General features: G+C 55.5%; 3 protein-coding genes and 1 long non-coding RNA gene across 8 annotated transcripts; all 4 read right to left on the bottom strand.

The window, feature by feature from the left end:
- Positions 1-17,121: 17,121 nt before the first annotated feature.
- LOC309854927 lies at positions 17,122-22,507 on the bottom strand. Its single transcript, XR_014306488.1, has 3 exons — positions 22,418-22,507; positions 20,840-20,912; positions 17,122-17,199 (listed from the first exon to the last, which is right to left on the bottom strand). It is a non-coding gene; the product is annotated as an uncharacterized lncRNA (long non-coding RNA).
- A 2,846-nt stretch (positions 22,508-25,353) lies between these two features.
- LAT (linker for activation of T cells) lies at positions 25,354-30,928 on the bottom strand. 3 transcript variants are annotated; one of them, XM_082714647.1, is made up of 12 exons: positions 29,934-30,928; positions 29,755-29,782; positions 29,613-29,647; positions 29,266-29,353; positions 29,066-29,118; positions 28,942-28,971; positions 28,797-28,857; positions 28,619-28,713; positions 27,125-27,187; positions 26,940-27,002; positions 26,724-26,819; positions 25,354-26,577 (listed from the first exon to the last, which is right to left on the bottom strand). In XM_082714647.1, the coding sequence occupies exons 1-11, from the start codon at positions 30,025-30,027 to the stop codon at positions 26,731-26,733; spliced, it is 699 nt and encodes a 232-aa protein (XP_082570773.1). In that variant the 5' UTR covers positions 30,028-30,928; the 3' UTR covers positions 25,354-26,577; positions 26,724-26,730. The 3 variants fall into 3 exon arrangements, 2 of the variants coding, with proteins under 2 accessions (XP_082570773.1, XP_082570772.1); XR_014306484.1 differs by having other exon boundaries at positions 26,436-26,463; positions 26,515-26,577; positions 28,797-28,971; positions 29,934-30,378; XM_082714646.1 differs by having other exon boundaries at positions 28,797-28,971.
- Positions 30,928-38,664, bottom strand: SPNS1 (SPNS lysolipid transporter 1, lysophospholipid). Of its 2 annotated transcripts, XM_082714626.1 has the most exons (13): positions 38,341-38,600; positions 38,050-38,258; positions 37,886-37,951; positions 36,191-36,327; positions 34,890-35,041; positions 34,703-34,769; positions 33,758-33,903; positions 33,305-33,460; positions 32,843-33,032; positions 32,400-32,465; positions 32,044-32,142; positions 31,551-31,722; positions 30,928-31,270 (listed from the first exon to the last, which is right to left on the bottom strand). In XM_082714626.1, exons 1-13 carry the CDS (start codon positions 38,469-38,471, stop codon positions 31,176-31,178), a joined length of 1,686 nt encoding a protein of 561 aa, XP_082570752.1. In that variant the 5' UTR covers positions 38,472-38,600; the 3' UTR covers positions 30,928-31,175. The 2 variants fall into 2 exon arrangements, with proteins under 2 accessions (XP_082570752.1, XP_082570751.1); XM_082714625.1 differs by having other exon boundaries at positions 38,050-38,664.
- Positions 38,665-43,434: 4,770 nt separating this feature from the next.
- NFATC2IP (nuclear factor of activated T cells 2 interacting protein) lies at positions 43,435-53,059 on the bottom strand. Of its 2 annotated transcripts, none has more exons than XM_082714631.1 (8): positions 52,633-53,059; positions 51,950-52,025; positions 49,809-49,926; positions 49,023-49,103; positions 48,746-48,932; positions 47,538-47,682; positions 47,312-47,421; positions 43,435-45,490 (listed from the first exon to the last, which is right to left on the bottom strand). In XM_082714631.1, the coding sequence occupies exons 1-8, from the start codon at positions 53,029-53,031 to the stop codon at positions 45,332-45,334; spliced, it is 1,275 nt and encodes a 424-aa protein (XP_082570757.1). In that variant the 5' UTR covers positions 53,032-53,059; the 3' UTR covers positions 43,435-45,331. The 2 variants fall into 2 exon arrangements, with proteins under 2 accessions (XP_082570757.1, XP_082570758.1); XM_082714632.1 differs by having other exon boundaries at positions 52,702-53,059.
- Between the last annotated feature and the right edge of the window lie 365 nt (positions 53,060-53,424).

Raw genomic sequence — 53,424 nt, 5'->3', positions numbered from 1 at the left:
AATTCGAACTGCCAATGCGTCTGAGAATGCCAGGACTTACCACTAGGGGGCCTTGGTTTTCTGCTGACGCTGCTTCTGTCTGCCGCTTAGGGTCACTCCTGAACTTCCCTGCCAACCGGCTCTGTCATGCCCCAGGGGCTTGACCAGAGGGGTTTCCAGCCGCTCCTACACACTATATCAGAACCGGACCGACCCTTGTAACCCCTTAGGTCCTTCCATTTAGCCTAGGTCACCTACCCTTGCTCTTGGCAAGTGCCTTCTCAAGGGCACTTAGTGGTTTCTCCTGCCCATAGTCTCCAGGCTAGACTCAGTCCATCAAAAAGGCTCCAGTAACATTGAACTTCAGAAGGGAAGGAATTGTATTCTTCATATTCCCCCTTTTTCTCCCAACATGCTCCTTGAGTTCTATGCAGGTTTTCCTAGCTACTTGCTAGTGAAAGCTAAGCGTGCCAAGACAAGGCGTATCGAAATGGCAGCCTGGGCCCTCGGCTCAGGTTAGGATCCCTGGGTCCTGGGAGAGAGCCCCTAGTTGGGCTCCGGCCTCAGCAGGGAATCTGCTTCTCCCTCTCCCTCTGCTCCTCCCCCACCTCCCACTCATGCTCCCCCTGCCCCTGCGACATGCACTCTCTCTTTCTCTAATGAATAAAATAATTTTTTTTTAAAGGGCAGCCTCAAAGTCCATTACACCCTCAGGCAAGGCAGTAGATGACAACTCAACCTACTTACATCGTGGAGGGAGAGAGTCCCCAAGCAGCATTTCTCTCTCAAAAATGTAGAACCTTACCCCCTATCCCCATCTAGTCCTATTTCGGGGTGGAAATGTGGGGGATATTTCCAGTTCTTTCCTGGCAGTTGAGGAGAGGAGAATGTTCATCAACCCAGCCTTGGTTTTTGGAGAAAGAGAGCAATGGAGAACTTCAGGAGTTTTCATCTGGAACCAAACAAGGGGAGAAGCATATGGTGGTTCCAGAGGCCGGGAGTGTACAGGGACAGTCGAATAAGCAGTCTGTGTAATCAACAATACCGTACTGTACACTTGAGATTTACTAAGGGAGCCTATGTTAGGTGTTCTCACCACACACACACACACACACACACACACACACACACACGGTGTGAGACAACACATACATTAGCTTGTGGTGACCATTTCACCCTGTACACCTATTTCAAAACACCAAGTTATACAACCTTAAGCATATACAGTTTTTATTTGTCAAGGATACCTCAATAAAGACAAGAATAAAAAGAAGTAGGCTGGTCACGGCCTGACTCGGGAGACCATGAGCCCCAACTTGGAAATCCTCGGAAAGATCAAGGAGGGGCTGTCCTTAATATATGGGAAGGGGGCTCTTTTGGGAAACAGAGGGTGCCTCCAGAAGGTGGAGGCTTTTGGGTTATATATATATATATATATTTTTTTTTTTTTTTAAGATTTTATTTATTTGACAGACAGGGATCACAAGTAGGCAGACAGGCAGGCAGAGAGAGAGAGGAGGAAGCAGGCTCCCCACTGAGCAGAGAGCCTGATGCGGGGCTCGATCCCAGGACCCTGGGATCATGACCTGAGCTGAAGTCAGAGGCTTTAACCCACTGAGCCACCCAGGCGCCCCTGGGTTATATTTAATTACAGCTCTGATAAGGACCCTGGGAGGCAAAGAATAGTGTGAGAGGGAGTAGACATCTGCTATTTTTGCCCGTTTTGACCCATTCGTCCCCCCCTTTTGGTTGCCAGCACCCCAAATTTCCCTTCCATGTTCTCCATCCATGTGGTTCAGGTGGGACTGATTCTTCCCCCACCCCACCCCGCATGGGTTCCATGGTGTGGCCACATGACCCAGGTCTGGTCAACTAGCACATTCCATCCCCTGAGCCACAGCAGTTGGCTCAGACAAGGACATATAACCCAAGTGAAGCCGCTCCTGGCCTTTTATTACACCTATCCTAACACAAAAGTGTTCTCTTTTCATTAGATTTTTCTAAGTCTGTGTCATGCAAGGCTGGACCTGGCCAGCACGGAGATTCTGTCCAAGCATGAATATGCTCATAAATCCATTTGAGTCTGGTGACTGTAGCCTGCAAATAAAGGAGTTCTAACCGATATCCAGAGAAATTTACTCCACAAGACCCCTGAAACACCTGTATCTGCCTTACAGATACAGTCCTGACCAACAAATGACCTTGATCACGAGAGGCCACTGAGCCCTTCCAGGGGATGGACGCTCACTTCTGAAGCCGAGATTACCAGAGTATTCGCCAGCACCCATTTGGCCCGAAACAACAGAAAACCCAACTCAAAGTCGCTGATGTGAAAACAAAGAAGTAAAGGTCCCTAAATAGAACCAATTTCAGGTGAAGCTTAATGCAAAGGCTTCAGCTGTGACACCAGGATAGGTTTCTTTCCCCAACTGCTCTATTTCTTCCGGGAAGACTCATTCCTGGACTTCGCCCCTCTCTCCTCCGGGCGCAGAGTGGCTGCCAGTCACCACAACCTCCATCCTCTCCAGAACGACGCCCAGCGGGAAGGAGCGTGTTCTGGTTGGTGCGTTCCTGGTGTCTGCTTGATTCTGATTGGATCCTGTCCCCGTCGCTGATCCAATCACATGGACAGGGCAATGCGGTTCTCTGATTGGCCGAGGCCTTGTCACGCGCTTCCCTCCCCCCTGCTGGGAGCGGAGCCCCACCCAAAGTAATTGCATTTGACAGTGGTTTGGGGGGGGTGAGGTGGGAGGTGCAGAGGGGGAGGGAGGCCCCAGGCCTCGCTGAATCCCAGGACCCCAAGATCATGACCTGAGCCGAAGACAGCCTCTTAACTGAGTCACCCAGGCGCCCCTGAAAACTTCCTGAATTTGATGGAAACCATGGGTGTGTCCATCCAAGAATCTTATTGAATATTCTTTTTCGCTATTTATTATTATATTAGCTGAGCCATGTAGGACATTAGGATTACCTTTCCTTTCCGCACGACCTTTTATTTTCTAAGCGTAGGGAATGTCCTTTTCTTATTTGTGTGGAATCAGCCATGTACTTACTATGAAACCAACCCCAATGTCTTGTTTCTCGAGAGCTTTGGTTTGATTAAACGGTTTCCAGATTTAATCTTCTAGGAAAGGGTTAGAGGGACGCCCCTCTTACCCCCGTTCCAAGATGAGCCCACGAATCTTCGGACCTGTTGCAGGGTTGTCCCAGGGTCTGTCCCCTCTCATCATTTCCAGGAAAAGTCTCTCTCCCTCTTTTCTACTGGAGCGCCTACTCCTGTATTGAATAACGTTTCTCAAACTTGATTGACTCTTTCGTTTTGGTGGATCACATTCTCCCATAGCCCAATAAAGTACATTTTTAAAGATCTTCCAAACGCGTAGTATGGGATATTGCCAGATTTCTTTCTAAAAGACCGATTAAGAGTTTGTCTCTCCATCAGCAAAAATGACAGTGTGTGTCCCCCAAAACCAAGCAGACATTCCTCGTTGCCTACCGCTCAGAATAAAATGCTAATTCATCCGAACTTTGACTTGCTCTTTGGATTTTGCCATTTTTCTTTTGCTGTCTGTATGGGCTGGTTCATTTATGTGCCGGGTTTGCACATGGAAATCATCCTTTAACTTAGCTTGGGTACCTTTCCCATAATCTTCCCTCTTGAGTTTAACATAGATTCATCTGGAAGACTTTCGCTGGCCTCTGGGCTTCTTTTCTGGATTTGAAAATTATCCCCAATCCATAGATTTTTTTTAAAGATTTTATTTATTTATTTGACAGATAGAGATCACAAGTAGGCAGAGAGGCAGGCAGAGAGAATATGCTCATAAATCCATTTGAGTCTGGTGACTGTAGCCTGCAAATAAAGGAGTTCTAACCGATATCCAGAGAAATTTACTCCACAAGACCCCTGAAACACCCGTATCTGCCTTACAGATACAGTCCTGACCAACAAATGACCTTGATCACGAGAGGCCAGCTCTCTGCTGAGCAGAGAGCCCAATGTGGGGCTCGATCCCAGGATCCTGGGATCATGACCGGAGCGGAAGGCAGAGGCTTAACCCACTGAGCCACCCAGGTTCCCCCCCAATCAGTAGATTTTAAGTATAGTTCCCTAAGTGTTCTCCTAAGACTTTCATGAAGGGTTCATTCATCTTTTTTTTTTTTTTTTTAAGATTCTGTTTATTTATTTGACAGAGAGAGAGAGTGCACAAGCAGGGGAAATGGTAGGCAGAGGGAGAAGCAGGATCCCCGCCCAGCAAGAAAGGAGCCTGATGCAGGACTCGATCCCAGGACCCTGGGTTCATGACCTGAACCGAAGGCAGACGCTTAACAGACTGAGCCACCCAGGCGTCCCAAGTTCTAATTCATCTTTAACCTACTTTTTGCTGGAATGAGGTACTGATCCAATTTTATTTATTTCTTCCAATGGACAGCCGGTTGTGTCGGTCCCAGTTACTAAGTAAACTGGCCTCTTCTGACCGAATTGAATTTCCGATTTTGTTATGATTTTGACTCCCATAAGATAATGAGTTCCATTTCTGGGCTGTTTATTTAGTTGCCATGGTTGTAGATTTGTGGCATTTTGCGTGTGCAATGTCGTGTAGAGTGATCGGATTTTTTTGAAGGCCCCGTTGGTATTTTGGTTGGAATGACACATGGGGACATACGTGCTTTTCTGATGTTTGTAACTTGCCCCCGGTCCTGATGTGAGCGCTTCTTTATCCTTCAACACCGTTTTCTCCTCGTGGAGCTTCTACCCCTTCTCTGTTAGATGTGTTCCCCTAATAATAGAAATGTGGATGGAATCTTTTCCTTTTTCTTTTTTTTTTTAAGATTTTATTTATTTGTTTGACAGAGAGAGAGAGAGAGAGAGATCACAAGTAGGCAGAGAGGCAGGCAGAGAGAGGGGGAAGCAGGCTCCTGCTGAGCAGAGAGCCCGATTCAGGGCTCCATCCCAGGACCCTGGGTTCATGACCTGAACAGAAGGCAGAGGCTTTAACCCACTGAGCCCCCCAGGCGCCCTCTTTTCCTTTTTCTATTTCTAGCCAACGATTTCTTACAATATCAAGCTGCCTTATCTCTTCTTTCTCAGTAGTGAGCATTTCATTGTTGTTGTTTTTTTTTTTTTTTATCCCGGTGTCTTTTGACTGAACCTCCAAAAACTGTTTTGTTTTGATTCTAAGGGAAATGGCTTTTGTATCTAGCATGGTGTTTGGTGTTAGTTTGGTCAAAGAACCTTTATGATACTTAAGTAGTTTCTTCTTTTTTTTTTTTTTTTTTAAGATTTTATTTGTTTATTTGACAGAGAGAGAGAGAGAGAGTGAGCACAAGTAGGGGGAGCCGCAGGGCAGAGGGAGAGGCAGAAGCAAACTCCCTGTTGAGCAAGGAGCCATGGGGCTCGATCCCAGGACCCTGAGACCGTGACCTGAGCTGAAGGCAGACACTTAATTGACTGAGCTCCCCAGGGGCCCCTTTGTAGTAGATTTTCTTAAAAGAAAGCAATTGAATTTTTTCAGCATCCATTGATATGATCCCAATGTTACTCTCTTTCAGTGTAACGTAAAGAATTATGTTGATGAATTACTCAATATGGAACCTGTCTTGCATTCTTGAGATAAGCTCTATTTGCTCAAACTATGGTATTCTTTTGATATTGGATTTAACCAACTGAGCTACCGAGGCACCCCCCTAGTAAATAAATACTCTTAAAAAAATAAGAATAGGGGCACCTGGGTGGCTCAGTCAGTTAAGCATCTGCCTTTGGCTCAGCTCATGATTCGGGGTCCTGGGATCGAGCCCCGCACCAGGCTCTCTGCTCAGCGGGGAGTCTGCTTCTCCCTCTCCCACTCCCCCTGCTCAGGCTCTCCATCTCTTTCTCTCTCAAATAAATAAATAAAATCTTTTAAAAAATAAAATAAAGTGGAGGGCTTCTATCTTTTTCTATGTCTTGGAATGGTTTAAGTAACACTAGAATTACCTTTGCTTTTGTCCGTTTAAATTTTCGGAAGATCAGCTAAATTCTTCTTTGAAATCATCAAGGCCTGGTGCCTTTATAAATAAGTTGATGCACACGTGAAAGGTATGGCGCACCACCACCAGCAAACCCGCCATGTAACGGAAATGTAAGTTATTACTTGTCTGGGTCACCGAGGTTCAGCTTGGCTAAAAGGGAGTGGGGGGCTCCTCACTGGGTTTTCCTAGTGGCGGTGCCGCAGCCGGCCGGACTGGCTGGGAAGTTACTTGGGAGTTGGTGGACCCTGCGGCGTGATTTCTGGTTTCTCTCCTCCCTTCCGTTCTTCTCTGTGATAACCCCATACCTGCTTTGAAGTCCTGCCATTTTGTGAACAGGACAAGGCTAGGTAGCCAACAGAGAGGGATTCTGGGCAGAGAAGGACACTTAAAGGTTTGAAACCCACCCCTGCCCTGGGCAACTCGGACATCCGTGTGGGGCTGGTTTCTTGGCTGTGAAACAGATTTGTGTGAGGTTTAAAAAAGATGAAGGGTGCACAGAGTCTGCACATATTCCACAAACGTGTCTCCTCCTTACCTACCCCCCCGAGGCCCCGCCGACCCCTGGCAGAAGAGGGCTATGCTTCGTTGAGTGGGCACGGGGGAGCCACGGCAGGTCCTTGAGGTGGGGAGTCACTAACATCCAAGAAAGCACGACAGGAAGGGTTTAGCGCCAGGAGGTGGATTTGATTAGCCTAATGTTACAGGAGAGGAAACTGAGGCCCAGAGAGGGGAAGACCCTTGCCCAAGATCACGCAGCTACAAAGCAGCAGTGCTGGTATCTGAACCCGGGTCTTTCTGACTGCAGGCTGCTCAGCACAGGGCCTATCCACTCCCCAACCCTGGAATCGGGGAGACACCCCCAGCCCTGCACAGCCCACTGTGCAACCGGCCTCTTGGGAGGGATGAGCATCTCCCCCGGCGCCCTAGAACCTTCCGTACCTGCCCCCGCATGAGTCACTCACCGGAGCCAGAATGAAAGAACCCACCTCCTGGGGGAGTTCTCTGTGTGAGTGCATTTCAGGTTCCTGTCTTAGTCACCACTTCTCTTGGTTCCCACCCCTCCCCCCATCCCCGACTGCTGGGAGCCTCCAGGTCCCCTGCCAGACCCACCTGTGCCACCCCCACCGGGCTCCGGTCCTCACTGTGGTGAGGTTTTGGTGGGGCTGGTGAGGCTGAATCCTGAGATGTGGGCAGGGTGACTGGGGGGGCAGTGGGCCCCGTAACCACCACTGGCTTCCCTTAGCCTAAGTGAAAGCCGCGAACTCGGCAGGTGGACAGTCGCGGTGTTAGCAAGAGCTGGCATCTCCAGAGCGCTGACTTCAGCCAGGCCCTGCTCAGAGCCCTTTGTGTCTACTAAGACATGTAAACCTCCTCAAAGCCCATGAGACACCGGTGTCCCTATTTAATAGCTGAGCAATCAAGACTCAGAGAGGGGAAGGGGCTTGCCCCAGGTCACAGAGCCAGCAAAGGACAGAGCAGGGTGTCCCACTCAGGCCCACGATGGGCATTCCAGCACCGACACTGTCTCAAGGGCTGGGCAAGTCTAAGTCCCTGCCCTGGGCCCGGTCCTGCACCTTGAGCCCAGCCCAGCCAGAGCCCCTGAGAAGGGCCAGCAGGGGCCAGTCCTCTGGGGAAAGGCACCAGCTCTCCCCATCCTGGGGTGAACTCTGGGCCAGGCTACGTGTAGCCTCCCCGGCTTGCCAGGTTGGTCAGCCTCTGGGCCTTTGTGGGTGGTTTCCTTTGCTTGGAACACCCTCCTCTCCATGGACCAATGCCCTGTCCCATACAACTCAAGGCAGCGGCACCTCCTCTGGGAAGCCCTCCGGGTTATGCACCCTCCCAGAACTGCACACTTCCCTAGATTTGGGAGTCCCAAATCTGCCACTTCCTTGCTGTGACCTTAGGCAAATTACTGAATCTCTCTAAGCCTCACTTTACTCCTGCGACAAAATGGGGCCTCGAGAGGTTTTTGCAAGGAGGAAGAGATAAGCCTGGCTGATAACAGGGCAGGGCCCGCAGCAGTCACTCAGTCCCTGGACCCATCTCCCAGCACTGATCTGTGTACCCCGGGCTGTAACCATTGGTGTCTGTCTCTCCCTCTGGACCACGTGTTCTGCGAGAGCAGAAGTGGTGTTCTGTTTCCACACTCATGCCGGATCCCAGCGCTCGGCCTGCCCTGCGGGAAATCTCAACCCTTATCCTACGTATTGGCCTGAACAGCCCGGGGTCCAGCTTCCCACTCGCGCTCGGTGCTGAGAACTGAGAGTTGCTCCTTCCTGGATATGTGACCTCGGACAAATCTTTTTTTTTTTTAAAGATTTTATTTATTTATTTGACAGAGAGAGAGATCACAAGCAGGCAGAGAGAGAGAAGGGGAAGCAGGCTCCCCCCGGAGCAGAGAGCCCGATGGGGGGCTGGATCCCAGGACCCTGAGATCATGACCTGCGCCGAAGGCAGAGGCTTAACCCACTGAGCCACCCAGGCGCCCCAAATCATTTTTTTTTTAAAGATTTTACTTATTTATCTATTTGACAGAGAGAGGGACAGGGAGAGAGGAACACGAGCAGGGGGAGTGGGAGAGGGAGAAGCAGGCTCCCCACCGAGCAGGGAGCCAATACGATGCATGAGGGGCTCCATCCGAGGACCCCAGGATCATGACCTGTGCCGACTGAGCCACCCAGGTGCTCTAGGCGAGCCGTTTAAATTAACCTCTCTGTCGCTCCTTGCCCTTGATGGCCAAGTGCGGAGGACACTAGTCCTGCCTCCAAGGGCTCTTGGGAGGATTAACGGAACTGCTGCTTAGAAGGCACTTAGGACCGAGCCCACCCACTGCAGGTAAAGGAGTGTTGTTGAAGTGTTGTTGAAATGTTGCACGTTTCGGCCTGTTCCGTGAACACTCGGCCAGCTCTCACTTCCCGCCCCAGGGACCTGGGGTCAAGGTCCCGACGAGCGCCTCTCCCCGGCCTCTTCCTTCATGCCACCCCTGGTGTTTCGCAAGGCCCCACTCTCAGCGGCGCCCGCGCCTCACCTTCCAGCATCTGAGGACAAGGGTCCCGTGTATGGAGCCAGGAGGGCGGTCCCCACAATCCGAGAGCAGAAGACCGTGGAACCTTGTCCTCCTGCTGAACACCAGTGTCTTGACTCTGCCTCCCCAAGCCTCTGAAGATACCATCGAGCTGGGTTTGGGGAAATGCGGTCCAAACTGGTGAGGTTTCGGTCATGTCGAAGACTGAGTCCCAGCCACTAGAGAACACGGTGTCATTCAAGGCTTGCCTGTGGGCTGGCCTATGGACCCCAGGCCCTTGGGGCCACTGAGGGTTGAGTAGGAGCCCCCTAGAGTGACAAGACCGGTCGGTGGTGGGGAGGGGGCGGCTGGGGCTGAGCTGAACTTGGGGCTGCTTTGGCCCCATCCCCCAACCCCTCCCACCTGCCCCGGCTGCTGGGTGACAGGAGTGCTGTGGTTTCTCTTGCAGCTTCAAGGCTTCTCCGTGCTCGCTCTGCTCTGGCTCCCCAGGCCTCCTGCTTGAGGCCCAGTTGGGCGCCAGCCCACAACTCCAAGGTCACGTCACCCCTGAGAAGAGGGAGCCTCTCCCTGGTGGCAGGCGCCAGCCAGCCATTCCCCCAAGTTACCTTCCGGGTCCCCACCGGAGCCTGCAAAGACTTCTGGAAGGCTTCTTCACTATGCAGCGGATGTGGGATACCCCTGCCTCCCCCCGCGAGCAAGTGCTTTCCCGTTGACTCTCTCTGCCCCGTCCCCTTCATGCCCGTGGGTGGGCTTGTCGGATGAGCCACAGGACAGGGGTTAACCTGGAATTTTGGACACCCAACGAATCGTGTTTTGGGATAACTAGTATGTCCCATATATTGGATCTGGGATTTTTATTTGCCAAATCTGGCGGAATGACTAGGAGCCCGGACAAAGCCAGCGGCAGGGAGGGACACCGGTCCCCCTTTCCCTCAACAACACCAAACTCCTTGGGGACCTTTGTCTCTGCACTTCCTTCCCGTCCCTCTGCCCTCCCTTCCGCGGACGGACCCCCAGGAGAGGTAGGGAGGAAGACCTCCGCCAGCTCCAACGTCCAGTCTGCGTGGCCTTCCCAGCGCACGGCGGTTCGCTCCTCGCACCCGCCTCCCCTCCCCAGGCCCTTCTGCTCACACCTGGCACAACGCTTTGAACTGGCGGTTTGGGCTCTGCGTCTCCATTCCCAGCTGCTTTTGGGGGGGATGGTAGAAAGCAGAACACGTGTTTTGATGTCTCGGGTGAAGAGGCCACCACAGATCAACGCTCCAAGCCAATCTTCGGCACGCACATCCTCTGCTTCACGTCCCGGTACAAGCTGCCCATTATACAGATAAGAATACTGAGGCCCAGAGAGGTAGAGGCCTCCGCCCCCCACCCCACACAGCTGGGGACTGACAGACTGGGGGTCTCTTTTCTTTGTTTTGTTTTTTTTTAAAGATGTTATTTATTTATTTGACAGAGAGATCATGAGTAGGCAGAGAGGCAGGCAGAGAGAGAGGAGGAAGCAGACTCGCTGCCAAGCAGAGAGCCCGATGCGGGGCTCGATCCCAGGACCCTGGGATCATGACTTGAGCCAAAAGCAAAGGCTTAACCCATTGAGCCCCCCAGGCGCCCCATGGGGGTCTCTTTTCAACCCCCAGGACGCCCAGAGAGGGCCCCTGCCTCCTCGGAGACCTGGCTTCCCTGCAGTGGCTAGGCAAGCCCTGGAGAAGGGGCTGAGCTGTGAAGGTCCCCGTTCCCCCCGGGTCCCCTAGGCCTTTTCGAAGGGGACCTGGTGCTGAAGCCGCTTGGTGAAGCCTCATCCCACCCCCCACACCCCCACATCCCCCCGACACACCCCCACCCCACCCACCCCCGTCCCACAGCTGAGGCTCTGTGACGTTTCCTCTCTGAGGATCGGCCACAGCCGTGCTGGGCTTGGGGAGAGGGAGGAAGAGGAGGCCCTTCGCACTCATGGGAACCCAAAGTCTGACTGCTCAAGGCAGCCAGACCCGAAGGCGTGGGGCTCAGGAATGGGAAGACCCCTTTCAGAACCAGTCAGCTGGGCGCCAAGGCCCCGGGCAAGTCACTTCTCAGCGCCAAGACTCCATGTCTTCGTCCAAAACTGGGGTTAACAATACTTCCTAGAGCACAGAGCTGATGGAAGGATTCAAAATGGCCTTCAGAGCTCCTGGCCGGCTCAGTCTGTGGAGGCTGCCTGCCTTGATCCCAGGGTTGTGAGTTCAAGCCCAATGTTGGGCACAGAGCTTACTTAAAAAAATAAAATAAGGGCCCATGGGTGGCTCGGTGGGCTGAGCCTCTGCCTTCAGCTTGGGTCATGATCTCAGGGTCCTGGGATGGAGCCCCACATCGAGCTCTCTGCTCATCAGGGAGCCTGCTTCCTCCTCTCTCTCTCTGCCTGCCTCTCTCCCTACTTGTGATTTCTCTCTCTGTCAAATAAAAAAAATAATAAATCTTTTAGAAAAAATAAAATAAAATAAGGGTCACCTGGGTGGCTCAGTCAATTAAGCATCAGACTCCTGATTTTGGTTCAGGTCATGATCTCAGGGTCACGAGATTGAGCCCTGCACTGGGTGTGGAGCCTGCTTAAGATCCTCTCTCTCCCTTTCCCTCTGCCCCTTCCTGCCCTCCCCACAATGAAAAGTGAAACAAGAAAATATTTTTTTAAATGGCTTTAAATAATAGAAATAAATGGTTAACACTTAGGATGTATTATATACCAGACATTGTTCTAGGCACTGTTCTAGGCACTTTACATAACACATTAAATTACTTAATCCTCTCAATGACCCTAAGAGGTAGGACTATTATTTATTATATATTATTTATTTATTTATTGTTATTTTGCGGTCTCCCTGCTGAAGCAGAGAGCTCAATGCGGGACTTGATTCCAGGACCCTGGGATCATGACCTGAGCCAAAAGCAGAGGCTTTAACCCACTGAGCCAGCCAGGCGCCCTGAGGTAGGTACTATTATTGTCCCCACTTTACAGATGAAGAAACTGAGGCAGAGAGTTGAAGTCGCTTGCTGCTGGAGTCAGTAATTCGAACTGAGGACTCAAAGGTCCAAGCTGCTAACAACTACAACTTCTGTGTAAAACAGCGTAGAAGTAGTCCTCCAGGTCCAAGACCACCAGCAGAAACGGCCCATGAAGAGAAAGGTGCTATAGAACAGAGCAGAAAATCCAAAAACAGGTCAGGGGAATTTTGAGGATGTGACACCATTTCAGATGAGTACAGAAAACACAGATTAGTCACTAAACGGCGCTGGGGACCAGGTTTTACCACCTGAAAAAAATAATAATAGTAAGTGAAAGGCTGCTCCATGCTTCCCCCCTTACGCCAAGGACAAATTACATTGGAGACTTAACTGGAAACAATAAACCACTATGTAAAAATTTAAAAAACAAAAACAAAACAAAAATACTTCTCGTAGCAAAAGGCCGGGTGATATAAACAGCAGTCGAGAACTAACACGGGGAGAGGGGCTTGCTCTGTGATGATTCACCAAGCTGCACACGTCGGATCTGGTACTTGGCTGCGCATGTCACACTGCAGAGGTCTTTGTGTTTGTTCTGATCTGTTTGTTCATTTTTATAAAAAGGGCCAAACTGGGAAAGTGACAAACTGGGAAAATATATTCGCTCCCTCGAATAACAAAGAGTTAATTTTCCTAATATGTAAAGCGTTCCTAGAAATAAACAAGAAAAAACTATCTGGAAGAAAAAAAAAGTGACAGTATATACAGATGGATCGCAGAAAAAAATACGATGACTTTTAAACACACAAAGAGATGTTCGTCTTTTCTTCATGAAAAGAGAAATGCAAATTAAAATGCAGCTAGATGCCTGACAGTTTGGCAAAAAGTTAGAGTTCAATAGCGCTCTGAGTTGGCAAGGATGTGGGGAGACAGGCGCTGTCGGATTATTGCTTGTGGGGGTGACAGCCCGCCCCCTCCCCCGAAGGGGAATTTGGAAATATCTATCACAATCCCACATGCTTGTTCACTTTGACCCAGTGACTCCACTTCTAGGGATTCGTTATATAGAGATACTCCCACGTATGGTTAAATGGCTTGTGTATAAGGTTGTTCACTGTGGCTTTTTTTTTTTTTTTTGGCAAATTATTGAAAACTGTCTAAAATGTCCATCCCTGTGCTCGCTTCGGCAGCACATATACTAAAATGTCCATCCCTGTGGAGGGACAGGGTCACAGGGTGACGGACATTAATGAGGGCACGGGATGGAATGAGCACTTGTTGTATGCGGCTGATGAATCCGAAACTAATAATACACTCTGTGTTGATTAATTGAATTTAAATAAATTGAAAAAATAAAATTACAAATCAATCAATCAATCAATCAATTAAATGTCCACCCCTGGAGAATTCAGGAAGGAACACCCATATCATGGCGAACCATGCAGCTGTGGAACGGAACGGCCCCCGGGGAGGCCGTGAAGCTGGCTCGTCTCCCTAGACTGCTCGCCTCACAGGACACTGTGTCCACAGGCCCTCTGCTCTCACATGGCTGATCTGTATACCCTGACCATTTTCTGGAATATTCTTATTTGAACAAAATCAACATATGACAACAGTTTTCCAACAAGCAGGAATAAAGTTTCTGGGAAACAGAGCATCTTTTTCTAATTTGTACAAAGACCCTGATGCCTCTCTCCAGTCTTTTTTTTTTTTTTTTTTTTTGTAACCTCCACACTCAACATGGGGCTCGAACTCACAACCTCAAGATCAAGAGCTGCCTGTACCACTGACTGAGCCAGCCAGACACCTTCCTCCTCCCGTCTTTTTTATTTTTTTTTTTAACACCCAAGAGAATTAGACTATTATTTTGCCTGAGCTGCTGTAGTCATGTCTTCGTTACTTACAACCAAATTTAATTCTAATTGATAGAGCAACTAATTTTTTTAAAAATTATAAATAGAGGGTCATTTGCGTGGCTCGATCAGTTAAGCACCTGACTCTTGATCTCAGGTCATGAGATCGAGCCCTGAGTTGGGCTCCACATTGAGCATAGAGCCTGCTTAAGATTCTCTCTCCCTCTCCCTCTCCACACTCTCTCTCTTTTTTAAGATTTTATTTTTTAATAAGATTTCATTTATTTATTTGACAGAGAGAGTGAGCACAAGCAGGGGAGGAGCAGGCAGAGAGAGAGGGAGAAGCAGACTGCCTGCTGAGCAGGAAACCCAATGCAGGACTCGATCCCAGGACTGGATCATGACCTACCTGAGCCAAAGGCAGGTGCTTAACCCACTGAGCCACCCAGGTGCCCCTCACAGCCTCTCTCTAAAAAAAAAAAAAAAAAATTTTTAAATAGGAAAAAATCCATCTTAAATTCATATGGACTCTCAAGACACCACAAATACCCAAAATTATCTTGAAAAAGAAGGAGAAATAAGTCTCACACTTCCTGATTTCAAAACTCATTACAGGGGCACTTGGGTGGCTCAGTGGGTTAAGCCTCTGCCTTCAGCTCCGGTCATGATCCCAGGGTCCTGGGATCAGGCCCCGAATCGGGAATCTCTGCTCAGCAGGGACCCTGCTTCCTCCTCTCTCTGCCTCTCTGCCTACTTGTGATCTCTGTCTGTCAAATAAATAAATAAATAAATCTTAAAAAAAAAAAAAAAAAACTCATTACAAAGCTACCATAATCAAAACAGTGTGGTACTGGCATAAAGACAGACATAGAGACCAAAGGAATAGAATAGAGAGTCCCGGGGCGCCTGGGTGGCTCAGTGGGTTAAAGCCTCTGCTTTCGGCTCAGGTCATGATCCCAGGGTCCTGGGATCGAGCCCCGCATCGGGCTCTCTGCTCCTCGGAGAGCCTGCTTCCTCCCTCTCTCTCTGTCTGCCTCTCTGCCTGCTTGTGATCTCTGTCTGTCAAATAAATAAATAAATCTTTAAAAAAAAAAATAGAGAGTCCCGAAATAAGCCTTCACATACATGGTCACATGACCTCCACCAAGGGTGCCAAGACTACTCAATGGGGAAAGGACAGTCTTTTCTACAAATGGTGTCGGGAAAATTGGATATCTACATGCAAAAAAATAAAATAAAATGAGAGAGAGTTGGAACCTTACTTAACACCATATACAAAATTGAACTGGATGGATTAAGATCAAATAAAAGATCTAAAACTATAAAATTCTGGGGTGGGGGTCAAAAAAGGAAAGAAGCTTCATGATACTGGATGCACAATGATTCTTGGTTACGATGCAAAAGGGTCAGGAACAAAGCAAAATTAAGTACGTGGGACCACATCAAATGTCAAAGCTTCTGCACATCAGAGAACAAAATCAATGGAGTGAAAAGGCAACTCACAAATGGAAGAAAATATCCACTGATCATATATCTGAAATGGCGTTAATGTCCAGAATATATATAAAGAGTTCCTACAAGCCAACAACAAAACACCAAAAAACTAAGATTTTTAAAATGGGCAAAAAATTAGAAGAGACATGTCTCTAAAGACAATATACAAATGGCCAACGTGCACATAAAAAGATGTTCAGGGGCATCTGGGAGGCTCGGTTGGTTGAGCATCCGGCTCTTGATTTCGGTTTAGGTCATGATCTCAGGGTTGTGAGATGGAGCCCTGCGTCAGGCTCCGCACTTAGCACAGCGACTGCTTGAGATTCCCTCTCTCCCTCTCCCTCTGGCTCTTACCTAACCGTCGGCACACTAAGTAAGTAAGTAAATAAATAAATAAAATATTTAAAAAAAAAAAAGATCGTCAACGTCATTCATTAGGCCACTGCAGATTAAATAATAAAATATCGCCACATATACATTAAGATGACTACTATAAGTAAGTAGAAAGTAATAAGGGTTGGCATGGATTCAGGGGACTTGGAACCCTTCTGCCCTGCTGGGGGGGGGGGTAGGTAAAATGGGGCAGCCACTACAGAAAATAGTGTGCCGTTCTTTAAAAAAAAAAAAAAAGAGAGAGAGAGAGAAAAGAAAAGAAAAATAGCATTACCATAGTGATCCAGCAAGGGCACTTTGGGTAAGTACCCCAAAGAATGGACAGTGGAGTCTGGAAGAGATATTTGCATACCTGTGTTCATTACCAGCATCATTCACAACAGCCGAGAGGTAGAAGCAAGCCCAGGAGTCCCCCAGGGGATGAGTGGGCACACAAAATATGGTGTGTACGTACACAGTGGAATAGCTTTCAGCCTTAGCAAGGACGGAAACCGTGTCACCTGCTACAACGCGGGTGAACCTTAGGGACGTGCTAAGTGAAATAAACCAGACACAAAAAGTCAGTGCACGATTCCAATTATGCGAGGCACCTAAAGTAGTCAAACGCATAGAAACAGAAAGCAGTCGGGTGGCTGCCAGGGCCTGGGGGAGGGGGGACATGGGAAGGTGTTGTTTAATGCATACAGAGTTTTAGTTTTGCAAGAAGAAAACGTTCTAGAGATCTGTTGCACGGCGACGTGAATACACTTAACACAATTCAACCTGTACCCTGAGAAATGCCTAGATGGTTGAATTTTCTGTTATGTGTGCTTTTTTTTTTTTTACCACAATAAAAAAAAAAGAAAAGCATTTAAACGCTGCGGTGGGCCACCAGTTTGCTCTCCCCTTTAGACAATGCTCCCCACCAACACCACCACCACCACCACCCCTCCACCGGGCCAGGGGCTGGTCGGGTACCACTTGCTAGGATGGCAAGGACGGGGGTCGGGGGGTGGCGGAGGGGAACTTGTCACATAAGAGGTTGGCCAGCTTGTCTTAGGCTCTTTCTCTTCCTTGGTTCATTCTGACAATACTTGCCAGGCATGGACTCCATGTCAAGCTCCAGGCCCCGGAGCCACAGAGGTGAGGAGGGCAGCTACCAGTCTGGGGAGCACAAAGACAGACGCTGAACACACGAAAAGGTCGACGTTGATGATCCCCATTCAGTGGGGTAGCAAGATATAGGGTCACTGAGAGGGCCCGAGATTACAGGGAATGGACAGGAAGGGCTCGGAGAAGGGGAACTTGATCTGAGATCCCAGTGACAGGAGCTTGGGGCCCATGAGGATGTGCGAGAGCTCCAGGCACCCCGGAGAGGGAGAACAGAGACCTGGAGGCAGGGGCAGGCCTGGCGGCTGCACGGTGCGCAAAAGCCGGAAGGCTGGGCTCGGGTCCGCGGGGAGGAAGGCTCCAGCGCTCTCAGTAGCCCTGTGTGCAAGAAACAGAGAAAGCCCCGTCTTCCATTGACATAAACTTGCTTTGTGGGTTCAAATGTATCATTCTCTTTTACAATAAAAAAAAACAAATTAGAACAATAAACTATATTTTCCTAGAGAAAGGCTGAGTCAACAGACACGCATCAAACTCTCGTATTCGTCTCCACACATCCAATAGCTGCTGAATCTCTGAATTAGCTCCTTGGCACGGTTTAAAAACCGCTGATCTGGAGCGCCTGGGTGGCTCAGTTGTTAAGCGTCTGCCCTTGGCTCAGGTCATGATCCCACGGTCCTGGGATCGAGCCCCACATCGCGCTCTCTGCTCAGCGGGGAGCCTGCTTCTCCCTCTGCCTCTGCCCCTTCTTCTGTTCCTGCTCTCACTGTGTGTCTCTGTCTCTCTCTGCCAGATAAACAAATGAAATCTTAAAAAACAAAGAACATGGTTGGGTTACAGACACTGGGGAGGGTAAGTGCTATGGTTGAGTGCCGTGAAGTGTGTAAGCCTGATGATTCACAGACCTGTACCCCTGGGGCTGATGATACATTATATGCTAATAAAAATAAAAAAAATAAAATAACAAAACAAAACACTGATCTGCTGGGGCCCCGTCACCCTCACTCACCCCCACTCAGCAGAGGGGTGGACTGAGGCCTAGAGCAGGTAAGGAGCTCCAAGCCAGCCCAGGGGTGAGCAGGAGTTAGGTCTGGAGGTTAGGGTTGCCTGACCCCCAAGTCAGTGGTCGGGAGACCCTTGCTTCTGTGGGGCCCTGCTTCCTTTATGGGGAAAACCTCCTCCCTAACCTCTGGGTGGTCCAGACGTGGGCGTGGGGCCTGGGGGGCACAGCTAGGGGTCAAGCCAGCAGCCTGCTGGCTGGGCTGGGGATGTCTGGGCACCCCCAGAGCCAGCCGCCGCCTGCTCTGCAGGACCGTCCCTCGCTTCCTGCTGGGCGTCCAGGCCGGCTGAGCCCTCTCCCCGGATCCTCCGGGCCTGCCTCCCCTGCCAGCGCATCTCTGAACCGAACAGCCCTGCTGGAGTCTAGTGCTTGCTCCCAGGAGCTCCGACGGAGCCGGACGGCCTCTCAGGCTCCCGCAGCCTGTGCGGCGGCTGCCAGGGTCCCAGCCCTGCCACTGAGTGGCCAGGAGCTCTGCCTGCCTGGGAGGGCCTGAATCGACACGTAGGACTTTTCACCACAGTCATAGCTGCCTGAGCCAATTTTCTCATGAGGGTTCTTCTAAATGACTTCCTTTTTAAACTGAAATCCAGGGGCACCTGGGTGGCTCAGTGGGTTAAGCCTCTGCCTTTGGCTCAGGTCATGATCTCAGGGTCCTGGGATCGAGCCCCACATCGGGCTCTCTGCTCGGTGGGGGGGGCCTGTTTCCCGCCTCTCTGCCTACTTGTGATCTCTTTCTGTATCAAATAAATTTTTTTTAATTCTATTTTTAACTAAATAAATAAAAAAATAAATAACCTGAAATTCATTTCCAAGGCAACTAAATGGAAAGCCAGGGTTGCTTGCCCTAAGTTCAAACAAATCCAGCAAAATCAAATCAACTTAAAGTCCATAGTGCTGTCTGCTCAGGAGCCCTGAGCTTGAGGCTTCTTTCTCTATGGGGAAAGGCAGAGCCCCGAGTGTCTCAGGGTGTCAAAGGGCAGCACCCAGAAGAGCCTCTGTCTGTAACCAAACTCGGAATTGAGAAGAAAACGACTTTCTCTCCCCAGGGTTTAAGGCGAGTTCACACTGCCTCGAACGGGCACTGTCTACAGCACATCCAGACTGTGGCCAGGCCACGACCCCTTTCCTTCAGAGTCCTGGCCCCGTGGAGGGTTCCCAGCTGTGTGACCTTGGGTGGGTCACTCAGCTTCTCTGTGCTCAGTTTCCCCATCTGCAAAATAAAGTTGATGATGGCGCCCACCTCACTGGGGTGTCGTGAGGATTAAAGCAGGGAGTAGAGACAGGCCCTGCGGAGAGAAAGTCGGACCCAGCGGCTGTTCAAGTCGGAAGCCCGCTGGGGTAGAGAAGGGATGGATGCCGGGCAGGGAGAGGAAGGCCCCGGGGAGCCTCTGGGGCTCTCAGCCCCTCTCGGCTGCAGCCAGCCTCACTCGCAGACCGCCCTGCACCTGCGCTGCCTCCTGTCCTTCGCCCCCAACCCCCTGAGCCCCTCCCTGCTCTGCCCAGGCTGCTTGACTGGCTGCTCTCACCAGCCCCGAGCACCAGCCCCGAGAGGCAGCTCGTTCGTCAGGCCGAGCCCACGGAAGGGAGCCCTGAGGCCCAGAAAGGAGACATAATTCCTCCGTCTCTGTGTGCAGCACACAGAGGGCAGGAGGAAGGCGCAGGGGATTCTGGGATCCCCCACCCCCATCCAGCCTCAGGCCCCCTCCGCGCATTATCTCTAGGCGGCAGTGGCTGAGCCTCCCGGTATCTCTCCGATCCCCCAAATTTCCGGTTCCCCAAAGACAACTCAGGATGTGGGGAGGGAGGGGCAGGGAGAGCAGGAGAGAGACAGAGAGCAGGAGAGAGATGAGAGAGACCGAGACACAGAGATGGGAGACCGCGGGCCGCCAGAGACAGAGACAGGGCAGAGAGACAGCGCTTCCAAGACAGATGAGCAACAGGGGGAGGCAGGCAGAGATGGGGGGACACAGTGGAGAGAGAGCTAGAAAGGGGAGGGTGGCCCAGAGATGCAGACCCAGAGAGGAGACATGAGGGGAGGCCTAGAGCCTGAGGCGGAGGCAAAACTGAAAGTGGCGAGTGGGAGAGAGAGTCGGTGGGTGTTGGGGTGGAAGGCACGAGGTGTTGGGGGGGGGCATCCGGAAACAGAAAGAGAACTGGTGAGTGTGGGAGCCAGGTGGGAGAGGGTGAGGAAACCTCGGAGGCCCGCTCAGGCGCACAGGGAGGCAGCCTGGGACAGGGACCCAAACACGCAGGCCAGAGAGCTCCCAGGGAAGGAGAACAGAGCCCCACTTCTCCTCCTTTCTTGGAACCCCCACAGGGCCACAGATGCCCTAAGCACCCACCCACTGGGCTCAAGAAGCCCTGTGTCCTCGAGAAAAGGGACTGTGTTCAGACCCAGCCTCTGCAGCCCCAGAGCCAGCAGCCCCTGGAGCTGTCCAGCTGGGTGTGCTCTGAGTGGACCCGGCTGCCCACCCTGCTCAGAGGCAGAGGGGGACTGAGGCCTGCGGGTGGACCTGGTGGGCACAGAGGAGGCAGTCGGGAACAGCGGTAGCCTGGCTGCTCAGGGAGGGAGCACTAGAGCCCTGCTTGGTCCAGCCACCTGCCCTCTGTAAGCCTCAGCTTCCTCATCTGTCCAGGGGTGATAAGGAGAAGAACGCACTCAGGGTCACAGCGAGGACCAGACATATGGGAGAGGCGCGGCACTGCGTGGGATATGTATGTGTCTGAAGGTGGGCCCGTTGAAGGTCGATGCTCCCCAGCATCCTGTCGAGATGAGTCAGGGCCCTTTCATTTGCAAATGACAGGAACCCAGCCAGAGCTGAGCCAAGTGAAGGAAGACTGTTAATAAACTCAAGTAACTAAACAGTTCTTGGGTGGATCCAGCTTCAGGCACAGATGGATCCAGGATCTCAACCCCCCATTCCCAAGAATCTTTCTCCCTGACGTGGCACTGCTCACCTTTCTGCTGCCTTCTCCCTCGGGCGCCCTTCCCCTGCGTCTGGCAGCTCCAGGTTCATGTCTTCCCTGTTGGCTGGTTCCAGAAGACAGAGAGAGAGAGAGCGCACGCCTTATTCCCCAGAATTCTAGCAAACGTCCCTGTGCAGAGCACAATTTACTCTCTGTGGAATTTCTCTTTTAGTTCGCCTCTTTGTTTTCTCCTATGCACTAACTTTTAACCAGAACTTGGCCTTCCTTCCCCCACCTCAAAGTGGACTTTGGGTTTGGGATTCTGTAAGTAACTTTGGAATGTGCTGTGTGACCTCAAGCAAATCACTTAACCTCCCTGAACCTGTTTTCTTTCCTGAAAGAAGGGTTCCTCCAACCCTATATGGACGAGGGTGTGGTGAGACTCACTGAAACGATGAGTGTGGCACATAGTAAATGTGGAACGGGGCATCTCAAAGCTGTCTCCTTTCTACCAGCAAGAGCCCCTAGGTTTGGGAGACTTCCCATCTCCAGTCCTTCAGAATTGGGGGTGGAGCTTCTGACAGCAGCCTAAGTCAGTCAGCACATGGCATTCTGGGCCAGCAACTGGTTCAGGGAGTCACATCCCCCAAGTTAGGGCAGCTAGAGTAGTGTAGGGCTTTTGATGGAGATGCTCAGATATCTTGCCCCATCCCCCACGCTGAGAACCCAGGAGCGCGCGGTCTCCAGAGCTGCTAGAACTGTGACCACATGAGCGACAACTACAAATGGAGGCACTAGAGAAAGGAAAGCTGAAGCAAAACGAGAAGGTGGTGATAATATTTAGGCCTCTGACTCCAGGCACACCTGATCGCTTCCAACCTTCTCAGCAACCTTCCCTTCTTTCTACTTCCAGGGACGCCCTTTGGGGCTATGGACCTCAGAATGGGAAGGTTTTATGACCGAGGTCCAACAGCCTCAAGGGTGCCCAGAGTTCAGAAATCTAGTGGCAGAGTCGTGACCAACATGAAGTCTCCTGCCTTGTACCCCAGGCTGCTCGCCACCGGACGTGGTCCTCTGTCTGGAACCTTGGCTCATCAGCTCCGAGACTAAGGAAACTGAGTAAGTAAAGCAAAAGTAAGGAAAACCTGGAGAAATTTTCCTGAGGGGATCGAGGCAGGAGGGAAATGGGGGGGGGCGCACGAGGAACGGATGCCTGGGCCAGACGGGGCACAGGCCTCGAAGGCTCCTCCTGGGTGTCTCTGAGGGGCAGTTGGAAGAGGTGGAGGGTGAGGAAAAACCGGAGTCTGGAGCTTTCTCACGTGGGCTGCTAGGCGTTCCTCGTCAGCCCAGGGTGGCCTGATTGTGGTTGTGATTTGGTGGAAATGATAGCAGCCATGGTTATGTCAGAACTCTCTCTCCTGCAACGGACAGAGAGTCTGGCTCAAGTTAGCCTAAGCACACCACACACACACACACACACACACACACACACACAGAGCCCCTTGGTTCTTTAAAAAGTAATAATGGCTTCAGGAACACTGATCTGAGCGCCTGGACGGCCTATCAGAAGCCAGAACTTCTCTATTTCCATTTCTGTGCTCTGCTTGCCTCTGTGGTGCCTTTGTTCACAGGAAGACTCTGTCCAACAGAAACGTGCCAACCGCGCCAGGGAGCGCCTCTCCCTGCACGCCCGCAGGCCCACTGCAGTGCGCAAAGAGCTTCTCTTTGCCAGGAGTTCCACCAAAGTCTCAGGAATGGGTCTCATTGGAGTTGGGTCACGTGTTCCGATCGCTGGGCCAGGGGGTGAGAGATGACCATGGGCCACGGCGTCCTGGGTCCCGGCAGAGCTGCAGGCACATCTCCGTAGCGAATCCAACGGCGCCTCAGCGTTGGAAGAAGGCAGGGGTGGATGAATGCTTGAAAAGGGAAAGCAAAAAAACATCCTCCAGGGGTGTTATAAGGTGGTCTGCAGATTGCTAATAAGAACATCTTTTTTCCCCGCTGAAGTCAAGTAAGTTCGGGGAATATCAGATTCGGCGAAGATAAACACTATTTTATCCCAGGATCTCTCGAGCCATTACCTTCCCGCTGCGCACTTCGCTCGGCAAGTCCGCATGGGAGAACACTGCTTCTCCCAGGCGCTCCCAGCCACCGAGTCCTTTCCTGAGAAGCTTCCCCCGGGACTCAGGGGCCACAAGATGGCTTTTGGGAAGCGCGACACCTGGACCACCCCAAAGAGCCCAAGAAGTCACGGTCAGCGTGTCGTCCCGTTGCGTGGCCTGCTGGCCCGAGTGGCTGCTGCCGGCGCCTGCCGCCCCCCGACTCCAGGTTTGCTTTGGCCACCAGAAGCCAGCAGTTATGGAGAATTCGGTGGGGACCACGGGGTGGAGACGCGGAAGTAGCCACGCGCCCCCCGCCCCCAGGATGGCACTGCGCACAACTCGTGCCAGGGTTTTGGGACCACCTCCCGAAGAAACCACTTGCACCAAGACTCTCGCTTCAACGATTGCCTCTGAAAAAACCCAAATCGAAAGAGCTGTTGCCTCGCCATGGCTTTTAGAAGCACCAGATGTCTCCTCCGCCAACTGCAGAGAACACTCTCTCTCCTCACTACATCGACCTTTCCTCCGACAACGACAGACTCCGAGGGGGGAAAAAAATCTATTTCTGCTACCCAGCTTCCAGGGGAAGCTTGGAGGGATTCTTCCCACAGTCCACCTCAGTGGGCTCAGATACCCCAACCCCAGCCCCACAGACCTCATTACATTGACTTGGTCTGTCCTGCTTGGCTCATCGACTGGAGGAAGCAGAGCCCCATGTTCTTGCTGGTCCAAGAAGCAAAAATGGGAAGCTGTTCCTGCTTCAGGGAATGCTGCTAGCCCCAATCCACCAAGGAAAGAAGTAGCCCAGCCACCTTGGACTCGCCCAGGCTTCACAAGGCAGGGCTATCACCACGCCCCTTGCTCCGGCCCCCAAGCACCTCCTTCCACCTCCTCTCCCTGTTGTGCCTCCTTCATTAGCTAGCCCACCGCCGCCTTTCACGTGGATACTCCCAACAGCCTCCTCTCTGCTCCCACCTCAGGCCCTTTGCACATGCTGCTTCTGAGGCGGGAACACCCTATGCAACTCACCTGCTTGGCGCAAACAGATCCATGACCCTTAAGCCTGTTTACGGTCTCTTAAAACTGCCCCAACCCCCACCCTCTCTACCACCACCCATTCCCTCCTTGGGCCTCAGACTCTCTTATTATGAAATCACTCAGCTATGCAAACACTTAAGAGAATCATTTATCAAACACTTGTGAACCCAACCCTGCTTAAGAGTAAGACAGGACACTTGTCACCGGGGCCTTCCTGAAATCCTTCCCAACCACTGCCCACACTCTGCCGCAGGGGTGCCTCTCCCCTGAACTTGGTATTCCTCATCCCTTTGCCGACCTTGCGTTCACGTGTATCCCCGAACCATATAGACCTATTTTCGTGCTTTCAACTTTATATAAATAAAACACCTTGCTTTGCTTTTCTCACTCCATATTCTCTCGGTGATGTTCATCCTCCCTGATAGGAGCTGCCCCAGTGGGCTCATTTTTACCTGCTGGGAGCCTTTGCCCGTAGTGTGACGGGGCTACAAGAGCTCGACCCGCTCTCCAGGTGAAGGCCTCCATCTGCCATCACCATCACCATCGCCAGGCTGCCCCCGCCTCTGGTATCCGCCCCCTTAGGCTGAGGGCTATTTGCTCAGGATTTTTACCCAGGAATCTGCTAGGTAAAGGGACACACCATCTTCAGCCCTTACTGATGTTGCTAGATTGTTCTCCAAGGTGTTTATACCAACATACTTTTTTTTTTTTTTTACGATTTTATTTATTTATTTGTCAGAGAGAGAGTGAGCGCGCGAGCGAGCACAGGCAGACAGGGCAGCAGGCAGAGGCAGAGGGAGAAGCAGGCTTCCTGCCAAGCTAGGAGCCCGATGCGGGACTCGATCCCAGAACACTGGGATCATGACCTGAGCCACAGGCAGCTGCTTAACCCACTGAGCCACCCAGGCGTCCCCAACATACCTTTCTGATAAAGCTTCCTCAGCCCAGGCACAAAGGTGCCCCTTTCCTCGTCTGTTTCCTCCAAATAAACTCTGCCTGCTGACCTCCGGCCTGTCCGCGCGTTCCCCGGGCCTCCCCTCCCCCACTTCTCCGAGCGGGCCTCTTACACGCCTCCCTTGGACAGCAGCCAGCACTTTCGACAACAGCCAGAGCAAGGACGTTGGCAGCAGAACTCCAGAGGCCAACAGCTGCGGATAGAACCCCCGGTTTGCCGCTTCGGCTGCGTGCCTTTGGGCGAGTCACTTCTCCTCGCTGGGCTCGGTTCCCCAACTGCGAGTGGCGACACCCCCAGTGAGCCAGCCACAGGGGAAGGGCAGGGATTAAATGAGATAAGTGTGGAAACACGGCAGGTGCTTGAAGATAACTTGTTACTGTTGCCTTTGAAGGCCCCAGAGGAGGCCGAGAACTGTGTGCATCACTCTGGGCTACTTTGCCATAGGCAAGAGAAACCCCAAGTCAAGCCGGTTGAAGACAATTGGGAATTTATTGGCCCACATAACTGGGAAGCTGGAGGGGGGCATCTCGCTTCAGGTGTTACAGGATCCAGGAACTCGGACGCCAGCAGGAAGCTGGTCCTGTGCAGTTCTGGGCCAGTCTGTCCCTCACACCGCCTTCCTTCGCAGGCGGCTCTCCGAGTAGGGGCTCAGGAATGTGTGCTTCCAGTTTCCCAACTGCCATGAACAAGAACAGCTTCGCCTTCCAGATTGATTCTTCCTGCTGGCATCCCAGGGCCAATCCTCAGCGGCCCAGGTTGGGTTTCATGCCCGGACCAGAGCCAGTCACAGTGACCGAGTCAGCCTCCAGAAGCTGCTCCGAGTGTGGTTCTCAGAACGGGGCTGTCAGAAGCCCTCGGTAGCTTCTTTGAAATGCAGACTGTCAGGCCGGGACCTACTCACTCGGGATGGGCTTTCTGGCCAGACCTCCAAGGGAATCATCTGCCCACCAAGGTCCGAAACGGCTGCTCGGAACGTTACCTGTCAGCTGCCCTGCAGTCTAGTCTACCCATTGCTTTAAAGATGGATGAACAGGGGGCCGAGGGGACGTGGTCTCGCTCTAGGCGTCCACTTCGCACCCAGGGCTCCCCAGGCCCTGCCTCCCACCATCCCAGACATCATCGGCCGCAGCCATGGACTGTCTCATGGGGGCCGTACTGAAGCCCAGAAGTGGCCGCCTGGCTTGGACTTGCCTCGCGCCCACGTGCCAGAGCCGTGTCTCTGCTGACATTCGGTGGCTCCCAGGACTGGGTGGGGACCGTCCCGAGCGTGGCGGCCCCGGGGGGGGGATGGAGACCCTCCCCCCAGACACACACATGGGCTTGTGCGCGCGCGCGCGCACACACACACACACACACACACACTCTCCCACATGGCCCCTCACGCGGACTCCCACCCACTGGGCCCCCCAAACTCAAGAGCGCTACAGACCACGTCAGCCTTTATTCTCCTGCAGAATAGGGCCGGGGCCGGGGTGGTTCATTCTCAGGCTACGTCAGAAGGTGCAGTGCTGGGGGCACACAGGCTGTACCCCAAAGTGATAATAAGTTAGGGGGGAGACTCTCAGACTGATCTCAGGCTGGCATCAGGGCGGGGTGCCATGTAGGGTCCCCATCCAGAGCCCTGCCGGCTGCCCAGCTCAGTGGGGGTGGGGGGCTCTCGGCGAGGCTGGTTCCAGGTCGGGCTTGGCCTCACGCTGAAACAACAAGGCAGGAGGGGGAAGGTTTGTGAAGTCGGGAGGTCAGCGGGGGTCGGAGGGGTCCCTGAAGGAGTCAGAGGACCGGGCTGGGGGGGAGGGGCAGGGCGGGTGAGGGGGCAGGGCGGGGTGGGGGGGTCTCTCACCAGACCCTCAGTTAAGGCCCTGCAGATTCTCATAATCTGGAGCTCCCTCTTCCTCTTCTTCGTCCTCATCCTCCACCTTCTGGGAGCTCAGGACAGCTGGGAGGGGTCGGAGGGAGGTCTTGAGCTCGCAGACCGCCCTGTCCCCCCTTCCCCAGGCGGGCTCCCTGAGCTTCGGCCGCCCCCTCCATTCCCACCCCTCCCCAGCCCCACACACACCAGGTTCGGTCCTAGCCATGGGCGGCAGCTCCTGGGACACGTTCACATACTCGCGGCTCCCATCTGCAGGGGGCAGAGCAGAAGCGGGGGATGGCCACGTGGAGGGCGAGTGAGCGGGACACTCCGAAAGAGGGCCACAGCGAGCGAAGGACAGAAAGGGGACCCCCTGGGCACTGGCCACTCACCCAGAGACGCGTCTGCACTCTCCTCGCTCTCAGGAACATTCACATAATCCTCCCCGGACTCCACTGCAGGAGAAGCAGGGCCCCCCGGGCACCGTCACCCAGAGCCCTGCGCCCAGACCCCCCCATGGCGTCCCAGCGGGCCAGCCCCAGAGCCCTACCCGCTGATTCCAGAGGCTGCCCCACTGCCAGCCCTGGGCTGGGGGCGCCCACAAAGGCCTTGGTGTCAGCGAGAAGTAGGGCAACCTGGCCAGAGATGATGAGAGGGAGTGGAACCATGGGAGCAGCCAGACGACAGACCCTGGCATGTCCCCCAAGCTGGGGACAGGGACAGACAGCCTACACTCTGGGTGGCACCGTGTGCACACAACACTCAGGGCCATGCTGAGTCCGAGGTGTTGTTCCCCGTGGGTCTCATCAGCCAGACCTGCCCTGACCCCCACTCTCATCTCGGTGCCTTCCGGCACCTGTCACCACCAGCGCCATCTTGTCCTTTTATGCGGACTCATTTCTCCACGAGGCCGTGGACTAGGCGGGCTTTGGAGCCAGAGGTTCAAACCCAGCTCTGGCACTAACAGTCGTGTAGCCTCACACGAGGTACCTAACCTCTCTGGGTCTTGGGGTTCTCATCGGTAAAAGAGGCTGAGCGACGGCACCCGCCTCCCAGGGCTGTTGTGAGAACTAAAGCAGAGAATATTGAAATGAGGCCTGTCCTCCAACAAGCGCGTCTGGTAAATAAAGAATCCCTCCTGTCGCACAGCTGGGACAACTGAGGCACAGGAGCGGAAGAGCTGGGCCCAACAGCACCCGGGAATCATGGGGTTTAATAAGCTAACGCATGAAACACTCTTAGGAGGGCAGGCAGTAGGCCCCGAGCTAGCTCTCACCCTGACATGAGAGGTTTCCAGTAAGTATGGGGTGGGGTGGGGGGGGTGATGATGAACCTCTGAATGACAAGAAGAGCCAGCACAGATGGCGAGCTGGCCGGAGGACGAGGAGTGACAGAAAACCCGACACGGAAGGCAGCCCCTAACAGGCAGCACGAGACCAACACGAAGGGAGAAAAGCAGCTCAAAGGAAACTGAAATGATGCCGGAAACAGAAGAAAACTTCCCAACTGCCCCCCCCACCCCCCCAGACCAGCTCTAATCAATCTCCTTAGAGAGTTACAAGATGACACAGCCTCCGTGAAACCAGACGGCAGACTACGGGGAAGGAATGCCAGAGACCAAGAAAGAGCTTCCAGGCGGAGAGACAAGACAAGAGTCTAAGAGGCGCGAAGTCTACGAGACCACGTAGGCGACAGAAGACAACGAAACAGGAAAGATGACGGGAAAAGGAAGGAGATCAGAGCATCAGCGCAGAAGCCCACCCTGAGGGACAGGTATTGTAGAAAGAGAGAAGAGAGACCACGGAGGGGCCGCGAGCGTCGCAGAAATCACGGGAGAGGGACGCGCCGGGGGGCCGCAGCCCCGAGAGTCACGAGGGCCAACTCACTGGAGAAGGCGCTGTCTCGGAGGCCGGGGTTGCTGGTCACAGGAGCCAGTGGGACAGCGGTGCTGGTGGCCGGCGTGCTGTCGGGAAGCACCTCCCTGAGGGGAAGTCAGGGGAGGGGGAGGCGGATGAGCGAGGACCCCCAGGGCCACGGCCCCCAAGCCCCCACCTGGCCACTCACAAGTAGCCCTCGTTGGGATAGTCCTCCTCCTCCTCCTCGTCGTCGTCCTCACAGACGGGTGCTGGGGTCGCGACACAGCGGTCAGCAGGGCCCAGGCCGGGCGCCAGCCTCCCGGCGAGCAGGGCACCCGGGGCCCCAGACGTACCCTCGTTCTCATAACTTGCCACACTGTTGGCTTTGGAGAGAGAGCGAGAGGGAAGCTGAGTTGGCTCAGACAGGCTCTGTCCTCTGCCCAGCCCCCGCCCTCTGGGCTCGAGCCTCACACTTACCACCATCTGAGTCCTGCCGGGAAGACGGCACGCGGGGCGGCTGTGGGGACCTCCTGGGAGTCAAAGGTCAGAGGCCATGCTAGGATGGGGCTCCGGGGGGCAAGAGGGGTTGTAACCGGGAAAGGGACCCCCCCACCCCGCCCCAGTCTACAGAGGTGAGGGGAGTAGAGGGAGGATTCAGAAGGGAGGGTGCTACTTACGGGATAGGGAGCAGGTCCGGCTGGCTCAGAGGTGGGTAGGAGGTCACAGGCCCATAGGAGGCAGCTGATGGCCAGGGCACGACTGTGGCTGAGGACACATGAGACCAAGCTCAAGGAATGGGTCCGGAATGTTCCCTGTCCTCATGGAGTCCTTGATGGACAGACTCACCCTGGGACCCCTCCCATGCCCTGGACAGGCCTGATGACACCCCTGTCCTTCCCCGTCCCCAGCTCTAGTCAAGGCCATGTGGGCAGCCACTAGGACCTGAATAAAGGCACACGCTCTCTCACATGCCAGGGGACCCTGTCCCCTACGCCCAAGGGAAGCGGACCCCCCAGGTACTCACGAGGTCGTTTGAGCACGATGCTACTTGGGGTCAAGCTGGCAGGAGAGACAGGGCTTGGTCAGGGGCAGGAGAGGCCCCCACTCCCAACCCCAAGGCCACACGGGGCAGGGAGGGGCCCATAAGGGGCCCACGGGCAACTCACCTGTCAGAGGCCGCCGTGTCATAAGAGCCTGGGGAAGAGAAGTCAGTGAGGCAGGAAGAGGGGGGTCGGTGGGGAGAGGGGGGTGAAGCAGGGCAGAAGAAGGGAGGGTTAGGGTGGCGTGAGGGGCCAAGGAGAGCCGGGGATCCCTGCAGGGGCATCACCGGGTGGCCCCCACTCACCTGGCAGCTCCCGGCAGCGCACGCACAGGGCCACGACCAGGAGAGGCAGCAGGACGAGGCCCAGCACGTAGGGGATGAGGACCACGGCCTCCATCTGCAGCGGACGGCGCGCACTAGGCCCGGCTGCCCGCCGCACACCCTCGAGGGCTGAGCTGCCACAGGGTGAGGGCTGGGCCAGCAGGGGTGCGGGAGCTGAGTGGGCACCAGCCTGGAAGCCTGAGCGCCCGCAGCTATGCCTTCCTTGGGCCCGTCGCTGGACCCCTCCCCTTGTTAGGCGGCGTGGGGGGCGTCCGCACTGGCTGGAGGAAGCCCCGTGATCCCCAAGCCCTCCGGCCAGGCTCTGGGCCGGAGTGTGGGGCGCCGGTCCCCCCTGCGCAGCCGCTGCGCCCCAGCCCTACCTGCCACTCGGCTAGGCGCCTGCTTCTCTCAGCGCCTGCCCGCCTGCGGCAGGAAGCTGTGGTGAGCCCCAAGTGAGGGCAGGAAATCATCAGGCTCTGCCTGGCTGCACCGCCCCCTTCCCACCCCCACCCAGCCAGTGGGGAGGGGGAGGAAGAGGCCTGAAGAGCCACCCCTCCACCCCGGGGCCCTCAAGAGGGGTCTGCTGGCCTCTGGGACAAGGAGCAGCAACTCCTACCAGAAGGAAGGCCAGCCAAGAGCCACAGCCTCCGTAGCTATGGCTGGAGGGGGCAGCCGGGAGGGAGGCCCTCCCTCTGGGAGTTCTGAGGGGCACGGGGCAAAGCCCACCCCACCTTGCCCTGGTTGGCCTGCCAAGAGGGGCGGGCTCTCGGGGAACCACGGGCGTGACTCACGGTCACACAGAGCTAGCTCACTCCATACCCTTGTTCGCCCAGCCCAGGAGGGCAGGGATCAGCCGGAGGTCCCACTGGAGCAAGCCCATGGCCGCCGGAGTCTTGGAGCTAGGGAGGGGGCATGCCCTGCCGTCTAGCAGTCAGAGGTCAGTAACATCCAGAGAGACTCAAGCAGGCACTCGGGGTCTGGATACAAATTTTATTCAGTTACAAATAGCACCAAGCCCCTGGGGCCGCTCCTAGGGAGGGGAACCCCCACTCCCGGACCCGCCACCCCTTGCCCTTGGCTATTGCCGATGTAGTGCGTGGGAGCTGGAACGTGGCCCAAGGCCACTCTTAGAAGCTGGGCCGGACCGAAGGTTTGGGCCCGGGCTCCTCCTGGGGTGGGCCTCGGTCAGCTGCGGTAGGTATGCAGGCGGCAAGCCACGGCCCCTCAGATGAGCACACTGGACACGGGGACCCGGGTGGAGCGGCCTCGCTGGGGTACCACGATGCGGTCGTCTGTGGGCTCTGTCTCACGCAGCAGACCTGCCGGGGGCGGGTGGCGGTCAGAGCCAGGGCTGGATGGACAGAAAGACGCAAAGCCAGGGAGGGGGACCAAGAGGCAGTGGAAAGTAGACGGGGCAGCAGAGCCGTGGGCACCGCGGGACGTCAGCTGGGTGGACAGGGGGACCCGAAGCCGAACGGGGCAAGGCTTGTGGGCTGAGAGAAGCCGGGGACACGGGCTGGGACAGACAGACGGACGAGCCGGTAGCATCGTGAAGCTGGGCGAGGCGCCACGGGTGGACGAAGGGAAGCCCCCACTGACCCTGCACGTGCAGCTGGGCCCGCCGGCGGTCCCCCTCGATGAAGATGGCCGTGCCCAGGAAGGCAGCCCCGCCCAGAGCCCCAACGAAGGCGCAGAGCATGAGCGAGAACTGCAGGGCCCGGAACTCGGACAAGAAGGAAGGCGGCCAGCTCCGGCGGAGGCGGTCGGAGATCTGCAGGGAGACGAGGGAAGGACAGCCAGGAGGGTTGGTCCCGGAGAGGGAGCCCCGGACTCGAACAAAGTCGTCGGGGCCAGCAGAGAGGGGTGGTCTGGAAGACCCGGGAAAGCCCCGTGGCCCCACTGTGGAACGGGAACGTGCAAGGACGAAATGCCACCCGCCCGGCTGACAGTCCAAGATGAGGGGACCTGGCACAGAGCAGACACTTCACTGGGCTCAGCCGCTGGAGGTCAGCCCCAGCTTAGGCCGACAGCCAGTGCCAGAACATGGCATCTCCCGAACCGCACCCAGGCGCAGCCGAGAGGCAGTGCTCACCAGGCCAATGAGGTAGGGGCTCCCGGCATCACCCAGCAGGTGGGACAGCACAATCTGGAAGGCCTCAGCAGTGGAACGTCGTGTGGGAATCACCACGTACTGGGGGAGGAGGGGCAGAGCGCAAGGACACGGCCAAGGCTGAGCCCAGGCTGAGCCCAGGAGGAACCCCAGCTCAGGGGTGTGAGTGGGCTACAGGCTCAGACTACAGGCCCATGTGGGGCTGACTCTGAAGTCGGTCTGGGTTTGAGTTTTGAAAAAGGGGTAAAAGCTATAATGGAGGCAGGTGAGGCCTCCTGCCCCCCGCTCCGTGCTCCCACCCGCCTCTGGGCTAACCCTGAAGTGACCCACCTACTCACCAACAGAATGTCAGCTACAATGGCCCAGTTCATGGACAGCAGTGTCTCTCCAATAAAGATGAAGATCTGGGGAGTTGAAAGGGGACATAGGGGAGGGGGGAAGGGGCGTTGTCTCATCACAAGAAGCGCCAACGTCCGGAGGGTATACTGTGTACAGACCCACCGGTGGACTCATTTAATTTAATCCTCAGAACAGCCCTGTGAGACAAAGCTATTATTCCTGTTTGACAGAGGATGAAACTGAGCACAGAGAGGTGAACTCGCTTGCCAAACGTCACACAGCTGGGAAGAGCCAGAGCTGAGATTCGAAACCAGGCCTCTGGTTCAAGCTGTCTTCAAACCACTATACTGGTTGACCCCCGTCCCGCCCCCTGGGCACCCCGGTCCCGCCCCAGTGCAGCCCAGACCCAGAACACCCCCTTTGATGGCCGCTGGCTACTCACATAGGTGGCCACGATGCTACCACGGGCACAGGCAAGGGACAGGAAGAGGAAGGGCGCAGAGCCCAAGAGGCCAGCGGCGCAGACCAGTGGGTCAGCCCGGGGGTTGGAACGGCGGAGGCGGCGGCTGGTCTCCACACCCAGGCCCACACCCAGGACCCCGGTCAGGCAGGTGATGAGCCCAAAGATGAGGCTGGGGGCAGGGGGAGGGGCATGGGGGCCAGTCCGCCTTGCCCGACCCCCGCGGCCTGGGGAAGAAGAGGGTCCCTCCCAGCCGCCCACACGACTCAGGTCCGTCCGGGACCCCACGGGTCGTAGAGCTACGAGAGGATGGTATCAGCCCATCGCCTATTTCCCAGCCCAGGAAACTGCACTGGGAGAGGAAGTAGCCCGAGTCTGAACCAGTGACTCTCCACTCCATCCCCTGCTGCCCGCAGGCCACCTAGCGTCGCCCCCATCTGGTACCTGTCGGAGGAAGAGCAGGAGTCTCCAGGAAGGCAGGGCGGGGTCTCCCCCAAGACCACACGGGAGCGCAGCAAGAACGCAGGAGCCCAAAGAGCCAGGGAGCCGGTGACAAAGGCCACAGCAGTGAAGCCAAGGGAAGAGAGGATGAAACTAGGACTGCGGACATTTGAGAGGAAGGAAGTCAGGCCCCACTGAGGGGTCAGGGCTCTCTCCCCCCCGGGGGTTACTTTAGTAAGGTCAGGACGCTGGGCAGGGAAGCCGTCTTGGCCTCCGGATCTGGGCCTGTAATTCAAACAGCTGCCACCAGTGGGCAGTGGTGACCGGATGCCTGGCCCTGAGGGCCCCCCAGCCAGGCAGAAAACAGAGACCACACTCAAGTAAATCTCCAACTGGACAGCAGCCCTCCTGCCCCGGGGGAACTCAGATGTTGGGCTAGAATGGAACTAAACTCACTTCCGTGCCAGAGCCCTCAGATCTGCCCACCAGGAGGTGGGGCTGAGGGGCGGGGAGTCCGAGTGGCGCTCCACGGCTCCCCTCGGGGGCTCACGTACCACCAGGAACAGCAGCAGAACGGCCACCACCCCTAGACCTGGAGTCACCTGGGGAAAGAGCAGACTTCAGGACAGGGACACACGGAACCCCTGGGGCCAGGAGGAAGTGAGGGTGTACAAAGACAATTCGGGCCCCAAGGCCTCAAACCCCCAGCAGCCGTCTGCTCGCGGGCAGGCTCTGAGCCTGCGTTCCGAGGGAGAGGCAAATGCCACCGAGGGCCCCTGTTTCCGCAAGCCTAACTGCTCCCTCTTTGGTAACAGCACCCTAATTTCCTTTTGGGAAACTACTCCCCCCACTTCTCTTAATCCATGTGGTTCAAACAGGGTGGGGCTCGTGACCCAGACTGGGCCGACAAGAGGCATCTTAACCTCCCTGGCCTCTGTGATTGATTCAGTGGCAGGCACGTGACCCACGTTCACCTAACCAGACACCATCCAGGACTATTGCTCAAGGATCCAGGGTGCCGAAGTCTCTGAACGGGAAGATAAGTGCGTGGAGCCTTCACTGGCTTGAGAACGACACTGACACAGAGCAAAGTAAAGCGGAGAAAAAGGGTGTCGGACTTCCTGGGACGGAGCGGGAGTCCTGGACCCAGCGCCACCAGAAGCTCACCCTGGGACTCTCCATTACAAAAGCCACCGGCTTTGGTCTTCCGGGGCGCCTGTCACCGGCAACCAGGAGTTCTGTTTAGCAGGTGGCTTCGTGGTGAGGGCAGCCAGGCTCCCTATACAGGCTTGGCAGAGTAGCCACTGCCTTAAAGGGGAGGGGGTGGGGAGGCTGGTGTCTGAAGGCAGGGAGAATGCATGGGAACGCTGCTGACCTTCCCCAGGCTGTGCCCACGCTCACCCGCAGAGCCCAGTGCCAGTCCCCGGCCACATCCTTCACTTTGGAGCCTGCAATGTAACCCAGACCACTGGGGAAAGGGGACGGGAGACAAGAGCGGACGGCCGGTCAGTCCGGCCCCACGCCAGGTCCTCTGGCCTCCCGCGCCCATCCCCCTACCAGACCCCCACGAGCCCTGAGCCCCGCTCACCTGCCCACAGGGATGGCAAAATAGAACACGCTGAGCATGCGGCTCCGCTGGTCCGCCACAAAGAGGTCGGCGATGAGGGTGGGCGCGATGGTGGAGTAACTGGCTTCCCCGACCCCCACCAGGCCCCGGGTCAGGAGCAGCAGCCAGAACCGCTGGGAAACGAAACATGGGGAAGTGGCAGCCCACCCTGCAGCCGGCCTCCCGGCCTCCCTCCCCAGCCAGCTCTGGAGAGGCGAGGCACGGATGGCGGGAGAGGCCTGAACTTGACAGACCTGAGCTTGAATCCTGGCTCCACTACTTCCTAGCTGTGACTTTGGGAAAGCAACTTAACCTCTCTGAGCCTCAGACTCCTCATCTGCAAAAGGGGGAAAATAATAGCTTGCTCACATAACTATCACCAGGATGGGACAATATAAGTTTTATTTAGTACGGTGCGCCCGGCGGAGGCGTGATAAATCTTGACTTCTACCACCCAAGACACCCCCCTGGTGAGTAAGGGTCTCAGGCAGAGATTTATTTGTCCACCAAAGACCCCTGAGGTTAAAGGACAGGGTAGGATCTGGCCAAGGAGAGTACATAGTGCCTGGTACATAGTGTCCTTAACCTGGGGCTAAGGACAGACTTCCAGGGCAGAGGGTGAGAACAAACAGAGGGGCTTTCAAAGGAGCAAAGAAGCAACAGCCAGGGAGGCAGGAGGAAAACCGGGAAGACTGGAATCACTGAAGCCAGAAGAGAGTATCCAGAAGGAAGTGGGTCAGTGGAGCCAGAGGCTCCCGGGGGATCTAGCAAGAACAGGATTAGGAAGTAGGAGCCACATTTAGCAACCAAAAGGTCACTGTTGACTGTGGCAATGGAGCGGTGGGGGCACGCTGGCAGGCAGGGTTCCACGGTGAGTGGGAGGAGAGGAAGTGCCAGCAAAGTGAGAGCCTCTCCCTGACTGCTCCTTCACCCAGACTGCCACTGGGTCAAGGGGCCTTGTGGGAAGTCCGGGGAGGAAGGAGAAGTGGGAGACCAGATGGTCCAGGTGAGTTCTTTCCCGTGTGCAGAACTGGGGTGCGGAGGTGTGGTGTGGAGGGGGTCAATAATGGTGGGGGAAAGAGGGTGATGGACAGAAGAATGTTCTAGAAGAACAAAGGAGAGGTGGGCAGATTAACTCAGGCAAGCAGGGGATATACTATGGCATGGGCCCAGGGAAGAGCAGAAGTTTCCCAGGCCCAGTCTTCAATGATTCCCAAGAGCAGCAGCCAAGACCGATGGGTAGTAGGGGGGCACCGGAAGCAGAAGCCAGCATGGGGTCTCACCTCTCTGGGGATGAAGGACGACCCCAGTGTCACCAGGGACCAGAAGGCAATGCCCCCGCACATCAGATACTTCCGATTGTACCTGTCACCCAGGTAGCCAAACACAGGTGCCAACACCATGTAACTGGAGATGAACACTGAGGAGAAGCAGAGAGTCACCGCCCGGCCCCAGGACCCCTCGCCCACCCTGACCCCAGCTCAGGGAGGCCAAGGGGGCCAGGATTAACTCCCAACCCTGAAACAACCAGAGCTCTGGCCAGAGAAGTCCAGCCCGTCTTCAGCATCTTTCAAACCTTCCATTGTGGAATGAATGGCCCAGCTAACCCATCACTTCCTCCCATCCGGCTCGCCCACCAGGCACTATCTTATCTAGCCTCCCTACCTCTCCCACCTGGTGCTCCTCCACTCCCCCTTCTCTGCATCCCAAAGGCCCCACTGCCAAGCCCAATATCGTCCTGATGCCCACTGTCGTCCCCAGTGGGGACATTTCTCCTCGCACCTGAGCATCACAGAACCTTCAGCTCGGATACGGTCCCGGCCCCCACATGTCCAATCTCTCTTTATCACAATTCCCTGGTTCTCTTTACAAAATACTCCTACTGAAAATCATCTCATTCTTCGTTTAGGTTAAGGACTGGTGCCATCATTCCCAGTACAATGCCAGCTCCACGAAGACAAGGGCCTTGCCGGTACCGGCCGTGGCTGCATTTCCCCCACATACAAACAGGTGCTTGGTAAACGTGTGTTGAATGAGAAAAGTGAATGGCGCTGACAAAGACCTGTTTCTCCTCTAACTCAACACCTTCTGAAAGCTTTGCAGACCTTGACCTGTAGATTGCTCTCATTCCTCTAGACTTTGCCTTGAATATCTCTTGGTGCTTTTTCTGGCCTGGGGCAGAGCAAAGAACCCTTCAAGATCGTTCAAATTCCTCTCCTCTTGCTTGTTGTGTGACTCCAGGCAAGCCTTCTCTAAGCCTCAGTTCCTCTATAAGAATGTAGACAGTACTATCTACATTTTCTGTGAAGTAATAACGACACCGACTCTTGGGCTGATGGGAGGATTAGACGGGCGTAAAAGGTCCTGGCCAAGTTATGTGCGTGTTATCACTTCTTCTTCCAGGGCAAGTGCTCAGAAATGTCCAAGAAACGAATGAAGGAAAAAAGGAAGGAAAAGAGGATTCGGCCTCGGTTTTGCCTCTTCCGTAAATCCCAAGGCAAGGTTCTGAACAAATAAAACTCAACTCTCCCCACTCCAGACGCCCCCCTTCTTCCATTACTTATTGGGGGCCTACCAGGCTCTGGACACCGTACCACACATTTTATAAGCATTAACGTGCCTATAATCCTCACATCAGCCCTACCAGGTGCTCTGGGTTAGGACTAGTTCCACCTCCCCCACAAGAAAAGTGAGGCTTAGAGAGATGGAGGGCCTTGCCTGGCATCACACTGAGCAAGCGGAAAGCTGAGATTTAAACCCAGGTCTGTCTTGACCATTACACTCAGCTGACGGCCATTGAGAATGTGGCATCCTAGCTAACTGAGGACGGCCCAAAGCAGAATAAGGGCCATCTTCCCCCCTCCACTAAGTCTGACCGCTCCGCCTCTACTAATGAGGCCAAGGCATGCTGGCTCACAGCCCCATATGGGGGAGAAAAGGAAGAAAAGCTACCGTGCCCGAAGGGGACCTGCACTCACCGGTCTGGATGAGGCCAGAGCTGCTGTCTCCGATGCTGAAGAACTGCTCGATGTCCGGAAGCACGCCTGGGAAGAAGACTCGGGATGGGCTCGGCGAGGCAGCCGTAGCTCCAGAACCTCCCCACCCCGTTGCCCTGGTCGGACGCCCTCCCCGAAGTCAGTACCCGCCACGGTGAAGCGGTCCATGTAGTTGAGAAGGTTGATGTAGCACAGCACGGCCACGACGAGAGCCGAGCGACGCGGAGACAAGCCGGTGATGCGCTGCAGCCCCTCCCGGTCCGCGACCCCGGGATCCTCGGACTTGGAGCTCCCCAGGGACCCCGGTAACCCCGGGGTGCCGGGCGCCGGCCCGTCGTCCGTGTCATCCGCCTGGCTGAGGAAGGGCGCGGTGTCGGGCCCGGCCATGGTCCCGGGGCCTCGCCCGCCCGCGCTCCGCTTCCTACCGACGATCCCACCTGCGAGGGGAGGAGGCTGGAGAAGGGGGGACGGAGGGGAGCCCGGCGAGGGCGCTGCGCGCAGACCCCCGCGGGCGCTGGCCCGGGAGCACGGAGCACGGCTGGGATGGAACCCGGGCCCTGCCCGTCATGCCGCCCCGTCCCGGCAGGCAGCGCGCGCGGCGAGGGACGCCGGGGACGGAGCGGGAGGCAGCGCCGCCCCCAACCCCTGCCCTGCGGGACGCCTCCCCTCGCACCCGGCGGGACCCCGCTGCGGTCACGGCCGCTCAGCCCCCGCGCCGCACCGCGGCCGCCGCCATGTTGCCCTGCGGCCGATCACGTGACGCGGCAGCCGCGGAGGCCGACGGCGCCCGGAGCCAGCCCTGGGCACGTGACCGCCGCCGGCGCCCCGGTCACGTGACGGCCGGGCGGTCGCCTGGGCAACCGGGGCGGGTCCCGGCCGGGCCCGCGACGCCGGCGACGCCGGCGCCCCCGCGGGGAGTCGCCCCGCCCTCGGGGTCCCCGCGCTCCTCCGCCGCTCCCGCGGGGCGCCGCTCGTCGGAGGTCGGGCGAGAGAACGGCGGCGGCAACGGTGCTGAAGTCGCGGGTCTCCGGGAACTGGAGCAAACCGTGTCCGGCGTGCGCTGCCGACGCGCTCGGGCGCGGAGCGGATGGAAGCGGCCCAGCGGCCTCGGGGCCGGCCCCGTCCCTGTGCGTCCGGCTCCCCGCGCTGACCGCCCGCCACCGACCTTCCCCGGGGACGCGGAAGGCTCCCGGACCCTGCGGTGCGCCTCACCTCCAGCCGAGACCGAAGCCCTGGCGCCCTCTGGGGGTCTCCTCCGGGATTCTCCTGGCTGCGGGTGTAGACTCCGAGACCCCAGACCCGAGCCCTGGCACCAAAGAATAGCTCGGGGTGGTCCTTGAGTGCCCCCAGCTCCGGTCTCCAAGCTACAGTCGGAACCGTACACTCCAGCTGCGATTAATGCGCTTCCGGGGCGCCCGGGGGGCTCAGCGGGTTAAAGCCTCTGCCTTCGGCTCCGGTCGTGATCCCGGGGTCCTGGGATCGAGCCCCGCCATGGGGCTCCCTGCTCTGCGGAGAGCCTGCTTCTCCCTCTCCCTCTTCTGCTCCCCCTGCCTGTGCTCCCCCCCCTCAAGTAAATAAGCAAAATCCTTTTTCAAAAAGATTTTTTTAAAAGACTTTTTTAAAGGATTTTATTTATTTGAGGGGCTCCTGGGTGGCTCAGTGGGTTAAACCTCTGCCTTCGCCTCGAGTCATGACCTCGGAGTGCTGGGATCAACCCCGAACGGGGCTCTCTGCTTAGCAGGAAGCCTGCTTCCCCGTCTCTCACTCTGCCTGCCTCTGCCTACTTGTGATCTCTCTCTGTCAAATAAATAAATAGTCTTTAAAAGGAAAAAAATTTCACTTAAAATTTTTTATTTGAGGGGCGCCTGGGTGGCTCAGTGGGTTAAAGTCTCTGCCTTCGGCTCAGGTCATGATCCTAGGGTCCTCGGATCAAGCCCCGCATCGGGCTCTCTGCTCCTCAGGGAGCCTGCTTCCCCCTCCCTCTCTCTCTGCCTGCCTCTCTGTCTCCTTGTGATCTCTGTCTGTCAAATAAATAAAATCTTTAAAAATTTTTTATTTATTTGAAAGAGAGCTACCCACCACGAGCGATGGGGGTGGGGGATAGCAGGAGAAGCAGGTTCCCCACCACCAGGGTGTCCCATGTGTGACATGATTCCAGGACCCTGGGATCATGACCTGAGCTGAAGGCAGATGTTTGAGCCACCCAGGTGCCCAAAAGACCTCTCTTCCAAGCAGATTTCTAAACCCTTCTACTGAAATTACTGAGTCGCATGGGGAGAGCATGGGGTCCCCAAGAGGTCTTATCAGAAGCCACTTAAGTCATGAATACCCCCTCATTGGCATCACCCCAGAAGATATTTCATGTTTGATAAACGAGGGTCTAAGGGAAGGAGGCCGAGAGGAATTTCAGATCACAGTCTAGTCCCTGAATTTCCTCAACAAAAGATTACTGAGCATCTACTATGTGACTGGCATTATGCCAGGTGTCAGGCAAAGCAGATTTAGTCCCTACCCTCAGGAGGCTTATCTGGAGGAGACGGATATCCAAACACATGTAAAATAGCACCTGTGAAAAAGAAAACACAAGCTACAGTCTGAGAAAATATTTGCAAAGTCGTGGCTCAGTCGTTAAGCATCTGCCTTGGGCTCAGGTCTTGCCGGGGCCCTGGAATCAAGCCCGGCATCAGGCTTCCTGTTCATGGAGAAGCCTGCTTCTCCCTCTCCCCCTGCTTGTGTTTCTTCTCTCGCAAATAAAAATAAAATCTTAAAAATAAAAAGATAAAAAAGAAATATGGGCAGCACCTGGGTGGCTCAGTTGTTAAGGGTCTGCCTCTGCCCGAGTCATGATCTCAGGGTCCTAGGATAAGCCCCACCGCAGCCTCCTGGCCAGCAGGGGGTCTTCTTCTCCCTCTGCTCCTCCCCCCGCTCAGACACACACACACTCTCTCTCTCAAATAAATAAATCTTCAAAAAATCAAAATAAACTCAGACTTGCATTTGAGAAGATCCCTTTGGGTGCACTGTACTTGGATGACCTGACCTGTCAGGCACTGGACTAGGCTGCGGGCAGCAGCTTGCTCCAGGGTGGGATGGAGAGAGGGAAGGGAACGGCTCATCTGGCGCAGCTGAGTTGGGTGGGCGATGGGGCAGATATGGGGGCTAAGAGGCATCTGACACCGAGCTGGGGATTCCGGAGAACAAGATCACAGTATTTGTTTCCAAGGAGCTTACAGTCTAGCAGGGGAGGCAGAGACCAATGCATGGAAGAGTGTGCTAGGCCAGCCCCTGGTCCCGGGCTGAGCTGGGACGCACACAAGAGAACATGACCAGTGCCACGGGGGGACCTCACAGAAGGAATGACAAGGGTCGGGAGACAGGAAGCTGTGAAGCTATCGGGGGAAAAACAACTGCACCTTGCTCCTCCGAGTGTGGTCAGCGACCTGATCGGAACACCTGGGAGCTCGTTGGAAATGCAGCGTCTCGGGCCCCATGGCTTAATGCTGACCACACGTGTGCATTTCACAAGCTCCCGGGCTCAAGGGTTCAAGTAGGAGAAGCGCTGCTCTCGTCATAGGTCAGGCGCGCCCGGTCTTCCATCTGGCTCTGCATTGGGTGCCAGGGAGGTCTGGGGCGAATTCACTGCTCTGAACTTCCTTTTCTCTTCTGGGGAATGGGAGTAATACCACCACCGACCTTGCAGGCGCTTGAAGGATGAATGAGATCATGAAAAGTACCGAGGTTGGTGATGTGGCACCGAGTGTGCCCACTCTAGCTTTGAAAGTTTGTTTCTAATTAGGAGAGATTTGTTTGCTCTGTTTTGTTTTGTTTTCAGGAGAGTTTAAAAAGACCACCCAATGAGGCTCCTGGCTGGCTCAGTCCATGGGGCATGCGACTCTTGATCTTGGGCTGTGAATTCAAGCCCCACATTGCGTGTAGAGAAGACTTAAAAATAAACTCTTTGGAAGGGCGCCCGGGTGGCCCAGTTGGCTAAGTGTCTGCTTTTGGCTCAGGTCATAATCTCTGGATCAGGCTCCCTGCTCAGTGAGAAGTCTGCTTCTCCTTCTCCCTCTGTCTGCAACCCTGACCCCAGCTTGTGCACTCTCTCTCAAATAATAAAATCTTTAAAAATAAATAAAAATTAAAAACGAAATAAAAAAGACCACCTGCCAAGTGATCCTTTGATCAAAAGGATGAATAATTTTCTCATCATAGAAGACACACAAATTCTTTCACAATGAGTGGTCTCAGGGCGCCTGAGTGGCTCAGTGGGTTAAAGCCTCTGCCTTAAGCTCAGGTCATGATCTCAGGGTCCTGGGATCGAGTCCCGCATTGGACTCTCTGCTCAGCGGGGAGCCTGCTTCCCCCCTCTCTCTGCCTGCCTCTCTGCCTACTTGTGATCTCTATTTAATAAATAAAATCTTTTAAAATAAATAAATAAAAATAAAATGAGTGGTTTCTAGGGGTGCCTGGGTGGCTCAGTCGGTTAAGCGCCTGCCTTCGTCTCAAGTCATGATCCCAGGGTCCTGGTATCAAGTTCTGGATTGGGTTCCCTACTCAGCCAGGAGCCTGCTTCTCCCTGTCCCTCTCCCCCTGCTTGTGCTCTCTTGCTCTCTCTGCCAAATAAATAAATAAAATCATTAAAAAATAAAAAATAGGGATGCTTGTGTGGCTCAATCAGTTAAGCAGCTGCCTTTGGCTCAGGTCACGATCCCAAGGTCCCAGGATCAAGTCCCACATAGGGCTCCTTGCTCAGCGGGGAGCCTGCTTCGCTCTCTGCCTCTGCCTGCTTATGCTCCCTCTCTCTCTGACAAATAAATATATAAAATCTTTTTTTCTATAATTTTTTTTAAATTTAAATTTTAAATTTTTAAAATAATATTAAAAAAATAAATAAAATGAGTTGTATTTCTCATCTCCTCCTGGGCCTAAGTGCTGGGGAAGAAGAAACTGGGATCTTCTAGCACTGGAGGTCCAGTCGCTTTGGTCAGCAATCTGGCAGGTACCGAGGAAAGAGCAGACAGGGGCAAGCAGTCAGTGACTGGCGAGTCCACTCCTGGACAGAAACCTGAGCAAACTGGGGTCTCTACAATACGGCTTGCAATAGACACAGCCTGGGGCTAAAAATCCTCAGAGAGCACGGATTCTACACAGGATGGAATGTCCCCTTCCCGTGAAAGCCTGGAGGTCAGCAGTGCGGGGCTGGTGGGACCTGGGCTCCTTCTCTCCTTGTCCTGTCCCACGTGGCTTCCTTTCCCAAGATCACCTCCTGTCAGCAGCAGGAAGAAACCAAAGGAGAGGGGTTCGCGCTTGGCCACTTTTGGAAACACCCTGTGAGGCGCATCCCTCCCCGACTTCTACCCACGAGGCCAATTTGGCCCCCGGCCACGACACAGACTGCCAGGAGCTGTTCTCACCGGGGGTCCCGTGACTCTGGAAGGAGGAGGCATGGAGGCAAGGGGACAACTCGTGGTCTCAGTCAGTGGGGCCACAGCAGGGGTCCCACGAGGGCCACAAAGACAGAAATCCTCAAGTAGACACAAGGGGAGTATACTCCCATTTATTGGCTAAGACTGAATACACATTTTTAATGTGTCCAAACATTAATGGATATAAAAGATCCTGAAAAAAAAAACATGAAAGTTATACCATATTGTGGATTATTTAAATGTTATACAGGCTTCTTTTTGTTTTTCTCATATTGTAAGGTCAAAGGAATGTTGTATTCCAACGAAAGGTTTTAGAAAGTGACATACTTTTGCCAAAATTATACCACGTATCAGTGGACTACTGATGGCTTTATTAGTAGACAGCACTTGAGAAGACTGGCTCGTTTTGGGGTGAAAACAAAACTTGGATCTCACATGTGAAGGTGAAACCAAACGGTTTAAAAGTACCACTCAATATTCAGCAACGAGTGCAGCCCGGAATCGACCAAGGAGAACCCCTGGCTCATCATGCAGGAGACAATGCCAGCCAACGTGCACACTGGGCTTTACTGACTGGACTTCAGCCCTAGCTCGCGGCCTAAAGGTTAAAGGACAAGCTGACAAGCTCACGGCAGGAAACATAAACCATCTAAACTACTTTTAAATAAGAAAACAAAAAGCAACAAATGAGAGCACAAAACAGTTCACACTCCTACATTAAAATGGAGTGTTTCTGCCTGGTGAAGGGCACCCCCTCAATAACCAGACACGAGTGCCGTCCTGAGCGCTGTTTGCACCCATCAGGGCAGTGCACAGAGAAATCCTCCCCAGTAACTGGCGATCAGATGAACGGACACTGAAACACGCCACGACCTTCCACCCACCAGACCGGCAACAACGAGAAAGCAGGGCGGCAACAAGCCCTGGTGGGGACCCCCCAGGGGACGCTCAATGACCAACAGGAAGAAAGCTTCGGTAGAACCATAGGAAATTCACCAGTCTGACTTGTCCTCCCATGCCCGGCGGCTATGCTGGAGAACGTTCCAAGCAAGCATGGAAGGGACCCACGGAAGATGTCATCGTGGCTTTGTTTACGAGCCCGGGAGCTGGAGGCACCCCGCTGTCTGCCCCTTGAAGAATGGGTGGGACTCTGCGGAGCGGTCCCAGCACCGAAGCGCACGGAGGAGCGACATGTGTTGAACAAGAGAAGAAACAGCCCAAGGTCTGCAGCAGAGTAAGACCACGTGTCGCAGAAGTATATCCCCCCACGTGACAGCACATCTGACAAGGATACATTCATGTTCAAAGTGAAACGGGCGCTCGGCGCGACAGGAAACAGGGAAGACAGCGCCCTACGCCCGGAGAAGCCTTTCGTGGACGAGCACCCCGAGAGCCACACAGAAAAGCTCGGATGTGCTCTATTGTGCCTTTAACAACGCGTGTGCATCAGGAAGTCTGGCTCTCAGGGGTGCTGGGGCGAGGAAGACATTCGAGGCTGAGAATCCACACTGTCGTAGAGAAGGGTGACCCGCCATCCGCCCTGCTTGTGTGACCGTCTGTGTGAGCCGGCTCAGTCCCCCCACAGAGCACGCGTGTGCCTCGAGCCAGCTTCACCCGAACCCGCTGAGGGCCGCTGCGGGTCTCAGGCAGGCAGAGATCCCAGGCCTGGAATCCGCACCCCCGCACCCCCACTTGCTCTAAAATGGAGCAGTTTCGTACAACAGACGTTTTGAGGAAGGAAAGGCTGGGGGTGAGGAACACATTCTCTGGGTCCCGGGGGCTGCCAATGCAACAGACCACGCAGATGGAGTCACAGTCCCCCCAGGGTGGCAACAACCACCACTTAGCTAACCAGGGAACTCCAGGCTTGAAACCGGGGTCAATGGAGGGGGAAGGTCACTGCTCAATTTTGCATCAGCTTAAGGATAAACCCATATAGGGCCAAAAGGGGCAGCTGTTCTCCCCAAGTCCAGGTAGGGCCTCCAAATAGGGAGGGGGGCTTTCAGCCCCAGACCTCGATGAGGTCCCCGGATTCCATACCCAGATCAGCAGGCAACTCCTTGCCTGAAAGCTTTGTCCCATCAAAGAAGAAGGAAAGCTTGTGGCCTGAGAGTCCCATGGCCTCCTCGTACCGGGACATGAGGTTCTTGAGAGGAGAGTCCTGGACAGAGGGGGAAAAAATGAAGGTTAATAACTTGAAAAGAGGGGGCGGCACCTAGCGGGCTGTCGGGAGAGCACGCGACTCCTGATCTTGGGGTCGTGAGTTTGAGCTTACACTGGGTGTAGAGATGACTTAAAAACAAAGCTTAAGGGGTGCCTGGGTGGCTCAGTGGGTTAAGCCTCTGCCTTCGGCTCGGGTCGTGATCTCAGGGTCCTGGGATTGAGCCCCACTCGGGCTCTCTGCTCAGCAGGGACCCTGATTCCTCTCTCTCTGCCTGCCTCTCTGCCTACTTGTGATCTCTGTCAAATAAATAAATAAAATCTTTAAAAAACAATAACAAAGCTTAAGGGGGCACCTGGGTGGGCCAGTGGGTTAAGTGTTTGACTCCTGGGTCTCGGCTCAGGTCATAGGATCGAGCCCCGTATCAGGCTCCATCCTTGGCGCGGAGTCGGCTTGTCCGTGTCCCTCTCCCCCAACCCTGCCCCTCTCTGTATCAAATAAACAAATCTTTTTTTTTTTTTATTTTTAGGGGTGCTTGGGTGGCTCAGTGGGTTGAACCTCTGCCTTGGGCTCAGGTCATGATCTCAGGGTCTGGGATCGAGCCCCTCATCGGGCTCTCTGCTCGGTGGGGAGCCTGCTTCCCCCTCTCTGCCTGCTTCTCTGCCTACTTGTGATCTCTGTCTGTCAAAACAAATAAATAAAATCTTTAAAAAAAATTTTTTTAAATACAATAAAATCTTATTTAAAAAAAAGAATTTGAACGGAGGGGCTGAGAACTTGTAGAGTCGGACAGAGGACTTGGGACAGGGAGACCACAAGGGGAAGGCGAGTGGACAAAGAAGCCAGCACAGCTGGGCTCCTCTCTAGGGGACTGGGCCATGGAGCCCAAGGCTCAGGATGTGGGCTCTGGGTCAGGCAGGTTCTGCAAGCCCCCAGTTCCTCACATCCCAGTGCAGCATCTGTCACCCGACGCAGCCAGCGCAGACCACAACACGGAGTGAGGACGACGTGAGCTGGAGGCCAGGCTCTCCCACTCTACTGATGCCTGACCCTGGGCAAGTGTTACAGATCCTCTGTGGTCCCGAGCCCCGGTGAGTGCGAGAGGGACCTTATTTGGAAACAGGGTCTTTGCAGATGTAATCGGGTGAAAGGGAGGCACACACTCGGTGAGGGCGGGCCCCAGCGACTGATGTCCTTGCAAGAAGACGCACGCGCAGAGACACACAGGGACCACACTACGTGACCACAGAGGCAGAGACCAGGGTGATTCAGCGGCAGGCCACCCCCAGAAACCAGGAAGGGTTCTGCCTGGGGTCTCTGGGGGAGTGTGGGCCTGCGACACCTCGGTGTCTGACTCCAGCTCTCCAGGCCCTCAAGAGAATACATTTGGGTGAGCCACCTGGCCTGGGACATTCTGTGACACAAGCCTAGGAAACCAACGCTGCAAGTCGCCCCCCTTCTCAGGACACGCGTCCCTGCTAGCTAAAGGCAGGCAACAACAGCAGTTTCCATCTAACTTGGCTATGCAACTCACCAACCCTGACCGTGGATTCTCTCTAGCATGGGGACTGTCGCTTAGAAGCCTGGCAGTTACTCTGACGGGTTTCACGGTCACAAGGGGCCTTTCCGTTTTACGCAGGAGGAGTCAGGAGACCAGAGCAAAGGTTCCTGGCACAGTGGGGGAGAGAAGCTGAACAGCGGGCTTTTGCCAGGCTCCAGGATGGGCGGGACCCCAGAGGGAAGCCCCCTGTGTTAACCGGTGGGAGGGACAGGAGGACAGAGGGCCGGGGAGAGGCACGCACAGCCAGGCCTCCCACTCACCGGAGACAGTGCGACTTCCAGCGTCTGGTGTTTCTCCTTTCCCTGCACCCGCAGCTGGAGCACTTGGGACATCTGTGAGGTCTCGGGCGAACTTGCTAGCACCACGCAGTCTGCGGGAAGGAGGATCAGGAAGCCAGGCGTGAGCGGGGCCTGGAAGCCGGGCCCGCTGCACCCCTCCCTGCAGCGAAGGCCTCCTCCAGGCTCCGCCTGCCCGCTTTCCTCTCACCAATGATGTCAGCCACTCCGAGCTTTAGTGTCCTGGGAGTAGCAGTAGGGGACAGCTCTGTCTCTCCAAAGAGCAAGAGGATCCTGCTTGGGGACACCCCGAGACGGGTGGCCATGTGGTCCACCACACGCTGTAGGGGCTCCGACTGGGGAGGGGACAAGAAGCAGAGGAGGCCACCTCCTGACATGCCCTGCCGCACCCCCCACCCCGACATGTCCCTGGCCTTGGCTACTGGCTGAGCTCCTCAGCGGCGAGCGCCACAGACTTCCCTGGAGAAGGACAGAATAAAGCCATGTCTGTATGGGGCTGGAGAAGGGAAAAGGACAATGGTGCAGACCACAGCAAAGTGGACCTCGTGCGCCCCTGCGACGGACCGCTCTGGACAGGTCCCCAGCTCTCGCAGACCGGGGCGGCTACGTCTGCCTCGGTAAGAAAAGCCAGGAAACCACTCCTGGTGCAAGCGGTGGCAATGAGCTCTTGTGTTTTAAAAGCATTCTGCAGGGGTGCCCGGGGGGCTCAGTCAGTGAGGGGGTCTGCCTTCAGCTCGGGTCATGATCCATCCGGGGTTCTGGGATTGGGCTCCTGCTCTCTGAGGATCTGCTTCTCCTCCTGCCCCGCCCCTGGCCCATACAACAGCACACGCACTCTCTCTGCCTCCCAAGTAATAAAATCTTTCATAACAAATAAATAAAGGCCTTCTACATCTGCAGGGCGGCCGAACAAAGATGCGCTTCTAAAGCCACGGGCTGCGTGTTTGCGCCGTCTGGTTTAGCTGCTTCCGAAGCGTGGTTATGGCTCAACCAATGGTCGCTTCCGTGACCACCGTTGTTCCGGCACCGGGCTCATCGCTACAAACACGGTGCTCTCACCGGGGAGCGGGGGGAGCTCCGAATGAATGAGTGACACCCGTGTGGGGAAGGCTGCCATCGAAGCAAGTGCTCATGGGGAGCACGGGGTCCGAGGGAAGGGAGGAGGGGGGGGCTAGCAGCCAAGCCTCTCGGGACGCTTGCCCGGAGCACTGAAGGATGGGTGGGCGGCCTGCCGGAGAAGGGAGGGTGAGCAAAAGACCCCCGGGATAAAGGGAAGAGCGAAGCGAAGGCACGGGGCTGGGGGCCTGGAGGGGACACTGTCCCCCCGTGCGCACCCACCGCGCTCGCCCCACCTACAGCTCGGGGGGACCTTCTCCCACAGGCCCTCCAGACACTTGCCATTCTGACGGGCAGTCTGACCACATCAGCCCGGCACCGGATTTTCATCGGGAAGAGTCGGGGGCTCTCCGGAAGGGTGGGACCCTCCACCAGGACCACCTCATCCTCCTGGTGCTGGTGATCCTGGTCCTGGCGCTGCTTGGGACTCAGGCAGGAACGGAGATCTTGGAGGCGCTTGCTCACCTCCCTGGGGTACAGAAAGGACTCTGGGTCAGGCAGGGGGCGGCACCCGCCAAACTTTCCTTCTCTAGCCCAGCGAGCCCCCTGCCCTTGGCACCTTAACTTCTGGAGTGCCCGCGTATGCTTTCTGCTTTTGGTCCGTGGCAGAGGTGAAGGCAAAGGAGAGGTGTCTTGAACCCTGCCGAGAGAAGAGAGGGCTGGGGGGAGGAAGAGGAGGGGCCCCAACCCAGCAGCCCCCTCATGAGCTATGGACCGCTGTGGAGCAAGAGCGGGGGAGCTCGGACCAAAAGGGAGCATCTTCTAGCGACACCATCCTGCGGACGGGGGGTGACGTCAGGAAAATCTGAACCCTCGTTTCTATACTTCCAGGACCTAAATATTGGCAAGGAAAAGGCCTAACACTCATTCCTTCCTTCATTTGTTCATTTATGTATTTTAAATGCCTAACATTACAGGTAAGTCACTTCCCAGGTGAGTACCTGGTAACATCCAATGGACACCAAGTACTTACTACATGCCAAGTGTTAATCTACGCGAAAATTTTGACACAGGTGCCACCATTATCCCCATTTTCTAGAAAAGGGACGTGAACCACAGAGCTAGTTAAGGAGACAGGCAGCCGGGCTTGAAGCACAAGGGCCATCCCCAGAGCCACACCTGTCAGAAGCCAGGATGCTACATTCCACTCCCAGGGGCGGTCCCGAGGGCCCAGCGCTCCTCCCAAGACCCTCATTCCTCACCTGGGCCCGCGGCTCCCTCCACTCGCTGCATCCCTTCTCCTCCCCTTCCAGGAGCCCCCCAGGATCCTGCCCACCTCAGCCCAGCCCTGGGCTCCCTTTCTGCTGGGGTGGGGGGCAGGGGGGCAGTGCCCCGTGTCACTCACAGAAACACCTCCTTTGTCTTCTCTTCTGCATCCTTACTCCTGAGCTTCTTCTTCCAGGGAGACTCTGGACACGGGGCCTCCTCAGCATGGGGACTGCTGGAATCTGCCAGATCTGTCTCTGGGGACAGAGAAGGAAGCGGACGAGGTCAAGGAAGGGAGGGCAGCAAGAGGCCAAGCAGAGGCAGGCCAGGGGCTTCAGAGATCCCAGGAAAGGAGGAGACCGAGGAGCCCCAACAGGCGCACACGTGCACACACGCACACACACACACACGCAGTAGCGCTGGGGAAGTGCTGGAAGGGCGTGAGTCCCAGGGAAATGCCTGCCGCGGAGAAAAGCACGAGCCGGAGTCGGGCAGAGCGGACGGAAGTTGTGAGTCGCGCTCTAAGGCAGGAGCCCGCGTGGTGAGGGTGGACAGTCCCAGTGGGACCCGCTCCAGCGAAACCACGGTTCACTTAATCTCTTCTCACTTTTTTGATCAGCTGCACCCACAAGTACAAAATAAACACACCCTAGGAGACACGTATTTACCTAGTGCGCATGCACTCCTTATGACACATGTATGTACTACTTAGTTATGTGATAAAACAAACCTCAAACCAGATGCTGGCATTGTTTTAAAAAATGGTCCTTTTGGGGGACCCAGGTGGCTCAGTTAGTTAAGCGTCTGCCTCGGGCTCAGGTCATGATCCTGGGGATCCTGGGATCGAGTTCCACATTGGGCTCCCTGGTCAGCAAGGAGTCTGCTTCTCCCTCTCCCTCTGTGTGCTCTCTCTCTCAAATAAATAAATCTTCAAACAAACGAACAAAGGTTCCTCTTATGTCCTTCCTGTACTTGACTGGATGGGCAGAGCAAGACTATGGGGTAGGAGGTGGCGGGGCACAGAGAGAGAAGGAAGCAGAGGTAGGTGCAGGTCCTCTGAGCCCGTATTTCTCAAATTTCCTCCATGTGGGCATCACTATCGCATCGTGCCTTCCATACCTCTATAATGTTGAAGACCTTTTTTAAATCCCTCACTGTAACTAGGATTTCTTGTAATGGGAAACTAGAGATTTATTTTAGAACACAGAGGCTCTTTCCCATCTTGTTAGCCACCCACAAAGGATCATCACTAACCACAAAAAGACATATAAATACTGCAAAAACAAAGCAAGATCAAAACAAAGTCCGAGATCAGTGGTTCTCGACCAGAGGCAATTTCTCCTCCCAGGGGACATGTGGCAATGTCTCAAGACAATTTCTGTTGTCACAGTGAGGGGGAGAGGGGGTTGGAGCGTGTGATACCGGCCTCTGGCGGGTAGAGGTCAGGATGCTGCCAAACCTCCCACAATGCCCAGGACAGCACCACACAAAGAACGGCTCCGTCCACTCCAGGGACCGCCCTAAAGCATCAATGTAACCCAAGAGAGGGCTCTCGACGCATTCTCTTTGATTAACTCTCACCAAAATCCTTTGACACGGACCCACTGTTCTCCCCATCTTCCTGATGACAAAACTGAAGCACTGAGAGAGGAGCCTGCCCAAGGCCACACAGCTAGCTACCAGAGGGTAGAGCGGAGATTCAAACCCAGGCCAGCTGGTTCCGAAATCAGCTCCTGATCATCCTACCATGCTTGCTCATGGTGTAGACGTCTTGGTCCAAGGTCTGCATTTGCCCACTGGATCACTTCCTTATCAAACTTGATTTGCCTTTGGGTGGTTTGCAAAAGCCACCTCCCTGGGGGAGGACCAAGGCTGGCAGCCCTGATAAGATTCAAAGAACCCCACGCTGGCTCCAGAATGTTCCCAAGGAACCTGTTGCCGATGTACCCAGATGTTACAGATTCTCAACAGCTCCTCCTCCCCGGCCCCCCAGGATTGCAGAATCAGAATCTTTGGAGATGGCCTAGAAATCGGTAGATTAGCACACTCTTGCGCCCATCGGCTGGGGGTTCGGGCGGTTTGGCAGCGTTCCCTTCGCCTCCTGGTTAACGCTCCATCTGGATTCGGGACTGGAGCTTTGCTCTGGGTAGGATGCAGGAGTCAGCCCTCCCATCCCCTTCCTCTGAGCCTCAGGGAAAATGGGCCACAGGGTTGTAAAGTCCAGGAATCTTCCTCAGAGAAGCCAGCACTAGGCTCCTCTCCCCGGAAGCCGGCGCGTACCTTCCTCGGCCTCCTCCGGGGGACAGAGTTTCAGGAGGGACTGGTCATCTGGGATGAGATGAAGGCTGCTTTTCACCTGTAAAGACAAAAGGGCCTCAGTCCCCGTGAAAGGGAAAGCGAGCGGACTCTTTCCTCCGTCCAGCCCCGGAGTCCAAGTCGTCTCTGGCTCTGGGGTGGTAGGAGCCCAGCCAGCCTGCCCAAGGTCCAGAGCGGAGTGCCCTTCCGACTACACCCCTCTCCCCCAGACCTTCCGAGCACGCAAGCTTCCTTCTTCTTTTGCCCCTCACTAGGCTGCTAGCCATGCCCCCGCCTCGGAGTCCTGGGAAATCCCCGACCCCGGCTCACCCCACCCTCTGCAGTCCCCAAGCTCCTCTGAACTTCCATGACCCCAGCCTCCTGGACCCTCCGCCGTGGGCCCCCATCTCCCGACCCGACCCGAGGGGTTGGGCCGGGCCCTCTCGGAAGCATCCGGGGTCCCGGCGCCGAAGCCGCGCTCGCTGCTCCCAACACTCCCGCTCCCGGAACCCCAGATCCCCCAAACCTGTCCACCAGCCCTGCGGCCCCGGCCCCACCGCCGGCTCCTCCCGTTCGTCCGCCCAGGCCGGCCCCAGAGGCCCGACCGCGGCCGCTCCCAGCCCGCGCCCCAGCCCGCGCCCCAGCCCGCGCCCCCGGCCCCGCGGCACCTTCCCCGAGTACACCGGGACGGCCGGTGCCTCCCCCGGACCCAGCAGCCGCCGCCGCCGCCGCCTGACCGGTGCCCGCGCGGCTCCGGCGGGCGGCGCGTCCGCCCCGTCGCTGTCGCTGTCGCTGTCGCCGTGGCCGTCGTCCCGGCGGGCGGCCGGCCCTGAGGGCCCCGCGGGAGGGACCTCGACCGAGTCCAGCGCGCCGCGCGCCGCGGCGACCTCCACGACCTCCTCATCGCTGTCGCTGACCAAGTCCACCAACTCCGAGTCCAGGCTGCGCGGGGCGGAAGGTCGCGGGACGCGAGGACGACGCCCCCGGCCGCCCCGGGACCCGCGAGCCCCTCGCCCGGCACTGCCGCCCCGAGGCCGGCGGCCCCGTCTCCTCCCCGGCTCCGCCATGGCACACACCCGCCGCCCACCGCCGCCCGCCTCTAGCCGCCTCGGCCGGCCCCCTCCCGCGACTTCCGCCCGTCATTGGGTGAACCTGCTGCTACTCAACGCCTCTCCCCGCCCACAGCCCCTGGCTTCCCCTCCCCGCCTTTTCATTGGTCGCCGCTCCCGCCCATCAAGTATCCACCACTAAAGCCAAGGCGCCAAAGATTCCAACCAACCTCGGCGCAATCAGCCTGGGTTTCGATTCGTTCCAGCTCACCCATTGGCCGGCTGCCTCCCTCTTGACCGGCCCACTCCGTTCCCATTAGAGATCCGGTTGGTGGGGGAGCGGGGCATCCTGGGAATTGTAGTCCTTAGGCCCTCGAAAGCGGCCTCTCGAGTTGCCTTTCTTTTATTTAT

This window comes from Mustela nivalis (assembly GCF_964662115.1).
Source record: "Mustela nivalis genome assembly, chromosome: 19".
Classification (NCBI taxonomy): domain Eukaryota; kingdom Metazoa; phylum Chordata; class Mammalia; order Carnivora; family Mustelidae; genus Mustela; species Mustela nivalis.
Note: the sequence above shows the minus strand (reverse complement) of the source record. Positions and strands in the feature narration are given on the sequence as shown.

Bases quoted from the DNA above. Each gene is read 5' to 3' on its own strand.
- LAT (XM_082714646.1), bottom strand. From the start codon at position 30,027: ATGGAGGCCGTGGTCCTCATCCCCTACGTGCTGGGCCTCGTCCTGCTG. The intron at 29,119-29,265 runs GTAAGTAGCACC...TTTGACTCCCAG, and splicing joins CCGGACCTGCTCCCTATCCC to GAGGTCCCCACAGCCGCCCC. The intron at 27,003-27,124 runs GTGAGTGGCCAG...TGCCCCCTGCAG, and splicing joins GAGTGCAGACGCGTCTCTGG to ATGGGAGCCGCGAGTATGTG.
- SPNS1 (XM_082714626.1), bottom strand. From the start codon at position 38,471: ATGACGGGCAGGGCCCGGGTTCCATCCCAGCCGTGCTCCGTGCTCCCG. The intron at 33,033-33,304 runs GTACCAGATGGG...CCCTGCCCCCAG, and splicing joins TCCTGCTCTTCCTCCGACAG to CCTCATCTTTGGGCTCATCA. The intron at 31,271-31,550 runs GTCAGTGGGGGC...CGCCCCCGGCAG, and splicing joins GGCCCAGCTGCACGTGCAGG to GTCTGCTGCGTGAGACAGAG.
- NFATC2IP (XM_082714631.1), bottom strand. From the start codon at position 53,031: ATGGCGGAGCCGGGGAGGAGACGGGGCCGCCGGCCTCGGGGCGGCAGT. The intron at 48,933-49,022 runs GTGCCAAGGGCA...TCTGTACCCCAG, and splicing joins CGGGCACTCCAGAAGTTAAG to GGAGGTGAGCAAGCGCCTCC. The intron at 47,422-47,537 runs GTGAGAGGAAAG...TCCTTCCCGCAG, and splicing joins CGGAGTGGCTGACATCATTG to ACTGCGTGGTGCTAGCAAGT.